General features: G+C 45.0%; 1 protein-coding gene, 4 long non-coding RNA genes and 1 pseudogene across 32 annotated transcripts in view; all 6 read right to left on the reverse strand.

Annotated features, from left to right (window-relative positions):
* Positions 1 to 14,048: 14,048 nt before the first annotated feature.
* LOC147040569 (uncharacterized) lies at positions 14,049 to 21,025 on the reverse strand. The gene is made up of 3 exons (XR_015063010.1): positions 19,415 to 21,025; positions 19,062 to 19,337; positions 14,049 to 18,976 (listed from the first exon to the last, which is right to left on the reverse strand). It is a non-coding gene; the product is annotated as an uncharacterized LOC147040569 (long non-coding RNA).
* A 7,525-nt stretch (positions 21,026 to 28,550) lies between these two features.
* LOC147040570 (uncharacterized) lies at positions 28,551 to 32,790 on the reverse strand. Of its 2 annotated transcripts, none has more exons than XM_085901010.1 (2): positions 32,680 to 32,790; positions 28,551 to 32,455 (listed from the first exon to the last, which is right to left on the reverse strand). In XM_085901010.1, exon 2 carries the CDS (start codon positions 30,236 to 30,238, stop codon positions 28,850 to 28,852), a length of 1,389 nt encoding a protein of 462 aa, XP_085757136.1. In that variant the 5' UTR covers positions 30,239 to 32,455; positions 32,680 to 32,790; the 3' UTR covers positions 28,551 to 28,849. The 2 variants fall into 2 exon arrangements, with proteins under 2 accessions (XP_085757136.1, XP_085757137.1); XM_085901011.1 differs by having other exon boundaries at positions 28,551 to 32,458.
* A 434-nt stretch (positions 32,791 to 33,224) lies between these two features.
* Positions 33,225 to 36,766, reverse strand: LOC147040571 (uncharacterized). Of its 2 annotated transcripts, XR_015063018.1 has the most exons (5): positions 36,698 to 36,766; positions 36,383 to 36,452; positions 35,257 to 35,729; positions 34,527 to 34,927; positions 33,225 to 34,337 (listed from the first exon to the last, which is right to left on the reverse strand). It is a non-coding gene; the product is annotated as an uncharacterized LOC147040571 (long non-coding RNA). The 2 variants fall into 2 exon arrangements; XR_015063017.1 differs by having other exon boundaries at positions 35,257 to 36,452.
* Positions 36,767 to 36,784: 18 nt separating this feature from the next.
* Positions 36,785 to 37,987, reverse strand: LOC147040572 (uncharacterized). The gene is made up of 3 exons (XR_015063019.1): positions 37,742 to 37,987; positions 37,120 to 37,299; positions 36,785 to 37,018 (listed from the first exon to the last, which is right to left on the reverse strand). It is a non-coding gene; the product is annotated as an uncharacterized LOC147040572 (long non-coding RNA).
* Positions 37,988 to 60,418: 22,431 nt separating this feature from the next.
* Positions 60,419 to 61,386, reverse strand: LOC147040573 (uncharacterized; annotated as a pseudogene).
* Positions 61,387 to 65,194: 3,808 nt separating this feature from the next.
* LOC147040574 (uncharacterized) overlaps positions 65,195 to 71,357 on the reverse strand; it is a 17,947-nt gene continuing 11,784 nt past the window's right edge. For 13 of the 26 annotated variants that reach the window (XR_015062916.1, XR_015062920.1, XR_015062906.1 and 10 more), the window contains one exon: positions 65,195 to 71,357. This exon is cut by the window's right edge. This is a non-coding gene — a long non-coding RNA (uncharacterized LOC147040574). The other 13 variants (XR_015062926.1, XR_015062922.1, XR_015062903.1 and 10 more) reach the window with 13 other exon arrangements.

Here is a 71,357-nt window from a genome sequence, read left to right on the forward strand (position 1 = left end):
AATAGCCAATTTCATCGTTTGGTTTATGTTTTACACGCGTTTTAAATTTTATTGCCCAAATCGCTTTTTCTCGCCGAGATAAGCACGTTTTCTGAAATGCCGCTCTCCCGTCACTCTGGTTAAAGTGTTATGAAAAAAAAGGCTGTTGGGGGCTAGGGAGTATCGAGTTGATCATTATACATGAAGAAATAACCAATTTCATCGTTTGGTTCATGTTTTACAGGCATTTTAAATTTGATTGCCGAAATCGCTTTTTCTCGCCGAGATAAGCACGTTTTCTGAAATGCCGCTCTCCCGTCACTCTGGTTAAAGTGTTATGAAAAAAAAGGCTGTTGGGGGCTAGGGAGTATCGAGTTGATCATTATACATGAAGAAATAACCAATTTCATCGTTTGGTTTATGTTTTACACGCATTTTAAATTTTATTGCCGAAATCGCTTTTTCTCGCCGAGATAAGCACGTTTTCTGAAATGCCGCTCTCCCGTCACTCTGGTTAAAGTGTTATGGAAAAAAAAGGCTGTTGGGGGCTAGGGAGTATCGAGTTGATCATTATACATGAAGAAATAACCAATTTCATCGTTTGGTTTATGTTTTACACGCGTTTTAAATTTTATTGCCGAAATCGCTTTTTCTCGCCGAGATAAGCACGTTTTCTGAAATGCCGCTCTCCCGTCACTCTGGTTAAAGTGTTATGAAAAAAAAGGCTGTTGGGGGCTAGGGAGTATTCGAGTTGATCATTATACATGAAGAAATAACCAATTTCATTGTTTGGTTTATGTTTTACACGCGTTTTAAATGTTATTGCCGAAATCGCTTTTTCTCGCCGAGATAAGCACGTTTTCTGAAATGCCGCTCTCCCGTCACTCTGGTTAAAGTGTTACTAAAAAAAAGGCTGTTGGGGGCTAGGGAGTATCGAGTTGATCATTATACATGAAGAAATAACCAATTTCATCGTTTGGTTTATGTTTTACACGCGTTTTAATTTTTATTGCCGAAATCGCTTTTTCTCGCCGAGATAAGCACGTTTTCTGAAATGCCACTCTCCCGTCACTCTGGTTAAAGTGTTATGAAAAAAAAGGCTGTTGGGGGCTAGGGAGTATCGAGTTGATCATTATACATGAAGAAATAACCAATTTCATCGTTTGGTTTATGTTTTACACGCGTTTTAAATTTTATTGCCGAAATCGCTTTTTCTCGCCGAGATAAGCACGTTTTCTGAAATGCCGCTCTCCCGTCACTCTGGTTAAAGTGTTATGAAAAAAAAGGCTGTTGGGGGCTAGGGAGTATCGAGTTGATCATTATACATGAAGAAATAACCAATTTCATCGTTTGGTTTATGTTTTACACGCGTTTTAAATTTTATTGCCGAAATCGCTTTTTCTCGCCGAGATAAGCACGTTTTCTGAAATGCCGCTCTCCCGTCACTCTGGTTAAAGTGTTATGAAAAAAAAGGCTGTTGGGGGCTAGGGAGTATCGAGTTGATCATTATACATGAAGAAATAACCAATTTCATCGTTTGGTTTATGTTTTACACGCGTTTTAAATTTTATTGCCGAAATCGCTTTTTCTCCCCGAGATAAGCACGTTTTCTGAAATGCCGCTCTCCCGTCACTCTGGTTAAAGTGTTATGAAAAAAAAGGCTGTTGGGGGCTAGGGAGTATCGAGTTGATCATTATACATGAAGAAATAACCAATTTCATCGTTTGGTTTATGTTTTACACGCGTTTTAAATTTTATTGCCGAAATCGCTTTTTCTCGCCGAGATAAGCACGTTTTCTGAAATGCCGCTCTCCCGTCACTCTGGTTAAAGTGTTATGAAAAAAAAGGCTGTTGGGGGCTAGGGAGTATCGAGTTGATCATTATACATGAAGAAATAACCAATTTCATCGTTTGGTTTATGTTTTACACGCGTTTTAAATTTTATTGCCGAAATCGCTTTTTCTCGCCGAGATAAGCACGTTTTCTGAAATGCCGCTCTCCCGTCACTCTGGTTAAAGTGTTATGGAAAAAAAGGCTGTTGGGGGCTAGGGAGTATTCGAGTTGATCATTATACATGAAGAAATAACCAATTTCATCGTTTGGTTTATGTTTTACACGCGTTTTAAATTTTATTGCCGAAATCGCTTTTTCTCGCCGAGATAAGCACGTTTTCTGAAATGCCGCTCTCCCGTCACTCTGGTTAAAGTGTTATGAAAAAAAAGGCTGTTGGGGGCTAGGGAGTATCGAGTTGATCATTATACATGAAGAAATAACCAATTTCATCGTTTGGTTTATGTTTTACAGGCGTTTTAAATTTTATTGCCGAAATCGCTTTTTCTCGCCGAGATAAGCACGTTTTCTGAAATGCCGCTCTCCCGTCACTCTGGTTAAAGTGTTATGAAAAAAAAGGCTGTTGGGGGCTAGGGAGTATCGAGTTGATCATTATACATGAAGAAATAACCAATTTCATCGTTTGGTTTATGTTTTACACGCGTTTTAAATTTTATTGCCGAAATCGCTTTTTCTCGCCGAGATAAGCACGTTTTCTGAAATGCCGCTCTCCCGTCACTCTGGTTAAAGTGTTATGAAAAAAAAGGCTGTTGGGGGCTAGGGAGTATCGAGTTGATCATTATACATGAAGAAATAACCAATTTCATCGTTTGGTTTATGTTTTACACGCGTTTTAAATTTTATTGCCGAAATCGCTTTTTCTCGCCGAGATAAGCACGTTTTCTGAAATGCCGCTCTCCCGTCACTCTGGTTAAAGTGTTATGGAAAAAAAAGGCTGTTGGGGGCTAGGGAGTATCGAGTTGATCATTATACATGAAGAAATAATCAATTTCATCGTTTGGTTTATGTTTTACACGCGTTTTAAATTTTATTGCCGAAATCGCTTTTTCTCGCCGAGATAAGCACGTTTTCTGAAATGCCGCTCTCCCGTCACTCTGGTTAAAGTGTTATGAAAAAAAAGGCTGTTGGGGGCTAGGGAGTATCGAGTTGATCATTATACATGAAGAAATAACCAATTTCATCGTTTGGTTTATGTTTTACACGCGTTTTAAATTTTATTGCCGAAATCGCTTTTTCTCGCCGAGATAAGCACGTTTTCTGAAATGCCGCTCTCCCGTCACTCTGGTTAAAGTGTTATGAAAAAAAAGGCTGTTGGGGGCTAGGGAGTATCGAGTTGATCATTATACATGAAGAAAAAACCAATTTCATCGTTTGGTTTATGTTTTACACGCGTTTTAAATTTTATTGCCGAAATCGCTTTTTCTCGCCGAGATAAGCACGTTTTCTGAAATGCCGCTCTCCCGTCACTCTGGTTAAAGTGTTATGAAAAAAAAAAGGCTGTTGGGGGCTAGGGAGTATCGAGTTGATCATTATACATGAAGAAATAACCAATTTCATCGTTTGGTTCATGTTTTACAGGCATTAGAGAGAGAAAGACAATGCAGCTCGCTTTGATGTCTATTGTTATGCAAATGTAGCAGGTGTTTATGCTAATGAGTATAGCATCCTTGTGTGACATCCGGTCAGGTGTCACATCCTGTGTCAGGTGTCACATCCTGTGTCAGGTGTCACATCCGGTCAGGTGTCACATCCTGTGTCAGGTGTCTCATCCTGTGTCAGGTGTCACATCCTGTGTCAGGTGTCTCATCATGTGTCAGGTGTCACATCCTGTGTCAGGTGTCTCATCCTGTGTCAGGTGTTACATCCGGTCAGGTGTCTCATCCTGTGTCAGGTGTTACATGGTGATGCTCGTCCCATCCGGTCAGGTGTTCTATCCTGGTGTCAGACAGAGAGGCGTCATCTCGTGCGTCAGACAGAAAGGCGCCATCTTGGCTGGCCAAGATGGCGTCTTCCTGGTTGTCGCGGGGGGGAGATGACCCTATTGGTTATTGCGGGCGGCGGCATGTCTGGGCGGGCGGCGGCATGTCTGGACATGTATTTTTTACTTTACCAAGCTATTTTAGCTATTTTATCTATCGCCATATTGGTCATGGTTAATATTACGCAGGTGTGCATGCTAAACATGCTAATGTGTTTGATGGCCTGATGGTGCATGTATTGGGGGGTATCACCAGTCAATGTGTAAATTGATGAAAGCGGATGAAGACAAACTGTCTTCATTTTACCAGTTCGCATCACATATGATGTGTAAATGTATTTGGGGTGTCACCATATTGGTTGGTGGTATTATAGCTTTAGCCATATTGGTGGAGGCAATGTCTGTGGCCCCACATGCTAATGTGTGGTATTTTAACACGTTAATGTATTTGGTAGCATTTCATGACTGTATCCGTGTCTCTTATAGTACCTCTATATGCGGTTCTACGTGTTAGTGTGTGGTATTTTAAGCCATATTGTTGGAGGCATGTTGGAGGATGGTTATGTATTTGGTTGCATTTTTTTTCTGCTGTAGCCATACCCTTTTGAAGGCCTGTTGGGGGATGTTAATGTATTTGGTTGTAGTGTTGATGGCTCTGCATACTAATGTGTTTGACGGTATTTTATTTTTTATTTTTTTTAGCCATATTGGTGGAAGTGAGTTGGGGTATGTTTATGTATTTGGTTGTATTTTTTGATTGTATCCATACTTCTTGTAGCAATGTCTGCAAAAGAAAGCATGGTCAATGTGTTTTTTCACATGACTAGGCCATCATAGTCGTCTCCATTTGATGGCTCTAGCCGTCTCCTTAGGGGGGTGATGATCAGACAGGATGGAGCCGTTGGTGGAGGTAAGTTGGGGCATATTGGTGGAGGTAAGTTGGGGCATATTTATGTATTTTGGTTGTATTATTTATTTATTTATTTTTTTTGGGTTGTATCCATGCTTCTTGTAGCAATGTCTGCAAAAGAAAGCATGGTCAATATGTTTTTTTTCACACTACTAGACCACCGTGGCCGTCTCCATTTGATTGTCTCCGTTTCTGCATTGGTGTTGATGGCTCTAGCCGCCTTCTTAGGAGGGTTGGTGATCAGACAGGATGGAGTCGTTGTATGAGTCGCCAATGTGCAAATTGTTGAAGGTGTCTCAAGACAAACCGTCTCCGTCAACCATTAGCTTTAGCAGAGCGTTCTAGTGCAGGTTGTATCTCTGATAGTTATAATTTGTTTAGATGGGTTTATGAAAGTTGTGTAAGTTAATAGCTTTTGACTAAAAAACATGTGATACAGAGAGGTGTGGTTTGAAAAGGGGTGGGACCGGTAGCATCTATATTACGGCTCGCTTGAGGGGTGAGTTCACAGAAAAAATTTAAGCTAAAGCTACGCTGCTAAACCACAAACCTGAAGATCGGATCATGATTGCGGAAACGCCGGTCAGCATCCACCTATGCCACAAAGGCTCAGCTGGACTTGCGGATGCTCCCAAGAGGAAGAAAATGTTTCTCCAACGTGTACAGAGGCCTCCTACAGAGAAGCTTGAGCAAAACTGGCGCTTAACACCGGAGGCCATGTGGGGATTTAGATTTTCTTATGAGGTTGGTGAGGTTTCATTCTACATGAGGGACGAAGCCCCGCCAGGAGCAGCCAACGTCTGCAGATTTGACGATGCAAGCACAGCATGTGGTGATGACAGCTCAAAAGGATCTTTGAACTCAAACGACTGGGCCATCGTAAGTGAGCTGGCACCCAGAGTGATGGAAGATTTTCTTGATGAATATGGAACACAGGGCGAGTTGTACATCACTTGGGTATCAAGGATTACAGCGAGCGGGAAATGTTTTTTACGTCTTAAAGTTTCTCCTCAAACTATTGATGGCCCGGAAGATGGGGAGGTGAATGAAATACTGTATTTCGCCATACAAGTGTTTAGCAGTGAATGTGGGATTTTTCAGACATTATTGAATATACCGCTTTCTGAATGGTATCAAAGAATGGAAGGCTGTGGAGACACTATTTCGGAACTTTTTCTTTCTAGCCGTGCTTGGATCAACATTGTAGGAGTGAAGCGGAGGTTAGTTTTAGACTAAATTAACTTTAAACTGTTCAAAAAAAATCTCCCCATACCACACCCCCACCTCCCCACCCCCCTCCTTCACCTCTTGTCATAGAAAGGCGGGATCGTAGTCATTAGCATACCTGTGTAAATTGTATAAGAGAGGTCATGATCGTATGGCCCGTCCCACATGCCTTCCCAAGCCGTCACAGCTCAACCATCTAAGAGAGACCGAAGATTGAAAGCAGCGATGCCTCAAAGAAGACCAACAAGACGACTTCTGCCAAGTTTTCCTGCCATGGAGAATGGTCCAGGAGAAAAGACTTCCAGAGGTGTGCAGACCGTGCCTGATTGTACAGTTACACTCTGGTCTACTCCTGACAGCTCCGACACAGAGTCGGGTCTGGGGGGCAGCATATCACCAAACTCAGAAGGACCAAGCACCAGCTCATACGTGTCTACAACGAGGCCGCAGCCAGAGAGACCGAGCGTCGACTTTTCAACAGCTGCAACGAGGCCGAGCGTGTCACCTTCAGCTATGGGGCTGCCTCTCATCACGTCTGCAGCTGTATCCACGTCGCTATTGCAGCAAACCGACCTGGAGGCAAAGGTGTACGCACAAGCCAGCCGATTCGACCGTCTCTTCCCAGGACCCGGCGTCATTTTGCCATCATCATCATCAGCCTTCGATGCATTTGGCAGTCCTGCAAGCCCCCCACAACCATCACCACAGAGAGGTGACGGACCACGATATGCAACAGCGGAGGAGGAGTTTTGGTCAGCGTCTCCTTCCGTAGAGCTGATTGACAACGCATGCGTCTCATATCCGATAGCTGGTATGTACATGGCGCCATTAATGGAGGGTGACGTGACACGTGCTCAGTCCAGACCAGGGCATCATGGTAGCCGGTGACTGTGGTTTTGCTGGCTATGAGGATGCCGTTGTGAACCACCCCGTAAGGCCCGATGACCAACACCTCGTCATGGACCCTACAATGGCCGGGGAGCTCACGTCAACAGAGGACATGGATATAGGATGGTACCTTGATATCCTGGAACAACCTACAACGACAGAGGCCTGCAACAACCAACCAAAGGAGTTCGTCCCGCTGGGTGAGGATGCTGACTGGGATGAATTCGCTATGGAAATACCACAATTACCCTGGTTAGTAGTTGAAGATTACATGCGTGTCAAACTTTTGATTGTTCATCTTCTGTACAATACATTGATGGAGCATGCTAAGGAGACGTGTGACGGTTGTATTCTTGATGATCTGAGTCAAATGCATCATACCTGCCTATATGTTGAAGAGAGCTACTTTTATTTTTACAATAATTACGCGAAGGTAATGGCTGAACTATGCAATACGAATTTTCTCCACACATTATCGACCATGCTTTTCTATTTCAATACAGCAGCCCCTCTTAAAACGATCCGCAGTACAGCTACATTCATTTTACAAGAACTGGCCCCAGAGTGCAGTATCTTCACGCGATTAAGGGCTATAAAAAAAGAATATAAAGCTATTGTGGAATTGACCGAATCAGACATTGATCTTCTATTCAGAACTTTTGGAAAACGAGAATGGGTAACATTATCAGGAAAATGATTGTGAAATATTACTACCGTATCCAAAATTGGACGGATATTCTAGAGAAAGTCATCTCACAAAACAATGTCAATGATGTTTCTCTCCAGAAAATGCTTGCATTAATGTCAAAAGTCCGATCGCTGTCAGAATCATTGTTTCAAACACCATGGGACAATTTAGTCATCCACTCTGTCATGTCAAGTTTAGCAGGTTTGTCTGAAAAAATGAACTGTATTCTTAATGTGTGGGCTCAAATTGGTGTAGGGCAATTGATGACTGTTTTGACTTTGTTTACAGATTGTGTTAAATTTCACATACAAAACAATATGCCAATTGATATTACAGGAGAGTTAAAGAGACTTAAAAATCTAATTGAGTCAAAGGTTTCCCCCTCTGTATTATATACTCTGATCAGTGTTTTTACTCAATAGTGTTTTAATAATGTGACCTGATTGCTTTTTACTCCTTAGTAGTGGTTTTTTTTTTTTTGGGGGGGTTGTTGTTTTTTAAATAAAGTGTATTATGTTTCTTTTAAACACTAATGTGATCTGATTGTTGTTGTTTCTTTTAAACACTAATGTGATCTGATTGTTTTACTATTAAAAAAAAAGGAAAAAAAAAGCGTTTCTGTGTGTGTGTGTGTGTGTGTGTTTCATTAATCCCACCACACGCCGATTTGCATCATAACAAACCTAACAATGCCTTGGAAGAGATGTCTCGAGAGAGTCTATTATAATGCTAAGAACCCAGGTAGTTTTGGTGGTCCAGAGCGTTTACATAGAGCAGCGGTTGTTAGCTGTAAAAACATTAATATAAAAAAGGTGAAAGCATTTTTATCACAACAAGACACCTATAGTCTGCATAAACCGGTCAGAATAAACTTTCCTAGAAACCGTGTTTTTATAAGAGCCCCAAAAAGACAATTTCAAGCAGATTTATGCGACATGCAATCGTTTGCCCGGTACAACGACGGCTATAAGTATATTTTAACCGTGATTGACATTTTCACAAAGTATGCATATGCTCGAGTTCTGAAAGCTAAAACAGGAGCGCATGTTACAAAGGCATTTGAATCTATCTTATCAGATAGCGATGCTCCTTTACGGCTCCAAACAGACAAAGGAAAAGAATTCTTCAACAAGCCCTTCCAAAAATTAATGGCCCACCATAATATCCAGCACTTTGCAACGTCTTCAGAGACGAAAGCGCAAACTGTGGAGAGATTCAACAAAACATTAAAAACACGCATGTGGAGATATTTTACAGCTAAAAATACACATAGGTACGTGGACGTGATTGCGAGCCTTCTAACCAGCTATAATAATAGCTATCACAGCAGTATAAAAATGGCCCCAAGTGCCGTCACCGTTGGCAACATAGATACTGTGTTCCGGCATCTGTATGCAAATGCTCCTATCCGTCATGAAAAAAAGCCCCGTTTTGCCCTGGGGGAAATTGTTAGAATTTCCAAATTAAGAGGGGTTTTTGATAAGGCATACCTGCAAAGTTTCAGTGATGAGCTATTCAGAATAACAAAATGTCTCCGCCGTGTTCCACCCGTCTACAAGATAGCTGATTTAGATGATGTGGAAATAGAAGGTACTTTTTATGAAGCAGAATTGCAAAACGTGAAAATTAGTAATAATAAAATTTTCCGCATACAACGAATTTTGAAATCACGCGTCGTGGCAGGTAGACGTGAGATGCTGGTGCAATGGGTCGGTTGGCCGTCCAAATTTAACAGTTGGGTACCAGCGAGCAGTGTCAAAAACATATGATGCAAGATAAAACAGCCATTGTGTGAAACATACAAGATGAATGAAGTTCAGAGAGAATTTTACGTCACGCTGGCTTCGAATGCTAGCATGCATGTTTTCAAAGATAATAGCTTATCCGAATTTAAAATTGAGTTAGCGAGACACATAGAGTTAGAGGGGTCATGGGAAGTCGGTTTATGCGAAATATCCTACGTTAATTCAATCCTCGACATCCCTGAGAAAAAGCGCAGCTTTTACCTCAAACAACCCAAGATGGATACACCCCGCGGAGATGGGTTTCAGAGCGACCTGGAATCACGTCATATGCTGAAAGTACGAGGCGGGATCTTCAAAAGCTACGACTCCTTAGCTTCTGAAATTCAAACCTTATTAAGTAAAGCTAGTAATAAAAAGACCGCTGTGAAATTTGATCATCATAAGCAAAGGTTCGTGTTTACGGGGGAAGAAGGTTTAAGAATAATGTTCAAAAGCCCTCTAGCGTTTGTTTTAGGAACTAACCATGAACATTGGATAGCACTGAAACCGGAAGGTGTCATTGCCCCCCACCCTGCTGACAAGAGAGCTGGACGTTACCACATGTTTGTTTACACTGATTTAATGCACCACCAGACGATCGAAGACGCATTCGCGCCCATGCTTAGAACAATCGCTATCGAGGGTGAATACGGTGATGTTGTTTGCAAGACATTTAATCCTGTTTACTATTTAAAAGTAAGCCGCAGGCATATTGAGACCATTACGATCAGTCTACGGTCAGATCAAAACACTCCGTTAGATTTCGAATACGGCAAAGTAATTCTCATTCTGCATTTTAGATTGAAATAAAAATAAAATAAAAATGATGCCCTTAACTACACACCCCGACTTGAACCGTTTTATAAACTATTACGAGAACCAAGCAGGTGGCTCATTTACAGGCTTTCAAGGTAGCCCGGTCCAATACGGACGAGGCCTAGGTTCTATTTTCTCTAAACTTTTCCGTTTTGTTGCGCCGATGTTCAGAAGTGGATTTAACCTGGCGAAGCCACACCTCCAAAACGCTGCTAAAAACATAGCTTCAGATGTAGCGGGCCGGGTTATACAGAGAATACAACGGAAACCGGAAACAACGCAAGAAGGCTCGGGACTTGTAGTTTTATCACGCAGAGGCCTGCATCCTGGTGGGCGGAGGAAGAGAGCTGTTAAGAATAAAAAGAAAAGGCGCTCTACCAGCCGCAAGTCAGTCGTCAGACGAAAGCGTTCGAAACGGAGTACAGATATATTCTCTTGAAAGAAATGGCCCTCCTCCACTATCGCTCACAAGAATGTGTTCTGAGTGAGTTAGATTTGTTTACAGCGCCATTGACACAATTATCTATCGAGGACAATCAATATGTAGAGATTCAGCCTTTATCCGCTATATTGGACCAAGGTCCAATTGAATTTTTCATCCCTGGAGACGGTTCAAAATATCTGGATTTATCTGATACGCTACTTCACCTACGTTTAAAACTTACACGGAGAGATGGGAGTAATTTACCACCGAATGAACCTGTAAGCTTAATCAACTTCCCGCTAAATACAATTTTCGGTCAAGTCGATATATCTCTCGGAGATCGGCTCATATCACAATCCAGCGCTACACATGGTTATAGGTCTATTATAGAATTGTTACTAAACTTTTCAAAAAGCTCGTTAGAGTCACAATTCACAGCCTGTATGTTTGCAAAAGATACACGCGGGCGTATGGATTCCATCGCTTTCAAAGGGGCGGGAGTGAATGAGGGCTTACTCAAGCGCGCACAGCGGGTAGCCGGGTCACGCGAGTTCCATCTCCTAGGCCCGCTTCATGCCGACATATTTTTTTCTGAGCGCCATCTGTTGAATAACGTGGATCTTCGTGTGAAGCTGACTAGAGCCCCTGATGATTTCTGTATCATGAGCCCTCCTGACAGTGATTCTTGTCTTAAGATACTTGGAGCTTCACTGTTTGTAAAAAAAGTTACAGTGTCCCCAGCAGTGGCTTTGGGTCACGCGTCCGCTTTACTTAAAAACAATGCCCTTTATCCACTTACAAGGGTGAATATTAAATCTTTTTCCATACCTCAAAACTCACGGATTTGCCACCAAGACAATCTCTTCCTAGGACATATACCCAAACAAATTGTAATAGGTTTGGTCAATCACAACAGTTTTACGGGGCGTCGTGATTTGAACCCCTTTAATTTTTTTCATCACGATGTCGAGTATCTGGCTTTGAGCCATGAGGGCCGTCAGATTCCGGCTAAAGCTTTTCAACCCAATTTCGAGGCTGGGATATGTACACGGGAATTCCATAATTTATACACCGCATCTGGACGTTTTTTAAAAGATTTACCTCTATGTATCGATCAACAAGATTTTAATCACGGCTACTCCCTTTTTGTTTTCAATCTAAATCAAGCAGATGACTCAGGAGCGTTATCGACGATTAGCAATGGTGAATTAAGACTTGATATGCGCTTCCGTGTGCCCCTCCCACACACAGCTACTCTTATTGTGTATGCAGCTTATGATTCAATTATAGAAATCAATGCAAAGAGAGAGGTCTTGATGGATTATTACTAACAAGATGAACGGACGCGAATTAGATTTGATCATGACTCGAAAACAAAGATCCCTTTTCGGAGGGGTGTTTGCATCGGATGAGATCGGTGACATCAAAGACACACACCCTAAGCATTATATTGTGAATACCGACCCCCGCCATCTTCCAGGGGAGCATTGGCTCGCCATAACACTGGAAAGCGACGGAACCGCCTCATTCTTTGATCCTTTTGGTTTACCACCGAATAACCCATACTACCCATCTACTATATATGAATTCCTGAAAAAACGCTCGAGTCGTATAACATACCACAACAGACAACTCCAACACGAACTGACGGACACCTGCGGGCAGCATTGCGTGTATTATTTGTGTCAACGCGGATACGGCCTTACCTACCTGGAGGTGTTATCTCATTACACTACTGACCCTTTAAAAAACGATGTTATGGTCCGCAATTTTGTCAAAAAACTACAAAGGCCAGATCGGATGTGTGGAGGACAGATAGCTTGCTCGCTGCATAAATTTAAAAAATGCTATTGTTTGAAACAACGTTAATGTTTTATAAACCTCTTTATTCAATAAACAATGTTAAAGAGATTTACAGAGTCATGTGTTTTTTTTCCGGTAACAGTTCGTAATACAACAAAAAAAAACATTTTCATATCTAATAACTAACCCATTTTACAGTCGACATTGTTTTCTTCCTTTTTCGTTTACTTATAACGCTTACATCTTTCTCGTAAGAAGCAGCCACATTGTCATCCTTAGCATATTTCACACGTTGAAGATCAGCACGAGCCAGGGGGTTGGAGATTGAAGATTCAGGTAGGTTAAGATTAGCTAGTGTATTTAAAAATTCGCTCCAACCAACAGGCTGACCAGGTAGTTTTTTTCCACTCACAACTAGATGTTTTAACAGATCACTCATATGGGAGCCTTTGACCGTTTTTCCTTTAAAAATAAATTCATTTAGCGGTGTCCATTTCATGTCAGCGGCCGACAATCTTTTCAGCACATAGCTGGCGTTGCGACGATAACGGGGTCCGATGGCATCCAGAATATCTCCCCAATCTCCATCGGTTGTCTTCTCAAAAGTCTTTCTTTCAACCGTCTCCCTCTCATCGCTTTGAATCGTGATAGGTATTCGTTCGATGTCCTTTTGTTTCACCACACCCATGTAACGTTGTAGCAGAGTTTGATACATTTTGATTTTCTCATATTGATTTAAATTTTTATTTTCCAAAACCTGTTTCATTTCACGATCGAGATCATTTTCAAGCGTATCACGTATGGTTGGTGCAGGTCGGCTTAGCTTCTCTAGCTGATAGGGTGAGATCATGTACATTTTTTGGGCTGTTTTCAAACTCATTTCTCATTTGTTTATGAAAGCGCCAGCGAGGCTCCCCAGAACAGGTGCAAAAGCGGCCAGCAGTGGTAGTATAAAACCGCCCTTCTGAACCAACACAGCTCTTTTCTTCTTCAACGTATTTTTCTTATCAGCCAGAAAGCGGATGTTTTTCTTTTGTTTTTGAAGTTTTTGATAATGTTTTGATTTTAGAGGGATATGCCCTTTCAAAAGATTCAAAGCAATCTCACACAATGCTTTCACTAGACTAGCAGGACCTCTAAGGAGTAAATGCTTACGTTTGGCAGGTTTGGATGTAAACAAAGAGCGGAGTAGCGATGCGTTTGTTTTTAATAGTTTTGTCATGGTTTTATTGTTTAGGGATATAAACAGTAGGCCACTGGTTATGTAGTACACCTGTCCGCAGTCTATATTGTTCTGGACAAGATGGTGTCAAATCTATCAGTAAATAGCCATGCAGGTCCTTTGTAGCATCCTCAAAACACTCTAGGAAAAACTTCCGATTGCTAGGGCAAATCTGATTTGCCAGAACATTCACTTGTAATTTATCGCGCGGGTTTTTGAACAAAATCAAATAATTACTGTTTAAACTGATTGTGCGGCTGAATTTCCCCTGGTGGAATACATTCTGCGTCAGCATTATAACGCTTAAATTTTTATGATGTCGATATTGAGTGAATATTCGAACCACTTCTGGATTATCTGAAGCCTGGAAGACGATGTCATCCAAAATCAGCAGATGATGTTGCTGCGGCGGGAACAGCTTCTCGTCATCAAAAGATTCAGGCAGTCCTTTGATAAATGTAATTTCTTTATTCAACCTTTTGAGCTCATCGTACATCGGTTGATATGATGTGTAGACCCACACAATATTATCAGGTTTTTTTCTCAAAACATGTTCAGGATTTTCCAATACATTTTTTACAAAAAAGGTTTTGCCACAACCAGAAGGCCCTGCTACTAAAGATGAAAAAGGAAGTTCTAATCTAGGGTCAAAATCAACCTGATTAAAAGCCATTTACACACACACACACACACACACACACACACACACACACACACACACACACACACACGTATGGATAGAGAGTTGTCAATAACCAAAGGGTTCAGTGGTGCCTCGCTCGAGTAACCTCCTTTTATCATAGACCACACGAAGCCGTTTGGAGAATGACGTGTTTCTGAGATGAAACCCTCTCTTATCACGAACAATGCTGTGTTGGGGGGCGTATAGCACATCTGAGTGGGCACCTGCTGTGTCAATGTAACCCTGAACCAAACCGAGCATGCTATCGAGATTGATGTTTTGACCGCTCTCGTGAGTCTGCGTGATCCCCTTAACCTTCATTACAACGCGACCTGTCTCCCTCGTTCGGTAAGCGTACGTTTTTGGCCCTGCAGAGACAAATTCTTGAATGGTGTCATTCGAGAGCTCATCTGTCAAATCACCCAGATAATCCCCTAGAGGAAGAACACTCTCACCCGGTTTCACAGTGTACACGATGCTGTCGGTGTCTGTGTAAAGCACTCTCCTCTGTAAAACCTCCAAATAGCTATACATTTTCAAACGTGCATAGGCTGTCGTGAAACACGCTGCAGCCACATTTGATGTTTTTGACGCAGGTATCTCTGTGTTTGTGTGGAGACAATACTGTACAATCAAAAGCTTTTCACTAATGAAGTGGAAAAACCTCACGTCGTACAGGCCTGAAAACAGAAGTTCAAAAAACTCCTCAGATTTTGTCACAATTTTGGTGTTTGCCATGTTCTCACGCTGCGCGAGCTTACCCCACAAGTTGTTTAGACAGAGTTTTGACACTTGTCTTTTTCCTGGGTTTACAGCAATTTTAGAAGGGTCGAGCTGGATACCCTGGTGAGTTGCGTAATTTTCGATGTATTTTTGTCTATCAGCTTGGTTGACCACGTGAGCCGGATAACCTGAAGACTCTTGTTTACCTTTAAGAAATGTGCGCATATAACCCTGAAAAATTGTGTCGCTTGTTCTTGTGTAGTGCCATACTTCTGTAATACTTGCAACCGTGTAGCCAAGGTCAAGTGCCTTAACAAATTCAGGGGTTGTCCAAACACCTGTTAACGATCTTTGATCATCATCATGTCTACATGCTGTTTGTTGATTATTGAGCTCAGCGCATGTACGACACAGTGTGAAGACAAGTTTACCTTTAGCTGTTTTGAAGGGTAAGATCGGCAAATACAAACCACGTGGTGGGTTGACTGTGGCGCTGATGAAGCCGAAATACGATCTGGGGTCTTTAAAACCATCATGGATAATCGTCGGATGCCCGATGGGGTAGATGCCTGTGCTATTTATGTAAGGGTATAATGACGTTACATCAACATACAACACACGCTCGTCAGGTTCTGCTGTGTATCTTAAAACAAACGCGTTTGTTCGACCTCCAAAGAGGGCTTGCCTCGGCTTGAGAGGTGTGGGGAATTTGGCCTTTTTCAGGAATTCCTTCACCTGTATGTTCACCTTTTTCATCTGCAACCACTCGTGCTCCCACATGATTACAAGGTGCACATCCTGTTTAAGCTGTAGTTCCTGAATTTTCCTTTGGGTGCTATCAAACCTCTCCTGAAAGGGGCGTTTTGTTGTCGGGCATATTTTGGTAAGATCGTAGCATTCTGAACAGCCATGGTGATAACAACCAAAATACTCAAACACTACTTTTACACCGTCAATTTCGGTATAACCATCCACAGTGTACTTATCTATCATGACCTCACCACCGTTCAACGCATGTCTGATGTGAATATTCTGGCTATGCATGATCCATAGCAGGTATTGTATAGCATCATGTGAGAAGGCTTTATACTGACGCATATAGTTGTCTGAAGGTGTGATGGCTAGTGTTTGGGGGGTGAGGAAGTTAGCGCGAAAAACATTCATGCACGCCGACGCAATTGTCACAGCTTTGAATGGATCTGTTCCTGTGGCTTCAAAAAACTCACCCCTGAATTTCTCACTCCCCAACATTAACAGGTCAACATCATTCTTACAATAGGCTATCGCCTGCTCAGCAAAATCGAACACACCATTAGCTTCATTGTCGTACCATTCATCAAACTTAGCTCGTTGAGAGGGTGACATCCGATCGACACCGTAGTGTGCACGGTCAGGGTAACACCCTACATAGTTTAGATGTTCTAAAGAGCTGAATTTGTGCGGAAAATACCCCTTTGATTTATCTTCAAACCCGAGGGCCTTAGGCATCGCACTTAAGGGCATGGTCAGAAATGAGAGAGAGTCTATATATCGGGATTTCATGTCTAAATCGACAAATGACAAAACTTTACTCCCTTGCATCAGAATGTCAAGTTTGATACCGAGTTCGAGCATTCTCTTTATCAAGATGTATGAATCAAAACCTCTCGCATTATGCGCGACAAATGTCGTTTGTTTAAACCGGGGGTTTCGAAAAAAACTAAGAAAATCATCAACGCATTCGTCACCAAACCAATGTTTCTCCAATCTATTTGATTTACAGCAGATGAGAAAAGGTTTGTGGAAACCATCTGTATCTACATAGGTTTCAAAATCGTAGTAGACTACATCTTTGCAAGGTGGCTGAGGCTTGATGGGCTGAATGTAACACACATGAGGGTTTAACAGAGCACCGTTTTGACTCAAAACCTCGTCACAGACAGTACACCTGTTAACAGGGCAGCGATGTTTAGCACCTGTGCCATCAGCTTTCACATAATATTGCAGACCACATTGGATGCATTTTTTGTATGAGCTGCAGTTGCTCACACGATTCGCCACCCGGGCCTCTTTATGTTTGACAAAGCATTCCTCATTACGACAAGTTTTGTTACAATCAGGGCAGATGATTCGCTTAAACCGCTTTTGTTTACAAAACGGGTCGAGACAAACATCACAATGCCCTGCACAACGGTGTTGATGCCAATTCTCGTGCCCCTTATAGCAATGTCTGCAAAAGTAAGCGTGACCAACAAACGCCTCTATAGCTTTCACACCATAGAAATGACCCTCGAGTAGTAAGACAAATAAAGTGTCTTCATCTGATGCGGGGTAATGCGTGTCAAAAAAAGTCATCGGACGACAATCCTCTTTTCGATACATTACAATTATTTTCCGTTTGAGGATTTTTTCAAATTTGTGGACATCCCCTAGACTCACAGGTGTCTGGCAATTCAACCCTACACTCTCGTGTAAAAGTCGTGCATGCCTTGTGGCCTGTTTTGCTGTTAGTGTGTTATTTAGCAGATAGGTTAGTGACAAAGCAAAACATAGCTTGTTGTCTTTGTTACGGGGTATGTGTAAATGCCGTTTTTTCAACCTAAAAATTTCTCTGTTGGTACTGTTTACCAGCCTGCGCCGCATTCCACCACCTTGTAACGGTGTGACTATTTGCACAACAAGCTCTAAGCTGTCGTCGGCAAGAAGCTCTGTGTTTGATTGAGCTAGACGTTCGAGCATGTCTGTTACATTATCTCTGATAGAGTTTATGTCACTCTTTTGCCTGTAGATATGCGCTCTCTCATTACCACCCACTAACTCAACCTGAATCACATCACCTTGTTGTGCCAGCCTATCCACCTCACGCATGACATCATCGATCTTATCCTCAATCTGGAGGTATAAGGTTGCAAAATCATTGATGTTTGTTTGTGATGGTATATTTAGCTGGTTCCTTACCTCCACATTATTGAAATGCGGTCTGCTAACTACAACAGAACCACCTTGTTGGGAATTGACACTATTCGCAAACATATCTGTGTGTGTGTTTTCATCATTAGCATCATTAGCATCAATCTGATGCTCGTTTATTACAGAACAGTTGCTAGGTTGGTGAGGCCTGTGTTGAAATGTTGATGTGTCGGCATCAATAACATCTATTTGATGATCAATTATTACAGAACAGTTGCTAGGTTGGTGAGGCATGTGTTGAAATGTTGGTGTGTCGACTTCGATAGCAGATGGAAGAGGGTCAACAGGATTAACGGGCAACTGGTCAACCATAGGCTGTGTATTTAGATTTCTGATCATAGTTAGCAGGTGTATAGGAATATCAGGACTGATACGGCCGTTGTTATCATTAGCATGGTTGTTTAATTCCTCTATAATTTCTACCAATTGTGGCGGGATCTGTGTAGGACTCTGTCTACCTTCGTTCAAACTTTGATTGTTCAAATCATCTACGGCAGTTTGTAAATGTGTAAGCAAATCGGGGGTTAGGGGGCTCTCACCCCCCGACACAGCAGCATTCATATTGTTGAGAACCAAGAGCAGATCTGACACATGACCGTCAGACGCATCAGCCGATAGCAAATCAATATCATTGTTAACGCTAAGCAAATCTAACTCAGATGCGTTACTTCTTTGGTTTGTACCCGTTTCAGAACATGGTTGCAAATCTATTTCATTCATGCTTGTTAGGAAATCTGACTCTGTTGACGACAGGTTACAACGCTCCATTATATTTCTTTAAAAAAACACAACAGAAATAGTACAAACAGTGATCTAAGTTGATTCAGCCAATTTCGTCAGGATTCGTATAACCCTAAAAGACTCTTGGAGTCGACTTTTGTAAATGCAGTTACCACCACACTCTCGTCTTCTTTTGTTATGGTGATGACCCTCGCGTGCCGACTCTCGCGCGCTGTTGGTCTGACGGCTCGCGTTGTAGATGGCGGCCCAGCGGCTCCTCCTCCTCCTCCTCCTTTCCTTTTGAACCCCACGACTCGTGAAACGGCGTTTGGCTGGAGGGTAGATATTTAAAATCAGTAAAACAGCTATAATAGCAAAAAATAGTTAGTCGAATGATAACATATAAAAAAAGTATACCTTTAACTTTGTTTGTCGGTTCGTGAGGGTGGTTCACACCTTCTTATGCACTTAAAGCATCCGCCAATTCTGTGTCAGTCAACGCTTCCGGCTCCACCTTCTGCCGCACTGCACAAGGCCCAATGCTAGCACGTGACTCTGGTGCGCTTGACTCCTGCGGCTCAGGTATTTTGAAACACCGTTGAGAGATGTCCGCTAATGCCTGCGCTGTTTTTGAATCAGCTTCTGTCGGCAGCCCGTTTTTTCTGATATCCTCTTCAGCGGCGGCTATGAGGTCTGGTACATACATAAAATAAATCTTAAACCAGTAGCATTTATATTAACAACCCTAGATGAATACCACATTCACTCACCGTAGTCTGATTGTGTAAGAAAAACCCCGCTAAGATCATCGTTGAATGGGGCTGTAGGTGAATGAAAAAAAGTATTATAAAGTAGAAAAAATAAGAGTAATATATTCATGTAAATAAACTCATAAATCATTTACTTACGAGGATCATGAACATCAGCATAAACGATGATATTTATGACACAATACATAAACATTACACCATGTTTTTACAAATAACCTTAGTGCCTGATAATAAGCTTAATGTATTAATATATTGATAAAAAACTAGCAACACTCACCTTTAACCATCTCGGTACAGTATTCAGCACTCTCCGACTCAGCTGCTCAGAGCTTCTACGCCGGTCTGCTCTCTCAAATGATTGATGGTTGTCTGCCCCAAACTAACTTCAAACTTGGCGGGCGGAAAAGAGCACACCCCCCGGGGTCATGTGATGTGAAAACACTCTGCTAAAGCTAATGATTGGTGGAGGGGCTTGTCTTCATCAGCCCTTCAAACTTAGCTGGGGGGAAATGTCACACCTCCGAGGTTATGTGATGCAAAAACACTCTGGTAAAACGGAGACGGCTCGTCTTCATCCACCTTCATCCATTTACACATCATATGTGATGCGAACTGGTAAAATGAAGACAGTTTGTCTTCATCCGCTTTCATCAATTTACACATTGACTGGTGATACCCCCCAATACATGCACCATCAGGCCATCAAACACATTAGCATGTTTAGCATGCACACCTGCGTAATATTAACCATGACCAATATGGCGATAGATAAAATAGCTAAAATAGCTTGGTAAAGTAAAAAATACATGTCCAGACATGCCGCCGCCCGCCCAGACATGCCGCCGCCCGCAATAACCAATAGGGTCACCTCCCCCCGCGACAACCAGGAAGACGCCATCTTGGCCAGCCAAGATGGCGCCTTTCTGTCTGACGCACGAGATGACGCCTCTCTGTCTGACACCAGGATAGAACACCTGACCGGATGGGACGAGCATCACCATGTAACACCTGACACAGGATGAGACACCTGACCGGATGTAACACCTGACACAGGATGAGACACCTGACACAGGATGTGACACCTGACACAGGATGAGACACCTGACACAGGATGTGACACCTGACACAGGATGAGACACCTGACACACGATGTGACACCTGACCGGATGTGACACCTGACACTGGATGTGACACCTGACACAGGATGTGACACCTGACCGGATGTCACACAAGGATGCTATACTCATTAGCATAAACACCTGCTACATTTGCATAACAATAGACATCAAAGCGAGCTGCATTGTCTTTCTCTCTGGCATTTTAAATTTGATTGCCGAAATCGCTTTTTCTCGCCGAGATAAGCACGTTTTCTGAAATGCCGCTCTCCCGTCACTCTGGTTAAAGTGTTATGAAAAAAAAGGCTGTTGGGGGCTAGGGAGTATCGAGTTGATCATTATACATGAAGAAATAACCAATTTCATCGTTTGGTTTATGTTTTACACGCATTTTAAATTTTATTGCCGAAATCGCTTTTTCTCGCCGAGATAAGCACGTTTTCTGAAATGCCGCTCTCCCGTCACTCTGGTTAAAGTGTTATGGAAAAAAAAGGCTGTTGGGGGCTAGGGAGTATCGAGTTGATCATTATACATGAAGAAATAACCAATTTCATCGTTTGGTTTATGTTTTACACGCGTTTTAAATTTTATTGCCGAAATCGCTTTTTCTCGCCGAGATAAGCACGTTTTCTGAAATGCCGCTCTCCCGTCACTCTGGTTAAAGTGTTATGAAAAAAAAGGCTGTTGGGGGCTAGGGAGTATCGAGTTGATCATTATACATGAAGAAATAACCAATTTCATCGTTTGGTTTATGTTTTACACGCGTTTTAAATTTTATTGCCGAAATCGCTTTTTCTCGCCGAGATAAGCACGTTTTCTGAAATGCCGCTCTCCCGTCACTCTGGTTAAAGTGTTATGAAAAAAAAGGCTGTTGGGGGCTAGGGAGTATCGAGTTGATCATTATACATGAAGAAATAACCAATTTCATCGTTTGGTGTATGTTTTACAAGCGTTTTAAATTTTATTGCCGAAATCGCTTTTTCTCGCCGAGATAAGCACGTTTTCTGAAATGCCGCTCTCCCGTCACTCTGGTGTTATGAAAAAAAAGGCTGTTGGGGGCTAGGGAGTATCGAGTTGATCATTATACATGAAGAAATAACCAATTTCATCGTTTGGTTTGTTTTACACGCGTTTTAAATTTTATTGCCGAAATCGCTTTTTCTCGCCGAGATAAGCACGTTTTCTGAAATGCCGCTCTCCCGTCACTCTGGTTAAAGTGTTATGAAAAAAAAGGCTGTTGGGGGCTAGGGAGTATCGAGTTGATCATTATACATGAAGAAATAACCAATTTCATCGTTTGGTTTATGTTTTACACGCGTTTTAAATTTTATTGCCGAAATCGCTTTTTCTCGCCGAGATAAGCACGTTTTCTGAAATGCCGCTCTCCCGTCACTCTGGTGTTATGAAAAAAAAGGCTGTTGGGGGCTAGGGAGTATCGAGTTGATCATTATACATGAAGAAATAACCAATTTCAACGTTTGGTTTATGTTTTACACGCGTTTTAAATTTTATTGCCGAAATCACTTTTTCTCGCCAAGATAAGCACGTTTTCTGAAATGCCGCTCTCCCGTCACTCTGGTGTTATGAAAAAAAAGGCTGTTGGGGGCTAGGGAGTATCGAGTTGATCATTATACATGAAGAAATAACCAATTTCATCGTTTGGTTTATGTTTTACACGCGTTTTAAATGTTATTGCCGAAATCGCTTTTTCTCGCCGAGATAAGCACGTTTTCTGAAATGCCGCTCTTCCGTCACTCTGGTTAAAGTGTTATGAAAAAAAAGGCTGTTGGGGGCTAGGGAGTATGAGTTGATCATTATACATGAAGAAATAACCAATTTCCTCGTTTGGTTTGTTTTACACGCGTTTTAAATTTTATTGCCGAAATCGCTTTTTCTCGCCGAGATAAGCACGTTTTCTGAAATGCCGCTCTCCCGTCACTCTGGTTAAAGTGTTATGAAAAAAAAAGGCTGTTGGGGGCTAGGGAGTATCGAGTTGATCATTATACATGAAGAAATAACCAATTTCATCGTTTGGTTTATGTTTTACACGCGTTTTAAATTTTATTGCCGAAATCGCTTTTTCTCGCCGTGATAAGCACGTTTTCTGAAATGCCGCTCTCCCGTCACTCTGGTTAAAGTGTAATGAAAAAAAAGGCTGTTGGGGCCTAGGGAGTATCGAGTTGATCATTATACATGAAGAAATAACCAATTTCATCGTTTGGTTTATGTTTTACACGCGTTTTAAATTTTATTGCCGAAATCGCTTTTTCTCGCCGAGATAAGCACGTTTTCTGAAATGCCGCTCTCCCGTCACTCTGGTTAAAGTGTTATGAAAAAAAAGGCTGTTGGGGGCTAGGGAGTATCGAGTTGATCATTATACATGAAGAAATAACCAATTTCATCGTTTGGTTTATGTTTTACACGCGTTTTAAATTTTATTGCCGAAATCGCTTTTTCTCGCCGAGATAAGCACGTTTTCTGAAATGCCGCTCTCCCTTCACTCTGGTTAAAGTGTAATGAAAAAAAAGGCTGTTGGGGGCTAGGGAGTATCGAGTTGATCATTATACATGAAGAAATAACCAATTTCATCGTTTGGTTTATGTTTTACACGCGTTTTAAATTTTATTGCCGAAATTGCTTTTTCTCGCCGAGATAAGCACGTTTTCTGAAATGCCGCTCTCCCGTCACTCTGGTTAAAGTGTTATGAAAAAAAAGGCTGTTGGGGGCTAGGGAGTATCGAGTTGATCATTATACATGAAGAAATAACCAATTTCATCGTTTGGTTAATGTTTTACACGCGTTTTAAATTTTATTGCCGAAATCGCTTTTTCTCGCCGAGATAAGCACGTTTTCTGAAATGCCGCTCTCCCGTCACTCTGGTTAAAGTGTTATGAAAAAAAGGCTGTTGGGGGCTAGGGAGTATCGAGTTGATCATTATACATAAAGAAATAACCAATTTCATCGTTTGGTTTATGTTTTACTTGCGTTTTAAATTTTATTGCCGAAATCGCTTTTTCTCGCCGAGATAAGCACGTTTTCTGAAATGCCGCTCTCCCGTCACTCTGGTTAAAGTGTTATGAAAAAAAGGCTGTTGGAGGCAAGGGAGTATCGAGTTGCTCATTATACATGAAGAAATAACCAATTTCATCGTTTGGTTTATGTTTTACAGGCGTTTTAAATTTTATTGCCGAAATCGCTTTTTCTCGCCGAGATAAGCACGTTTTCTGAAATGCCGCTCTCCCGTCACTCTGGTTAAAGTGTTATGAAAAAAAAGGCTGTTGGGGGCTAGGGAGTATAGAGTTGATCATTATACATGAAGAAATGACCACCTTCGACGTTTGGTTTATGTTTTACACGCGTTTTAGTTTTTATTGCCGAAATTGCCTTTTCTCGCGGAGTTAAGCACGTTTTCTGAAATGTCGCTCTCCCGTCACTCTGGTTAATTTGGTATAATAAAAAGAGCTGTTGGTGGCTCGGGAGTATCAAGTTGATCATTATACATGAAGAAATAACCACCTTTAACGTTTTTTTAACGTTTTACACGCGTTTTAATTTTTATTGCCGAAATCACATTTTCTCGCCGAGTTAAGCAAGTTTTTCTGAAATGTCGCTCTCCCGTCACTCTGGTTAATTTGGCATAATAAAAAGTGCTGTTGAAGGCTCGAGAGTACCAAGTTGATCATTCTACATGAAGAAATGACCACCTGAAACTTTGGTTTATGTTTTACACGCGTTTTATTTTTTATTGCCGAAATGATTGTCTTTTTTTTTTGGTATGGCGCCGCTGTGAGTGGCAGCCTCCCAGCAGTGTTCTCTCTTTTCCACTTTATTTCCTACTTTTCTCCTTTTTATTTCTTCCTATTTGTCCATCGGCCGCACCTCGGCATGTGCAGATCGTTTTGGATATTTTTTCCCCCCGGCTGTGCACAGCGGTCGCGACCGGCATGACTCTCCGACGGCCATCCTGCTCATCAGGCCGGTTCTGACTGGGTCCCTCGCCTTGGCCTCGCAGCCGCGACCCCTGTGGGAGGTCCGCTCCCTCGTGCTCGTCGGAACCAACGACCTTAGCCGTGCCAGCCCCATGCTGACCATCTGCACGTGCCTCGACTGGGTGCCCAGGACGCTGCTCACGTTTGCCTGTTTTGTGATGTTTTACCGATTCACGACCACGGTCCATTGGGCGCCGTTGAACTTGACTGCCCTTAGACCTGTAAGTGGACCCCGTGGAGGCTATTTTGTGAGTTTTGGGGTGTTCTTTGGTATTGAGGGGGGGCTGGTCGGCTGCTGTTACGTTCTTCCTTTGTCTTGTTGCTTTGTTTTGATGGCTTTTAACTTTCACACTTACTGGCTTTCTTTGTGGCGCCGTTGTGTGGCAGTCTTATAGGAGCCTATTGAGTTGCGCTCATGTTATCTGAGTGTCTTTTATATACCCGCTCTGTGGTATGAATACTGCAGGGGCCTGAATTTCCCCACCCCCTGGGATCTATACATTTTCAATCAATCATCTGACTTGGCCCACAATAGCTCCTACAAGATGTCTTGGCGCTGGGCGGACGCCAGAGTTCTGCAGAGCCGTGGGCACTTAGAAAATATTCGCCAAGTTGGCGTTGACCTCCAGGGGGAGAGGCTGATTTTGCGTCATTTGAGGCTGGCTGCAGAACCGGCGCGGGTCGGACGCACAAGACCGGCAGAGCCATGGGCACTTAGAAAATTTTTGCCAAGTTGGTGGGGACTTCCAGGCGAAGACCGTCATTTTTCGTCATTCGAGGCCGACTGCGGAACCGGCGCTGGGCGGACGCCAAAGCTCGGCAGGGCCGTAGGCACTTAGAAAATATTCGCCAAGTTGGCGTTGACCTCCAGGGGGAGAGGCTGATTTTGCGTCATTTGAGGCCGGCTGCAGAACCGGCGCGGGTCGGACGCACAAGCCCGGCAGAGCCGTGGGCACTTAGAAAATTTTCACCAAGTTGGCTGTGAGCTCCAGGCGGAGACTGTTATTTTTCGTCATTCGAGGCTAGCTGCAGAACCGGCGCGGGTCGGACGCACAAGCCCGGCAGGGCCGTAGGCACTTAGAAAATATTCGCCGAGTTGGCGTTGACCTCCAGGGGGAGAGGCTGATTTTGCGTCGAGGCCGGCTGCAGAACCGGCGTGGGTTGGACGCACAAGCCCGGCAGAGCCGTGGGCACTTAGAAAATTTTCGCCAAGTTGGCTGTCAGCTCCAGGCGGAGACAGTTATTTTTCGTCATCCGGGTTCGACCCGGGAACCGGCGTTGGACGGACGCCGTAGCCACGCAGAGCCGGTGGCACTTAGAAAATATTCGCCAAGTTGGTGGGGACTTCCAGGCAAAGACCGGCATTTTTCGTCATCCGGGTTCGACCCCGGAACCGGCGTTGGACGGACGCCGTAGCCACGCAGAGCAGGTGGCACTTAGAAAATATTCGCCAAGTTGGTGGGGACTTCCAGGCGGAGACCGACATTTTTCGTCATCCGGGTTCGACCCGGGAACCGGCGCTGGTTGGACGCCTTAGCCACTCAGAGCCGGTGGCACTTAAAAAATATTCGCCAAGTTGGTGGGGACTTCCAGGCGAAGACTGACATTTTTAATCATCCGGGTTCGACCCGGGAACCGGCGCTGGTCGGACGCCTTAGCCACTCAGAGCCGGTGGCACTTAGAAAATATTCGCCGACTTGGCTGGGACTTCCAGGCGGAGACCGACATTTTTCGTCATCCGGGTCCGACCCGGGGACCGGCGCTGGTCGGACGCCTTAGCCACTCAGAGCCGGTGGCACTTAGAAAATATTCGGCAAAAGTTTGTCACGAACTCCGGGCGGAGACCGGCATTTTTTGTCATTCGGGGCCGACCCGAGAACCGGCGCTGGTCGGACGCCGTAGCCACGCAGAGCCGGTGGCACTTAGAAAATATTTGTTTGTCATGACCTGCGGGAGGAGACCGGCAATTTTCGTCATTCGAGGCCGACGGGGGAACCAGCGCAGAGCGGACACTTTAGCTCGGAAGAGCTAATTCCGTGTCTCGTGAGCTCCAGGGGGGACAGGCTGGTTTTATTCATCCATAGCCGACATGGGAACCAGCGCGGAGCGGATTGGTGTTGCGCTGTCATTACCCTAAGGGGTCCCCCCCCCGATACTCGTTCTTATGGTGTTTTGGAAAACGGGGGGAAAGTCGATGAGTACACTGACTAGTGGGACCAAATCAATGTACTCTGGCGCACCTGAAGACCAAAAATGGTACTGCAGCTTAGCCCGGGTACCCCACCCCCTGGTACCTAAAATGTATGCTCTCCTGGTACCTAAACGCAGCTGCCCTGGTACCTAAACGCATCACCCCTGGAAATAGAGAGGCCGATTTTCGGCAATATCAAGCCGACTTAGGCTTCCAGGACCTCGGCTAAGCATTTTTACCGGGCCATGGATGAATTTTTGGACTTCCAGCTGGAAGTGTAGAGGCCGAATTTCGGCAATATCAAGCCGACTTAGGCTTCCAGAACCTCGGCCAAGCATTTTTACCGGGACATGGATGAATCTTTGGACTTCCAGCTGGAAGTATAGAGGCCGAATTTCGGCAATATCAAGCCGACTTAGGCTTCCAGAACCTCGGCTAAGCATTTTTACCGGGCCATGGATGATTTATTGGATTTCCAGCTGGAAGTAGAGAGGCCGAATTGCGACTAAGTGACGCCGAACCGGGCTTCCAGAACCTCGGCTAAGCATTTTTACCGGACCATGGATCATTTATTGGACTTCCAGCTGGAGCTGAGGAGCGGCTTTCTGGGCAAGATCACGCCGAGCCGGGCTTCCAGAACCTCGGCCAAGCACTTTTACCGGGCCATGGATGATTTATTGGACTTCCAGCTGGAGCTGAGGAGCAGCTCTTTGGGCAATATCACGCCGAACCGGGCTTCCAGAACCTCGGCTAAGCACTTTTACCGGGCCCCGGTTCTTTTTTCGGACTTCCAGCTGGAGCTGAGGAGCGGCTTTTTGGGCAAGATCACGCCGAACCGGGCTTCCAGAACCTCGGCTAAGCACTTTTACCGGGCCCTGGTTCTTTTTTTGGACTTCCAGCTGGAGCTGAGGAGCGGCTTTTTGGACAAGATCACGCCGAAACAGGCTTCCAGAACCCCGGCCAAGCACTTTTACCGGGCCCTGGTCCACCCCTGCCAGCGCATTTCAAACCTTGGCATTAATTTCGACCTAAAAGACAAAGTCTGATTTTTTTCTACCACTGCCTTTTTGCACCCAGAAAACCGGCACCGGCACCATAAGTTCACCGGGTGCCGAGTGCGTCGGCGCAGATTCTGCGACGGAGTAACGCTTCCCTTTAGCGGACAATCGGCGGTAGGTGAAATGCGCACTCTGACGCCTCTTTTCTTTTCCTTCCAGTGAAACTTTGTCAACATTCTGCGAGCCGCTGGCTTCCAGAACCTTGGCCAAGCAGGTGGAGGATTTTTTCCACTTCCAGCTGGAGGTGAGGAGGGACTTTTTGGGCAAGATCACGCCGACTTAGGCTTCCACAACGAGTGCCAAGCAAGGATGGATGGATGGATGGAAGGAAGAAAGAGCCACCTCCGTGGTTGGAAGTGTGGAAGTGCCAGCATGCTCCGTGGCTGGAAGTGTGGAAGTGCCAGCATGCTCCGTGGCTGGAAGTGTGGAAGTGCCAGCATGCTCCGTGGCTGGAAGTGTGCAAGTGCCATCCACTTCCGTGGCTGGAAGTGTGGAAGTGCCAGCATGCTCCGTGGCTGGAAGTGTGGAAGTCAGAGCCACCTCCGTGGCTGGAGGTGTGTAAGTCAGAGCCACCTCCGTGGCTGGAAGTGTGGAAGTGCCAGCATGCTCCGTTGCTGGAAGTGTGCAAGTGCCAGCATGCTCTGTGGCTGGAAGTGTCGAAGTGCCAGCATGCTCCGTGGCTGGAAGTGTCGAAGTGCCAGCATGCTCCGTTGCTGGAAGTGTGCAAGTGCCAGCATGCTCTGTGGCTGGAAGTGTCGAAGTGCCAGCATGCTCCGTGGCTGGAAGTGTCGAAGTGCCAGCATGCTCCGTGGCTGGAAGTGTCGAAGTGCCAGCATGCTCCGTGGCTGGAAGTGTGCAAGTGCCAGCAAGGTGTAGGTATGGAGGTATCAGCCAGCCACCTCCGTGGCTCGAAACTCGGCCTGTGTTCAAGGAGCCGGCCCTCACGCTCCTTCCTTGGATGGAGAAAGTTCGCAGTTGACACTTGGTCATTTTTCGGCCCGTGTTTAAGGAGGCGGCCGTTACGCTCCTTCCTTGGATGGACAAAGTTCGCAGTTGACACTTGGTCATTTTTCGGCCTGTGTTTAAGGAGGCGGCCGTCCTCCACTTGGTCTGTGTTTAGGGCGAAACTTGGTCTGTTTAAGGAGCCGGCCCTCACGCTCCTTACTTGGATGGACAAAGTTCGCAGTTGACACTTGGTCATTTTTCGGCCTGTGTTTAAGGGGGCGGCCGTCCTCCACTTGGTCTGTGTTTAGGGCGAAACTTGGTCTGTGTTTAAGGAGCCGGCCCTCATGCTCCTTCCTTGGATGGACAAAGTTCGCAGTTGACACTCTGTCATTTTTCGGCCCATGTTTAAGGAGGCGGCCGTCACGCTCCTTCCCTGGATGGATAACATTCGCAGTTGACACTCGGTCATTTTTCGGCCCGTGTTTAAGGAGTCGGCCGTTACGCTCCTTCCTTGGATGGACAACATTCGCAGTTGACACTTGGTCATTTTTCGGCCTGTGTTTAAGGAGGCGGCCGTCCTCCACTTGGTCTGTGTTTAGGCCGAAACTTGGTGTGTGTTTAAGGAGCCGGCCCTCACGCTCCTTCCTTGGATTGACAAAGTTCGCAGTTGACACTCGGTCATTTTTCGGCCCGTGTTTAAGGAAGCAGCCGTTACGCTCCTTCCTTGGATGGACAAAGTTCGCTGTTGACACTTGGTCATTTTTCGGCCTGTGTTTAAGGAGGCGGCCGTCCTCCACTTGCTTGTATGCACCACATTCGCAAACTATACTTTCTTCGCAGAGGTCTTTGCGCACCGGGAACGCACGCTCGCGCGGCGGCCGCGGCGCCTGAGTGTGACCCGCAATGGGTAGGAACCATCCACCCGACGTCGGCAAGCCGAGGCCGATGGGGGCCCTACCAAGATGGGTCATGAGTGCCAGTCGGTCAGTTGGGTGAGGGGGTACTCGGAGGCTCGCCGGGAGCAGACGGGCGACCGGGGATGGGGGGCGTACGCAGGCGGGCGGCAGGAGAAGACGGCCCGGCCCGTCCGGGGCGAAACTCGGCCTGTGTTCAAGGAGCCGGCCCTCACGCTCCTTCCTTGGATGGAGAAAGTTCGCAGTTGACACTTGGTCATTTTTCGGCCCGTGTTTAAGGAGGCGGCCGTTACGCTCCTTCCTTGGATGGACAAAGTTCGCAGTTTTCACCGCCGTAGAGGAGACCAGCCCCATCTCCTCCATACTCGTTCTGGTGGTGTTTTGGAAAACGGGGGGAAAGTCGATGAGTACACTGACTAGTGGGACCATTTCATTGTACTCTGGCGCACCTGAAGACCAAAAGGTACTGCACCTTAGCCCGGGTACCCCATCCCCTGGTACCTCGAGTAGAACTTGGAAAAATTTCGCCAAATTGCCGGTGAGCTCCAGGGAGAGAGGCTGATTTTGCTCTATTTGAGGCCGACCGCCGAACCGGCGTTGGGCGGACGCCATAGCCACGCAGAGCCGGTGGCACTTAGAAAATATTCGCCGAGTTGGCGGGGACCTCCAGGCGGAGACTGTTATTTTTTGTCATTCGAGGCCGGCTGCAGAACCGGCGCTGGGCGGACGCCAGAGCTTTGCAGGGCCGGTGGCACTTAGAAAATATTCGCCAAGTTGGCTGGGAGCTCCGGGCGGAGACCGACATTTTTTGTCATCCGGGTTCGACCCGGGAACCGGCGTTGGGCGGACGCCATAGCCACGCAGAGCCGGTGGCACTTAGAAAATATTCGCCGAGTTGGCTGGGAGCTCCGGGCAGAGACGGACAGTTTTCGTCATCCGGGTTCGACCCGGGAACCGGCGTTGGGCGGACGCCATAGCCACGCAGAGCCGGTGGCACTTAGAAAATATTCGCCAAAAGTTTGTCATGACTTCCAGACGGAGACCGGCAGTTTTCGTCATTCGCGGCCGACAGGGGAACCAGCGCAGAGCGGACACATTTGCTCGGAAGAGCCGGTGGCACTTAGAAAATATTATGTGTCTCGTGAGCTTCAGGGGCAGACCGACGTGTTTCGTCATGCGTGGCCGACAGGGGAACCAGCGCGGAGCGGACTTTTGTGAGGGGTCCGCCCCCATACTCGTACCGATTGGGTTTTGGAAAACAGGGGTAAAGTTAATGAATACACTAACTAGGGGGACCAACACATTGTACTCTGGCGCACCTAAAGACCAAAGTTGGTACTACCACCCCTGTGACTGGTGGCACTTAGAAAATATTCGCCGAGTTGGCGGGGACCTCCAGGCGGAGACCGTTATTTTTCGTCATTCGAGGCCGGCTGCAGAACCGGCGCTGGTCGGACGCCGAAGCTCGGCAGGGCCGGTGGCACTTAGAGACCTATTCTGAATTACACCTAACACAACTTTAGATCTATTGAATGAATAAATGAATGAAGTCGTTAAATAATGATTTTGGTTAAATACTAGGTATATACAGAAATCCTACAGCACAAAATGGGCAGAGTTTACTTATGTGAAAAGGAGTGGGAAGAGGATTTATTGAATTTATTTAATCTATTTTAATTCCCAGGAAAATTTGGATTTGCTCTAAATCCTGATTTAACCAAAAGATGGTGCCAAATTTTCACATACGTCTTAATAGAACGTATTAAACACTTAGTTAAATTGATAGAAGTTGTTAATAAGAGCGAGTGGAGTAACATGAGACCTTGTTTGAAAAGGAGTGGGAAGAAGACCTATTTAATTTATTTAATGGGAAAAAGTAAGACTTATTTAGTTTATTTAATCTATTTTTATTCCCAGGCAAAATTGGATGTGCTGCAATTCAAAATTTCACCACATGATGGTGCCAAATCTTGACTATAGATCTGATAGGACGTACTAAACGCTTAGTTAAATTGATAGAAGTTGGTCATATGAGCGAGTGGAGTAACGAGATCTATTCTGAATAAGACATAGCGCACACAACTTTGGATCTTTTGAATGAGACCTGAGGACGTATTAAACGCTTAGTTAAATTGATAGAAGTTGATAAGAGCGAGTAGAGTAACACGAGATATGTTCTGAATTACACAGAGGTACACACAACTTTGGATCTTTTGAATGGATGAATATTTGATAATGATAATTTAAATTATGACGTATAAATACTAGGTATAAACAGAAAATCTACTACACAAAATAGGCAGAGTTTACTTGTTTGAAAAGGAGTGGGAAAAATACTTATTTAATTTATTTTGACATGAGACTTGTTGTGAATTACACAACACAACTTTGGATCTTTCGAATAAATAAATGAATGAGTAAAGTCATTTAAATTTTGATTTTGTATAAATACTAGGTATAGACGCAAAAACTACTACACAAAATGGGCAGGCTTTACTTGTTTGAAAAGGAATGGGAAGACGACCTACTTAATCTATTTAATGGGAACAAGTAAGACTTATTTAATTTATTTCGTCTATTTTTGTTCTCAGGCAAATTTGTATATGCTATCATTCCATATTAATGAGAAGGACACTAGGAGTTAATTGCAAGTTGCAATACTGTTGGTGGATCAAACACGGCTGTCTGCAGCCAGTGGAAGTTTTAATAGGAGGTGTTTAACATAAATAGAGGAAGAAAGGGGTACTCACTTGAGAAGTCTTCGCCAACGTCCAACCATTGTGGCTCCTGGTGAATGATGCGAGCCTCCAACTGATTTGTATTTTTATTCTTCTTACAGTGGAAAACAGCCAACAAACACCGTGGAATGTAAAGGAATAAAATAGAAGATTAGCATTTAGCCTCAACCAACATTCACAGATACAACTTACGTTTCAGCTAGGGTTAGCTACACAGCTACACATTGCTATTGCTATGTGAACGCTAGCCACATCGACAACTTTAGTCAAACTACACAAAAGTAAATCTCTTTAAACACAATGAGTCGTATTTACCGTGTACGCTCTAGACGTTCCAGTTATAAGCAGAAAATAAAGATCTTTCGGGCATTAGTGGCAGGCAGCAGACGCCGAATTCGACGTCCCCCACCCCCCACGCCGAATTTCTCCTGGACTGCTCCTGATGCAAGACGATTGGACCCAGATTGTTACAGATTGTTAGTGCCGCAAAAAATTTTGTTTGCGCTCAGTGAATAATTCAATTTGCCATTTATTTAATATTAATTTATTTTCGGGAGATGTCAAATCCTTGCTCCATAGATCGTTGATTAACCATTTGTTTCTGCCATTGCAATTTTTCATTATTAAAATCATGCATCTTCGTTAACCCCCTGTCATGTATTTTATTCTAACAATTTTTCACTTGACATCCTGATAACTCCTCAATTCTTACACATGTATCATCCAACTAATTACCATGCAAAGTGACCTGGCCGGTAAGACATATCGGCAGGCCGGTAAGACATATCGCAACAGGGTGGCAAAAAACAAAGACGTACAACTTTTTCAAGCGAAGATTTAATAACAGTGAGTGACAGAAAGTGTTTTTTTCTGGGAAGTGACGATCAACCATCAACCAATGTAAGTAAAATGTGTAAAGAAAAACCGAGTTCATACAATATAGAATTAACAACACCGCAGGTAGTCTGAATAGCTAATTAGCTAACATTATTTTATTAGACGCGTGTAATTTGCACAGACCAAGAAAACTAAATTTCTAAAGAAAGCATGCTCGATACATTTTGATGTCAAAATAAATTTCCCTTTATATCATTTTTCCATCCATGCATAGCAATTATAATTAACGCGCATGTGTAATTTTAATTATTCAAGCAATGAATCCTGATTATATTTATTTGTCCTTCAACTAGATGCCAAAACAACCAGCAGTAGACAATGATTTAATTGTTACAGTTCTCTGCTCATCAAAAGAGGCCATATTTGAAAATGCCAACATAGCCACTCCAAGCGCTACTGTGTGGACAGATCTGAGTGACCATTTGGAAAAGAAGATGTCTGCAAAGGCTCTGTACACCTTTGTAAAAACAAACCGACACAATATCTGGTCAGCTCTGGGATTCAGTCATGATGAACCTGATCCTGAAACTAGCAGTGAAGCAAGCTCGGAATCAGGTCCTGAACTGCCATTTCAGCTTCATATTCCTTTTGACAAGTGGATGGAATTTATTCCGAAAAAGGCTGAATACAAAGATAAGAACCGTCGAACCCAAAAAAGAAACTATACCATTTTGAAGCCTGGCACCTGGACCCACATCATAAATGAACACATCTGGAAAACAGTCAAAATTCCTTGCACATTTGTTTTTAAAAGAGCCAAGGTCTATCCATCGGTCTCAAATAATTATATTGAAATCAGAGAATACTGCAAGGAGTGTCATGGCCTTCTCAACATTAATTGTGGCGGAGAGCCAGAAATTAACAGCCCAATAATATTGAACTGTTTCATTAAGAACCGTGATGACTCCTTTTACACTGGTAGCTCAAAGCGGTTTCTATCTGGACAGTTGCGTGAGCAGGTAGCCAAGGAACTTTGTGAGGGCAGGATGGAACCACATGTATGGCGAGCATCACAGGCAAATAAACTGATGGACCTCGGAGACTCTGAGCCAAGCCACCTGCCAAATTTGGCCACCCTGCGCAAGGCAAAGCAAGAGAAAAATGATTTGGCATTAGGTGACAAAAATCCAATTTTCTCATTGCAGATGTTGAAATACAGTTCACCTCACAGTGACAGCATCAAAGACATTGGACTTGACAAGTTTTTCTGTCACTATTGGAGTGAAACACAAATGCATGTGTACAAGAGCTTAAAAAAATCTCACCCAATATTATGTGTTGATGCAACTGGCTCAATAGTTAAAAAACTGATGAGACCGAATGGCACGTCTGGCCATATCTTCCTGTATCAGGGTGTTATGACAGGGCATACCAGTTCCAGTGTCCCAGTTGTGCAGATGCTGTCAGAGAAGCATAATGTTAATGCTATCACACAGTGGCTGAAGGAATGGATCCATGCAGGTGCATCTGTTCCTAAAGAAGCAGTGAGTGACTTTTCTCTGGCGATTCTTGGAGCTCTCGTCAAAGCTTTTACCCCTCATCCTGACCTGAAGCGCTACATCAATGAGTGCTTTAACATTTCACGTGGGAATCAACCTGGACATCTACCCCCATGTTTTGTCAGGGTAGATGTAGCACACTGTATTAAGATGATCTGCCGATGGGACTGCCTGAAAAACAAAATACCTCGTGTTAAGGATTTCTTTGTCAGGTCAATAGCACAGCTTCTTAAGTCACAATGTTTGCAACATGCAAAAGAACTTCTTCGTGCTATCACCATTGTGGCACTGAGTGAGACAGAGGGTAATGACAATTCTGGAGCCCCTATCCCATCAGAAAAGTCCAAGAAATACTTGAGAGCGCAAATTGCAGAAGAATTTGTCCCCATTTCAGATGAGGACGTTGAGGGACAAGAACCAGGTGATGCATTAAATCAGCACATCCAGACTAATGTCCGACAGTGGGTGACAGAAATATGTGAGGAGAGCAGGTCACTTGCCATGGCTGATGGGGATCGGGACAACATCCACTTCCTCCCTGAGATCATTCCCCACATAACAAGACTTGGAAGTTACTTGCCACTCTGGACAGCAATAATGGTCCCTCTCTTTAAAAGCACCAGCATCACTGCAAGTTCCGCGGCTGTTGAAGCAGAGTTCAAAAACATAAAAAAAGGCCTTTATTCAAGCATGAAAGCCTACCCATTCGTGTGGACCGGTTTGTTGCTCGTCATCTTTCCTTCATTGAGGGAAACATGCGGATTTGCTGTGCAAAACAAAAAAGTGAAAAAGATGCGTGTGATGCCACGACTGTCAAAGAGCCTGACAATGTCTGCACTACTTCTCAAACTGAAGTAGTAAACAAAAGGGAAAAACAATCTCATCCTGGAGGGGAGCCAGATGCATCTACTCACAGTCTTCCAATGGAAGACAATGCAGTTGAAAACTGGAGAGGTTTAGCGGTCCCACCTAAAGGAATATAAGAGTTTGATCTTAAAGTAGTTCATTAGACATCCTGTGTATGAGAGTATGAAACTGTAAAGTGCTGAGTGTGTGACGGTGGAGACAAAACAAGATATGTGGGCAAGGATGTGCACGAATGAAATGTTCCAGAACAAACAATAACGCAGGAGCAGCAAGGAGTACAAGATGACCCAGGGGCAGCTGGTGGATAACAACTGGTGACCCTGTATGGAAAACTACAACCAGGAGGAGCGAGCAAGTGATTCTGCAGAAGAAGAAAGACCAATAAGAGCAAGCTAAAGTTAAATGCAGTATACACATACCCAATAGAATAATGACAGAATGCCTTTGTTGATGTGCCATTTGCATATTGTGTAGTATAATTAACGGCTGGGCAACTCGGAAGTAGAGTACGTCTGCTGGTGGAAACAGAGGCGTACAGAGGTGTATTGAGAGGGACCCGAGACCCAGGTGATGTATTAGATTTGTGTGTTAGGAATAAATCCATTCGTGTGTGTGAAAATGCCGGCTTCCTGATACCTTTCTATTGCAGAACGAGCGCGCATATTGTTGGATGAGTGGCAGTTGGGTAAAGTCACAAATTGGAGTCAGATTAGTAACTTGAGTTTATGTTAAATAAGAAATATATTCCAACACACCGAAAAAAAGAAAGACAACTTCATATCTCTCTCCTTGTCCTGAATGGCTGCATATTGATACACAAGTGGGCTGGAAAAAAGTCAAGGTACCATTGTTGAAAAACAGGAACCATCAACAGCCTGTTAAACTTCGCACATCAAAAGTGTCTGTGCTCAATACTTGTGCATTTGATGCTGTCTGTCAATGCTTATGCTGTTCTTTCTGTGAAAGTTCTTCATTTGAAAAGACTGTTCTGGACTATGAACGTGGGAACCAATTCCTCCACCTGATGAAAACCATCACAACACAGGGTGTGAACCCACAGGTATACTCACTGAGGGCAGAACTGCTGGGAGAAATATTCAAACCTGTCCTCCTGACCTCTGGTGCTCTCCAAATTGATGCACAATGCCATGTCTCCACTGTAATTGAGAGCGCAATGAGGAATATCCCAAGTGTTTATTTGATAAGACAATGCTCCTCACAGTACTGCAATTTAGGCCAACAAGTAATAAGGCAAGTTTCACTTGTTTGTGTAAACATTGCTGTCCTGCAGACCTGCTGCATGGCTCATCTTCAGACTGCTGCTGAAAAGGAACTCAGCCTTTCGGACTCTCTCTGCCTCAGGCCAATTGAAAATCCTTCCCAGTGTCCGTCTTCATTCAAAACACAGGACAACAGTACAGGCAAGGATGTGTGTTCAGGTGATGTTACTCACAGCTACAAACTGGGAGAGTCTGTGTGGTTTGACATTGACCTTGGTAGCAGTTGCAAGGAAGTTACCTTACTTGAATTTCCCTCCAGTCTGGAGCTAAAAGAAAAGACTTTTACTTTGAGAGCAGTCATTGGCTTTGAACCAGGACCGACCCAGGATTCTCTTGGGCATTATGTGGCATACTGCAGGAGGACTGCATATGCCTGGGAGATCTATAATGACCTGGGTAGTGGAGTGAAAGCAGCATCAGTAAATACTAAGATCTTCCCACATGCTGTGTTCTACACAGTGCAGTGATGCATTGTTTGATTTGTTGAAAAAAAAAAAAGTGTTGATAAGGTTCCCTTTGAAAAATAAAGTTATTTTTTCACGTTTTCAAGTTTCTTTTTCTCGCTGTCATCAACTTCACATACATGTATTAATTGTTGCATTAATTAATGTTTTGGAACAGACATAGACTCACCAGGTAATTTAGGTTGCGGTGAACCTTTTTCACGTCAGATGTAATTGAAATAAATTATCATATAGGCTTATTGATAACAAGGAAATGAATCAATGAGCACGATAACACTAAAAGCACTAAAAGCAATAAAAGCCATTTCCCGCAGTGAAAGTTTTCTGTAAGCTAAAAAGAAAAAGAAAAAAAGGCTGAGAACATATTTACCTTGTATTCGTCTTGCATCAGGAGCATTCAAAGAGATTGACATTCGCGGCGACATACGGTGACGTCATCGCTATAAATTAAATGTGTAATAACTAAAAAAAACAAGCAGCACAAACGAAAAATTTTGCTGCACAAACCAGCACAAACAAAGCACAAACGAACGGTACCATTTTGGGTCCATTTGGAGAAAAAGGGGGGGGGGGCTGGGTGACGTCATCGCAATAAAAATAAATGTCTAATATCTACGAAACCGGAGCAGCACAAACGAAACTTTTTGCTGCACAAACCAGCACAAACGAAGCACAAACGAACGGTACCATTTTGGGTCCATTTGGAGAAAAAGGGGGGGGGGGGCTGGGTGACGTCATCGCAATAAAAATAAATGTCTAATATCTACGAAACCGGAGCAGCACAAACGAAACTTTTTGCTGCACAAACCAGCACAAACGAAGCACAAACGAACGGTACCATTTTGGGTCCATTTGGAGAAAAAGGGGGGGGGCTGGGTGACGTCATCGCGATTAAAATAAATGTCTAATATCTACGAAACCAGAGCAGCACAAACAAAAAATTTTGCTGCACAAACCAGCACAAACGAAGAACAAACGAACGATACCATTTTGGGTCTTCTTCTTCTTCTTCTTCGTTGGGGTTTAAGGGCAGCTTGCATCCTATTAGTTGCATTGCCGCCCCTACTTTTTTTTTTTAATTTATTTATTTTTTCACATCACAACACTAAATTCTCCTCACCAGACCAGTGCTTTTTAAAAACTCAAAAAAACAGCGCTTTCCCCTCCCACTTGACCCTACTTCCAGAATGGTTTTCACCGATATTCCCTCAAGCCCTTCTGTCCGCAACTTCTCCACCAACTCAACCCTTTGCCCATAATATTTCCTACAGGAAAGCAGCGCATGTTGCACCGTCTCCTCCTCCTGACACTCAGAGCACAGCCCATCCCGGTGTTTCCCCAGAAGGTGGAGAGTGCTGTTAAGAAAAGTATGTCCTATCCTCAGTCTGGCAATAATGACTTCATCCTTCCTTTTCCACCCTCCTCTCCCACACTCATGAACTGACTCAGCCACTCTACTACCCACTGAGAACAGGTGCCTCCCTTTGCTCTCCTGCTCCCACCGCTGTTGCCACTGCAGCATCACTTCCCTCCACACAATACTTTTACCCTCAGACTTAGACAGCGCTATGTTGGTCTCCACACGCTCTTTTTTCACTGCCTCTTTTGCCAGTTTGTCAGCCCTCTCATTCGCCAGGATACCCACATGTGCTGGAACCCACATCAGTGCTACCTTAACCCCCCTCGCTGCGACATCCCTAACAGCCAAAAGAATTTCCTGAATAAGGTCCTGTCGGCTCAGAGAACTGCCCCTCCCAATACTTTTAACTGCAGACACAGAGTCACTACACACCAGGAAATTACAATTTACAAGTTGCTCCGCCCATTGCACTGCCATCAGGATAGCAGCCAATTCCACAGTGAACACACTTAGATTGTCCGATGTTCTCTTACATGACTGTACATTTAATTTATTTATGTAAAATGCTGCCCCTGTAGCCCCAGTTTCCTGGTCCTTTGAACCATCCGCAAAGGCTAGTATATGGTCAGTGTAGTTCTCCGCCACCCGGCATTGAAACTCACGCACCAGATTTGCCTCTTTGTCCCTTAACTTGACTTCAAGCAGCTTTAGATCAACCTCTGGGGCCCTCAGCTGCCACAGAGGAGTCACTGGCCACAATACCACTGGGCAGAAATTCATGCCGTAAACAGCCACCTCTTGCGCCACTGTCTCCCCAGTCCACCCAAAGCTTTCCCCTCTCCCTGCCCCTCTCTCCCAGCTCGCCTGAAATGCCGACTTAACTGGATGGTCATCCCCTTGGCACCTCAGGCTAACCCAGTAATTAGCCTGGAGCTGCTTCCTTCTAAAACTGAGTGGCATTTCTCCTACCTCCACTTGCAATGAGCACACTGGAGAAGACCTCACAGCCCCTGTGCACACCCTCAATGCTGCCGCTTGAACTACATCCAGCCTAGCTAACTGGGACTTTGACGCTGACCCATAAACCACGCTCCCATACTCTATTCTGGATCTTATCAAGGATACATATATCTGCCTTAAAGATGACTTACTTGCTCCCCACTCTGTTCCAGCCAGACATCTCATTACATTTAAAACTTTCTTAGATTTATCAATCACGTATGTAATGTGGTCCCTCCACGTGATCCTTACATCAAAAAATACTCCCAGAAACTTAAAACACTTTACCTTCTCCAGGCTCTTTCCATACAGCTGCACCTGCATACTCTCCTCAACCTTCCTTCTAGTAAAAAACATACATTTAGTCTTATCTACAGAGAATCTAAAACCCCATTTCCTTCCCCAATTCTCTACCTGCGTTACAGCTTCCTGCACTTTCTTCACAATATGTTTCATATTTTTTCCCCTCTTCCACAAACCCACATCGTCTGCAAACAATGACTTGCCTACTCCTGGGTGCAGGTCTGTAAAAACATCATTAATCATTACATTGAACAATAATGGGTTTATCACACTTCCCTGCGGGATCCCATTTTTAACAAAGCACCTCCTGGAGATTTCTAGGCCTATCTTAACCTGAATACTTCTGTTACTTAAAAACTCTATTACCCAATTAAACATACTTCCACCCACCCCCAGTAAGTGCAACTTTATCAAAAGACCGTCCACCCACAGCATATCATACGCTTTCTCTACATCTAAAAACACTGCCGCAACCGTCTCTTTCCTTACCTGAGCTGTCCTGATTTCATGCTCCAAGCATACCAGTGAATCAGTGGTATTTCTCCCTTTTCTAAATCCACTCTGACAGCTGGCCATCAGTCCTCTTTCCTCCATAAAATGCATCAGTCTCTCATTCACCAGTCTCTCCATTAATTTACCCATATGCGATGTTAAGGCTATAGGCCTATAATTTGCCGGATTGCTTGCATCTTTCCCTGGCTCTCTAATGGGTATAGTAACCGCTTCTTTCCACCCTGATGGGATCTTCCCCTCCTCCCAGACTTTATTATACAAGTTCAACAACTTCCGCAATCCCACATCCCTTAAATGCCTAAACATGATATAACAAACACCATCTTTACCGGGAGCCGAGTTCTTACATTTAGCCAGTGCCCTCCTCAATTCCCCTACTGTGAATGGGACATTATACTTATCTTCCAATAAACCTTTCTTGTGAAAAGCCCCTGCATACACACCTTTAGTTTCCTCTCTGCCCCTACTCTCTTCCTCTGCCAGGTTATTGGGACTATGTACTTTGCTCAGAGTGTTCACCATCATTTCTGCCTTTTCCACATTTGTTATAGCTATCTGGCCCCCATCCAAGAGGATTGGGTAACCCCACTCCCTCCTATTACCTCCCATTTTTCTAATCATCCCCCACACTTCACCTATTGTGGTTGTGCTCCCAATAGAACTACAGTACCCCCTCCAATACGCCCTTTTCGTTTCTCTGATAGTCCTCCTGACCATTGCCTGCATCCTCTTATACTCAATCAGATGTTGGCAATTATGAGTCCTCTTCAGTACTCTTAAAGATCTATTTCTGTTCTTAACTACCTCTCCACACTTATCATTCCACCATGGAACTGCTTTCCTCTTATTCCTGCCTGTACTTTTGGGTATTGTAGTCTCTGCCGCCAGAAGAAGAAACGGCCGCACCTCTAATTCATATTCCTCCACATCACTAGTTTCTCGCCCTGCACTGAGAAATGCATCACTCACTACCCCAAAAGTTTCCCAGTCGGCCTTACTGAACACCCACCTTCCACTCCTATCCTCTACATTCAACGCCACACTAACGTCCATTTTACAAAGAATTGGATAGTGATCACTCCCTATGGTCCCTCTTTCATATACCTCCCATTCACACCTCGGCGCCAGTCTACCAGACACTAAAGTAAGATCTAATACGGATTCCTTTCCAGTTCTTACATCTATCCTAGTCTTTCTACCATCGTTAACACACACTAAGTTTGTACCATTCAACATATCTTCGATTACCTGCCCATTATTATCTGTTTTTTCCCCTCCCCATAATGTATTATGAGCGTTAAAATCCCCGCACCATATAACACTATCGCCATCCTGTCCCTCTACCTTCTCCAACTCATTCAACTTCAGCTGCTTACTTGGATTATAATAGTTTATTATCCCTACCTTCCTCCTGCCCGCCCAAACTTCCACCACCACATACTCCTGCTCTGCCCCTCGACCCACTACCCTATATGGCACTCCCTTCCTTACAAATGTTGCACACACCCCTCCATTACCGTGGTCTCTATCCCTCCTGAAGACAACATAGTCACTCAATACGAAATCCAGGTTAGGTCTTAACCATGTCTCCTGTACACATGTAATATCAGGCTTCACACTCCTGCTGTCAATAAATTTCTTAAAATCTTGGCCATTCGCTACCAAACTCCTAGCATTCCATTGCAAGAGTAACATAATCAGTAGATTATCCTACACTACCTGCTTCCTGGTTTGGCTGCCCATTCAGCCCCTCCCTTATCTCCTCCCACTTTAGTCCTACCAAGCCTAGATGTTGAATAGCAGCCTTTGTGATGATTTGAATCCTCTCAGTCTTGGACTTAACCTCAGCCGTAGCATTAATTACCCCTGCAATGAATATAACCAGCTCCTTCTTCTCTCCCTGTGCCCTGGACTCCTTTTCCCTGCTTGTTTCCTGCCTCTGGCTCCCAGCATTCCCTGAGCCGACCTCCACTCCGACCTTCCCTCCACCATTCCTCTCCGTTCCCCCCACCCGTCTGGCTGCCTCAGCATAGGATACTTTGTCCTTCACCTTTACATTCTGAATCTCCGCCTCCCTTCTCATCACTTCACATCCCCAGTACGCTGCGCTGTGCTTCCCACCACAATTGCAGCATTTTGGACTCACTTCCTCACCACACTCCCCATACTCGTGGTCTCCCCCACACTTAGCACATCTATTGACCCCTCTACAGAACTTTGCCACATGTCCAAACTTCTGACACTTAAAACACCTCATTGGCTTCTGCACATACTCTCTCACTCTGTACCTCATGAATCCGAGAGACACCTCCTCAGGTATCTCCTTCGAACTGAATAGCACTAGCATAGACTCAGTGACACTCTTCTCAACCCCCCTAGTCAACCGCTGCGCACCCTGCACCACATCACACTTCATCTTGAGGCTCCTCACAAGCTCCTTCACATCCATAGACACTGGAATCCCATATATCACACCTTTACTTCCTTCTCCTCCCACCCTCGCCACCTTTTCCACCACACTCTTCCCAACTACTTGCAGCCTTTGAGCTTTTGCAACCTGCTCCTCAGAGGTACACACAAGCAACAGATTGCCGTCATTCAACACTTTCGCAAACTCCACCTCTCCAACCTGTTTTCCAATTACTTTGGTCAATTTAACTGGATCCATACCCTTCACTCCACCCTCTCCTTCAAACCTCACTACAACCCTCCATTTCTCCTCTTTCCTCTGCCTTTCTGCAACTTCCCTGAAACGCTTCACTCCCCTACTCCCCACCATTTCCCAACTCCCACTCCCCTCCTCTTCCTTATCCCCCTCATCCATACCCCAACTACTATCTTCCTGTGACCCAGCCATGGCCAGAGAAGAGAATAAAAGCAGGCGTAATGTGTTATGGCGCAATTTTTTTTTTTTTTACCCCCTCAGCCCAGCGCCGCCATAACTGGCTCGCTACCTTCGAAATATTTAAAGCCTAGGTTCTTTTTGAAGAATTTCCATACAAGTTTTGTGCAGTTCCAAGCAAACGCTCCTCGAATACGTGTCAGTGCGAGTGCTCTTCCGCCTTCCTCTCCAAATCGAATGGGCAGTTTGCTGGGAAGTTCATCCCATTTTGGGTCCATTTGGAGAAAAAGGGGGGGGGGGGGGGGGTTGGGTGACGTCATCGCGATAAAAATAAATGTCTAATATCTACGAAACCAGAGCAGCACAAACGAAAATTTTTGCTGCACAAACCAGCACAAACGAAGCACAAACGAACGATACCATTTTGGGTCCATTTGGCGAAAAAGGGGGGGCTGGGTGATGTTAGAGATGTTCTAACTCTAACTTATTTTGCAAGAACCACACGAGAGACAATATGCCTTTTGAACACTTGCAAGTGGAGAATTTGTTCGTTACTGTAGATACAGCAATGTCCGAACAAAGTCTGCCGTTGAAGTCATGCAAGAGAGTATTTATTGAAAGAAGAAGGGTGGGGGTGAGAGTCAGCCAAGGTGGGGGTGACATTCGACATGTGTGGTGGTCACCTTGGCAAATGATTAACCACTTGGGAGGGTCCCAGTTTATCGCTCCACGAGGCCGTGGACATAAATCCTAGTGGAGCAAAACAAGGACGCCTCCACACCATGTGGAAAGCTTCAACAACTGAATGGTTAAACTTTTCAGAGTCACGGGAAGGTAAAAGGTTCAAACAAAGTTCATCATTCTAGTCTACATCCCAACATAATCATACGATCAAGATAGTTTATAAACCCTAACATATCCCTCCTGTTTATCATATGATTATGCCCACCCCAATCAATAAAACATAAGTAAGAAAATATAATGAAGAAAAAGAACAATAAAATAAAAACACAGAAACAGCACATCATTGTACCCATCACTTGCGAAGCATTTTCGATGGTCAAATCATTAAGTTTCTGTAAAACATGCTCGGCTAAACATCATCTACGCAATCTACATAGATCAATTTTAGTGTGTGAGTGAAAAACCTGCGGCAAGATGTTATAATGCAGGAAAGGTCTCACACGGTCCCTCTGCCTTAGGCGACCATAATGTTATCAATAACAACAGTCAAGACAAAAACTGCTTGTGTTTGTTCAGCCGTCATAGTCATCACATTTGACATGTCTGATATGTTGTATTTGCACTTGTGCTATGGTAGAAGACAAAAGTCTTGATACAGCAGACTTCAAACACAAGTTGTAAATAAGCAGATCAACACAAGCACAAAAAGCACAAGAGCCACAAATTTCAACAGCAGTTGCCACCAGTTGCCAGAGAATAGTCACAAAAAGAAATCCCATTGGTGTGGGACTTTGTCTTTTGACATGGCCTGCTGTAAGTTCTTCAGTGAATTCATGGCATCGTTGATGTGCGTGTCATTTTCTCCTGGTATGTATGTGCAACAGGAGGTCCCAATAATGTGGCACACACCACCTTGCGCTGCAGTCATCAAGTCCAGAACCATCCTGTTTTGTAAGACCATTTGCCTAATAGCCTGAATCTCTCAGTTTTGACCATCATTGACCTGCAGCGAGAGATTCACAAACGATTGGAAACGATAGTTCAGTGTCTCGATGTAGAGTGCTTGTTTTCCAACTCCGATCCAAGGAAAAAGCGCATGAACAACTTTGTCTCCGACGGACCATATTTTATGATCATTTGGGACGTTCGCACCCCAGACAGGGTCATGAGGGTCAAAGGTTGCAACAGCCCTGCGTCGACGTCCAGAAGAGTTGTGTGCTGTCGTCAGCTGATGATGTTGGATCCTGTAAGTGTGGTCTGTCACCCACACTGGAGCACACACTCCTGTCCAGTTGGCGGGCAGCATCGGATAAACCTTGTGACCACAAAGCCACCAGCCATTCTGTATGAAGTAGGTCCCGTTAGATGGCGCAGCCATATCGGTGGGAGATCCCTCACCACTTGAAATGGCTCTCTTATCCTGACACTCAGCGGTGATGTCCAAAGCTCCCATCCAGTTTCCTCCTGGAGAGCAGTCGTCGTTGATGCATTTGTGGGTCTCGTTTCCTTGGATGTAACATGTGTAGTTCACTCCAGCTGGTCTCTCTGTGTAGGCCTCTTGCGGCAATGTTTGTCCTTTAACAGTCACATTGAGATTTGTCCCGAAAAGCTGATCACAGGTACCGTCTGCAAGTCCAGGGCGGAAAGGGTCGGCATCACTGACTGTGACAGCACGGTGTTGATATCCAATTCCTCCTACGGATGCCATACATTTTGCTTCAGTGACATTCATTGCTCTCGCCTCCAAGTGAACTTGCGTGGAGGAAGGAGGGAGTTTGGAACACACATAGCATCCCTCCTGTGTGTGAGCTCTCATACTGAACTTCACATATCGGTACCAAGCGTTGGTTTCGTATGGGTTTCTGGGGTCCCATGACCAGTCCTCGAAATTCTCATCATGTGACCATCTTTTTCCACGAATGACACTGTCCATTGGTCCATTCAGATGAGCCCACAAACCATAGCACACTCCAACCACAGCGCAGCATAGAATCCACCTGGCATATGGAATTCCGTTGCTACTAGGATGGCAGAGACACCGGGACATCTCCTCGCCTAGCGGAGTGGGGATCGCTGAATTCTTCACCAACGTTGAGACGTTCCACCCTAAACGATGAAACTCCTTTGAAGTCGGCCTTCCCCACCACTCCGAATGAGGGGTCCAGCACTCTCTGCAACTTGCAGTGGCTGAGGTGAATCCAGCTGGGCCGTTCAGCAATCTTTACTGCAGTGGGGGTAGTCAGCAAGACTTGGAATGGTCCCTCCCACCGCGGGCTGGCCCAGTTCTTTCTTTTGATGACCTTGATGTAGACACAGTCTCCTGGCTTAATGAGGTTGTCAACCTGTGGGGAAAGAAGACCAGGTGGCAGTAAATTTGCATTTAACACATCTTTCATTTTGAGCGTTCTGATCATGTAATCTGCCAAGGTCTGTTCTTCATCTGCTTTTTGCAAATCTGCAGGGAACACAGGTAGTCTATACGGTCTCCCATGTATAATTTCAAAAGGCCTTAGCCCTTCTGAATTGGGGGTGATTCTCATATAGAGTTTCACCAAGTCTAGGCACTCTGGCCAGGCTCTGCCTGTTGATTCCATGCATTTTTTCAACCTGCTTTTGATAGTAGCGTTTGCTCGTTCAACCAGGCCTGCACTGGATGGGTGCCAAGCACAGTGGTTTTTTAACGTTATCCCAAGGTGTACAGCCATGTTTTGTACAACTTGGTTCACAAAGTGTGGACCATTGTCACTGTAAATGATCTGTGGGATGCCATGAACCGGTATGACGGTTTTGCAAATGGCTTTTGCCACTGTTAAGGCATCTGCTCGTTTAGATGGAACTATTTCAACCCATTTGGAAAATGTATCAATCATCACTAGGCACTAGGTGTGAGTTCAATAAAATCCATGTGCATGATTTGGAATGGGTAAGACGGTTTTGGAAAGGAGCCTCTCTTAGGTCTCATGTTTCCTTGTGGATTATGTTTCACACAAACAGGACATGCTTTACAAAAAAAATTTAAGTAAGCATCTAAACCAAAGGTAGTGAATTGTTGATGTATGATGGACCTCATCCCTCCTGTCGACACATGGCAAGGCCCATGTGTTGCAATTGCAGCTGCCTTAAAAAGTGATTTTGGTAAAACAGGTTTGTCATTGATGCGGTGGATATTATCTGTATCCACAACTGCACCTTTTGTCGTCCACATTCGTTTTTCCACCATTGGAGCATTGCCCTGCATGTCTGTCAGTATAGTTTTATCTATGAGTTGCGTGTCCTCTGAATCTATTAAAAAAATTTCATGGCCATGTTTCCCTGCTGCTGCTTCTTTAGCGATTTTGTCTGCAAATCTGTTTCCATTTGAGACTTCATCTGTGCCTGTGGTGTGAGCAGCACATTTACACACAGCAAGTTTAGCAGGTAAACGGATGGCCTGCAACAAGTCTTTCAACAAGGAGGCATGGGTAACCGGCTTACCGGTTGATGTTGTCATCCCCCTGCGCTCCCATTGTTTTGCAAAATAGAACAGAGTAGAAAACGCATCCTGACTGTCTGTGTATACAGTGACTTCCTTATCTCTTGCTAATTGACAAGCTCTTGTCAGTGCAATCAGCTCAGCAGCCTGCGCTGACCGATTGTATGGAAGCTTCTCTGCTTCAATAATCTGGTTTGGCAACTTCACAATTGCATAACCACTTTGATTGTTCCCTTTAGGATCCTTTGAACATGATCCATCCACAAACCACTTTTCCCCTTTATCAAGTGGAGTGTCACTTAAATCTTGTCTGGGTAGCTGTAGATGTTCTGTAGCATCTAAACAATTATGTGGGGTTCCATCTCCTGGCAACGGGATCAATGTTGCTGGATTTAGGACTGTGCACCTTTTTATCATAATATGCGGTTGTGACAGAAGTGTAGCAGTGTAGGATAGGTGTCTGGCGGGTGACAAAAAGTTCATTTTGCTTTGCAGTAGCAACACATCTACAGCATGTGGAACCAGCAAGTCCATTTTGTGGAAAAGGACCACATCTGCGGATAGTGTCACTGCAAGCGCTGCTGCGCATACTGCTTGGACACAGTCTGGTAACGATTGAGCCACTGGATCAAATTTTTTTGAATAAAATGCAATTGATCTTAGTTTACTGCCATGACTCTGCAGCAACACTGAGGTCATAAAACCATTCCTGCAGTCTACCGTTTGCACAAACGTTTTATTGTAGTCTGGTAAGATAAGGGTTGTAGTTTCCATCAAAGCCTGTTTCAGTACTACAAAAGCATCTTCCGCTACTGGTGTCCATATTATTTATTCTGTCATTGCCATGGGGACTCCATGCACAATATTCAGCAGTGGTTGCGTCTTTTCTGCATAATGTGGGATCCATGCTCTGCAGTAATTGCAGAGCCCCAAAAATGACATCAGTTGTTTTTTTGTCTCAGGTTTTGGTGCATCTGCAAGGATTTGTTTTCTGGTTTTTTGTATCTGTCTTCCAGCAGCTGACAACATGTGACCTAAATAGTTCACTTCCTGTTTGACCCATTGTAGTTTATTTTTGCTTACTTTATTCCTTGCTTTACAGAGATAGTGTAACAAAGCTAAGGAGTCTTCCTTGCAAGCAGCTTCAGTTTCGGAGGCTATCAAGAGATCATCTACATAAACTAGAAGTTGGCTTTTGTTTGAAATTTGAAAATCAGCCAAACATGCCATGATAGCTTGAGTGAAAATAGTTGGACTATCAGCAAATCCCTGCGGCAATCTGGTGTACGTATAACTTTGTCCTTTAAAGGTAAACGCAAACCAAAACTGTGAGTCTGGGTGGATTGGCACTGAGAAAAATGCATTGCTAAGATCAATCACTGTGAAAAACTTCTGGTTTGGTTTCAAAGTGTTCAGAAGTGTGTGCGGGTCAGGCACATTAGGTGCTCTTGTTTGTATTGCCTCATTTACTGCTTGTAAATCTTGTATCATTCGCCAATCAATCTTGTTGGCCTTTCGGACTAGAAAAATAGGAGTGTTGCAAGGAGAATCTGAGCACTTCCTAATAATCCCTCCTGACAAAAGATCATTTATAACAGGGGCAATCCCATTCATTGCCTCCTGTTTTAAAGGATATTGCTTAACTCTTGGACGCCACTCTGATCTTGGTTTGATCTGTACTGGGGGAATGGACTTTAAAAGTCCTACATCAGATGGGCCCTTTGTCCATAGCTCTTCAGGAAGCTCAGCCAATTCCCTCTCCTCCATCTCAGTCAAACAAACATCAACTAGTCAGGGAAGCGCATAAGAGCATGCCCTTCCATGAGCCACTTCACACACTGTTTGCTTCCACATGTCACAATTGGTACTGTAGCTCCACCCATCACCTTTGTCCTCATAATCAGTGATAGATTCGGCAAGTTTAATTCGGCAACCCACATCTGCCCATGTTATACTGTGAGGTTTAAACAATGAAATGTGGGGTACAGCCGACAACTTGTATTTGTCTTTCTGAGGAGCGGGCAGGAGCACAGCAGCAGCTGCAAATGACCTGCGATCAGTGTACAGAGCAGTGATTGTTAAGGTTACTTCTGTGTCACTGAGAAAACTTTCAATATATTCATCTTGTGGATCAGGGAGAATATTCATGCTGACATGTAATTGATTACAAGTCATTTCTGATTCAGGTCGTGACAATTGCTTTCGGGCTTCACTCAGTAAACTGTTTGGTAGCTTGGGATTCTGTTCAACAGAGATGTCATACGAACAGCAAATTTGTTCACCTGCTTGTGCAGCGTATAAATCAACATCTCTCACTCTACATGCTCGCATGCCACCCTTTACTGGAATTATTGCAATTCCCAATCTAGTCATCAGATCTCGACCCAGCAGGTTTATGGGGCATTTTGGGGATAGGACAATCGAGACTGAAGCCATGTTTCCAGTTTCATCATCCCTTACTTCAACTGGGTTGGAGATACTCTCCTTGTGTACCTGCCCATCAGCAGATTTCACCCAAATAGTATTTTGGGAGGCCTTTAGATTAGGGACTTTAGTTTTTATTACGGTTTTACAAGCCCCGGTATCACACAAAAACACTACATCACTTCCTCCAACGTTTAAGGTAACGTGGTTTTTCTTTTAATGTACTCAAAATGTCCCATGCTCTACTATTTCTTCCTCTGTAGGATCACAAGAGGTCAAAGGGGAGGAATCTAGTCATGCTGAGAATTTGGCTTTACCTCTGCCCCTTCCTCCACCCTTTGATTGGTCTTGTTTTGCATAACGACACTCTCTTGCAAAGTGTCCTCGTTTCCCACAGTTCCAACAGTTTTCAGAATCTGATGGGGGTTTTGAATTGTATGGTGGCCTACGACCCTGTTGACCTCTTCCTCTGCCCCGTTGGGAGCCTCGGAAGAAGACTGTTTTATCTTCATCTAGGTCCTCATCATCATCGTCGAGATGAAATACATCAGAACTTTTGCCTTTTTTGATCACTTTTTCAGCATGTCTGGCCCACTGCATGGTTGTTGTAACGCTAGCAGTGTCCACTTCCACCATGTGTTTCCTCACCCAATTGCCAATTTCAGGACGGAAACCAGTGAGGAGTGCATTTTTAAACTGTTGCTGATAAGCACTCTCAGCTGCATCATTAAATGGGATGCCACTATGCACCCTAAATTCTTTTTCAAATCTCAAGCGAAAATCATCAGTATCTTCCCCAGGCTTCTGTTTTATTCCTGCTAAATGACCATAATTCGCTCGTCTTTGAAATATATTTCGCACTCTCTGCACAAGATCATTCCATTGTGCTATATACTCCCCTCTCAACTGATTTCCCTCAACAGGATAGGGGAAAGGTCCTTGGTTATTTCTACCTGTATAATTTCCTCTAACCTTGGCCCAGTCTTTTCCCAAAGAAGACATTGCAGCTTCTCCTGCCTCATGCCCATTCAGTCTATAGGAATGTATGCTTCCAGCCATGTCTTCTGCCCATTTATCTGGGTCTTCTGCAACAGGGGTAACCCCTTCAACTGCTTTTCTTGCCTCTTCCAAAGTCCATGGCCGAAAAACATATGTATGTAGAGGGTAGCCTTCCCCTACAATAGGGTTTGGCACCTGTATCATTGGGCACACATCAACATTGTCCAAAGTTTGAGAAAATCTAGCAGCATTGGTCATAGTTCTTGTTTGCACAGGACTTCTAATTACGTGACCCTGACCTTTTTTGCTATTGTATGGGGGAGGGTGCAGGTCTGTTAAACTTGGATACAAGTTTTGCACAGGAGCGGAAAGCTCTTCTTGCTCCTCTGCTTGAGCTGCGGCTTGAGCTGCGGCTGAGACAGCGCGCCTGGGCACTGTAGCCTCATTGTCTTCCGGCCTGACAAACATACTTGCGGCCTCATCACTTTTCACCTTTATATTTTTTGTCTTTTGAATTTGTTCTCTTCTCTCTTGTGAAGCTTTCAACCACACTCTAGCACATTGCAATTCTCCCTCTTTTCTTTCCTTTCTCAGTCCTTTTGTCTTCCTAGCCACACTCTCCTCCAAAGCATCAACCAATATTTTCCACACTTCAACTTTCAACTTCCCTTCTACTCCATACTTTTTCTTCCACTTTGGCATGTATTGCATACAATTAAGAAATCTACTCGCCATGTACTTCTCATCTCCTTCAAGAGCTAGAGATTTACCGTTTTTATTTCCCATCTTAACTTTTTTTTTTTTTTTTTTTTTTTTAGATTTTTCCAATTTTTTTTTTTATTTTCCAATTTTCGTTTTTCTTTTTTGAGGATCCTCAATGCAGGATTAAATTGACAGTTCAACAACAATTGCCTCTTAGTCAAATTATCCTACCAGTCACACACTCAACCACACAATTTAGCGCTTTTTAACTTTTAGGCCTATCCCGGATGGGTATAAAAACCCTTCCAAACAGCTGGGAAAAAACGGACAAAAAAGAATCTACGCCCTTCTCCAATTAAGAAAAACAAGCTCTGTCTTTCTTAACCCGTTCCCTCCACTGGGTCTTGGACCCAAGCTGTTCTATGGCTAGGAAAAACGTACAAAGAAAAATCTACACCCTTCTTTGAATCACAAAAAAGAAGCTCTGTGTTCCTTAGCACGTTCCTTCCACTGGGACTCCAACCCAAGCCAGATCCTGTAGCTTGGAAGAACAGACAAAGAAGAATCTACGCACCTCTTCAATGAATGAAAAGGAAGCTCTGTTTTCCCTAGTCTGTTCCTTCCACTGGGACTTAAACCCAAGCCAGATCAGCTTGGAAGAACAGACAAAGAAGAATCTACGCACCTCTTCAATGAATGAAAAGGAAGCTCTGTTTTCCCTAGTCTGTTCCTTCCACTGGGACTTAAACCCAAGCCAGATCAGCTTGGAAGAACAGACAAAGAAGAATCTACGCACCTCTTCAATGAATGAAAAGGAAGCTCTGTTTTCCTTAGTCTGTTCCTTCCACTGGGACTTAAACCCAAGCTATATACCGTGCACTTCACACAATTTTAGGGCTTTAACTTACTTGTCCCCTGGTTTGTTGCACTGCCGGATCCCGTCAATCCGCCGCTGTCAGACGAAGGCAGACCTAAGATGCTGGCCCAGCGAAGAATTCACTCCCCAGGACTTTCTTAACCAGGTCCACCTAATAGACGCTGGCCCGTCGACGGAAAGCAGCACGTCGTCCTCAGTCGGTCAGCAACGGGTATGTTTGGGATCCGGGTCACGGCACCAAAATGTTAGAGATGTTCTAACTCTAACTTATTTTGCAAGAACCACACGAGAGACAATATGCCTTTTGAACACTTGCAAGTGGAGAATTTGTTCGTTACTGTAGATACAGCAATGTCCGAACAAAGTCTGCCGTTGAAGTCATGCAAGAGAGTATTTATTGAGAGAAGAAGGGTGGGGGTGAGAGTCAGCCAAGGTGGGGGTGACATTTGACATGTGTGGTGGTCACCTCAGCAAATGATTAACCACTTGGGAGGGTCCCAGTTTATCGCTCCACGAGGCCGTGGACATAAATCACACCATCTGGAAAGCTTCAACAACTGAATGGTTAAACTTTTCAGAGTCACGGGAAGGTAAAAGGTTCAAACAAAGTTCATCATTCTAGTCTACATCCCAACATAATCATACGATCAAGATAGTTTATAAACCCTAACAGGTGACGTCATCGCGATATAAATAAATGTCTAATATCTACAAAACCAGAGCTGCTTGCAACTGGACCGTCTAGAGCGTACACGGTAAATACAACTCATTGTTTTTAAAAAGAAGTACTTTTGTAGCCCTGAAAAGCGAGCGAGTGAGTGCGCCAGTGTGTGTGTGTGTGGGGGGGGGGGGGGGGACGTCGAATTCGGCGTGGGGGGGACGTCGAATTTGGCGTCTGCTGCCAGCCACAAATGCCCGAATTTTGACAATTTTTCCTGGTCAACGGCTTTAAATGATTGCGTTGTTTAAAAAAGAACTTTATTTAACTCTAATTTACCCTTTTAGATAATATTACATCGCAGTCACGTGCCGCGGAAAATACGTCACTAGGCGGAACTTCTGCCAAGATTCAAATCCGTGGGCGCGGCTTTCAACAGGGAGTAGGAAAGAGCGAGACTGCAATGGGCAAGCGACACAGAGCGGTTATTAACACGACGATTAATGAGAGAAATGTTTCTATTTTCTGCTTGCAACTGGACCGTCTAGAGCGTACACGGTAAATACAACTCATTGTTTTGAAAAAGAAGTACTTTTGTAGCCCTGAAAAGCGAGCGAGTGAGTGCCCCAGTGTGTGTGGGGGGGGTGACGTCGAATTCGGCGTCTGGTGCCTGCTACTAATGCCCGAATTTCGACGATTTTTCCCGGACAACCGCTGTAAATGATTGCGTTGATTAAAAAAGAACTTAATTTAACTCTAATTTACCCTTTTAGATAATATTACGTCGCAGTCATGTGCCGCGGATATGACGTCATGAGGCGGAACTCCCGCCAAGATTCAAATCCGTGGATACAAACACGACGATTATCATACAACAGAAATATCTTTATTTTCTGCTTATAACTGGAACGTCTAGAGCGTACACGGTAAATACGACTCATTGTGTTTAAAGAGATTTACTTTTGTGTAGTTTGACTAAAGTTGTCGATGTAGCTAGCGTTCACATAGCAATAGCAATGTGTAGCTGTGTAGCTAACCCTAGCTGAAACGTAGTTGTATCTGTGAATGTTGGTTGAGGCTAAATGCTAATCTTCTATTTTATTCCTTTACATTCCACGGTGTTTGTTGGCTGTGTTTTCCAGTGTAAGAAAAATAAAAATACAAATCAGTTGGAGGCTCGCATCATTCACCAGGAGCCACAATGGTTGGACGTTGGCGAAGACTTCTCAAGTGAGTACCCCTTTCTTCCTCTATTTATGTTAAACACCTCCTAATAAAACTTCCACTGGCTGCAGACAGCCGTGTTTGATCCACCAACAGTATTGCAACTTGCAATTAACATCTAGTGTCCTTCTCATTAATATGGAATGGGAGCAAATCCAAATTTGCCTGAGAACAAAAATAGATGAAATAAATTAAATAAGTCCTACTTGTTCCCATTAAATAAATTAAGTAGGTCGTCTTCCATTCCTTTTCAAACAAGTAAAGCCTGCCCATTTTGTGTAGTAGTTTTTGCGTCTATACCTAGTATTTATACAAAATAAAAATTTAAATGACTTTACTCATTTATTTATTTATTCAAAAGATCCAAAGTTGTGTTGTGTAATTCACAACAAGTCTCATGTCAAAATAAATTAAGTATTTTTCCCACTCCTTTTCAAACAAGTAAACTCTGCCTATTTTGTGTAGTAGATTTTCTGTTTATACCTAGTATTTATACGTCATAATTTGAATTATCATTATCAAATATTCATCCATTCAAAAGATCCAAAGTTGTGTGTACCTATTACAGAACATATCTCGTGTTACTCTACTCGCTCTTATCAACTTCTATCAATTTAACTAAGCGTTTAATACGTCCTCAGGTCTCATTCAAAAGATCCAAAGTTGTGTGCGCTATGTGTAATTCAGAATAGATCTCGTTACTCCACTCGCTCATATGACCAACTTCTATCAATTTAACTAAGCGTTTAGTACGTCCTATCAGATCTATAGTCAAGATTTGGCACCATCATGTGGTGAAATTTTGAATTGCAGCACATCCAATTTTGCCTGGGAATAAAAATAGATTAAATAAGCTAAATAAGTCTTACTTTTTCCCATTAAATAAATTAAATAGGTCTTCTTCCCACTCCTTTTCAAACAAGGTCTCATGTTACTCCACTCGCTCTTATTAACAACTTCTATCAATTTAACTAAGTGTTTAATACGTTCTATTAAGACGTATGTGAAAATTTGGCACCATCCTTTGGTTAAATCAGGATTTAGAGCAAATCCAAATTTTCCTGGGAATTAAAATAGATTAAATAAATTCAATAAATCCTCTTCCCACTCCTTTTCACATAAGTAAACTCTGCCCATTTTGTGCTGTAGGATTTCTGTATATACCTAGTATTTAACCAAAATCATTATTTAAACGACTTCATTCATTTATTCATTCAATAGATCTAAAGTTGTGTCAGGTGTAATTCAGAATAGGTCTCTAAGTGCCACCGGCCCTGCCGAGCTTCGGCGTCCGACCAGCGCTGGTTCTGCAGCCGGCCTCGAATGACGAAAAATAACGGTCTCCGCCTGGAGGTCAACGCCAACTTGGCGAATATTTTCTAAGTGCCACCGGCCCTGCCGAGCTTCGGCGTCCGACCAGCACCGGTTCCGCAGCCAGCCTCGAATGACGAAAAATAACGGTCTCCGCCTGGAGATCAACGCCAACTTGGCAAATATTTTCTAAGTGCCACCGGCCCTGCAAAGCTCTGGCGTTCGCCCAGCGCCGGTTCTGCAGCCGGCCTCGAATGACGAAAAATAACGGTCTCCGCCTGGAGGTCCCCGCAAACTCGGCGAATATTTTCTAAGTGCCACCAGTCACAGGGGTGCAGTACCAACTTTGGTCTTTAGGTGCGCCAGAGTACAATGTGTTGGTCCCCCTAGTTAGTGTACTCATTAACTTTACCCCTGTTTTCCAAAACACAATCGGCAAGTGTATGGGGGCGGACCCCTCACAGCCATGCCAGCGCAACAAAAGTCCCCTCCACGCTGGTTCCCCTGTCGGCCACGCATGACGAAACACGTCGGTCTGCCTCTGGAGCTCACGAGACACATAATATTTTCTAAGTGCCACCGGCCCGTCCGAGCTTCGGCGTCCGACCAGCGCCGGTTCCGCAGCCGGCCTCGAATGACGAAAAATAACGGTCTCCGCCTGGAGTTCAACGCCAACTTGCCGGATATTTTCTAAGTGCCACCGGCCCTGCAAAGCTCTGGCGTCCCCCCAGCGCCGGTTCTGCAGCCGGCCTCGAATGACGAAAAATAACGGTCTCCGCCTGGAAGTCCCCGCCAACTCGGAGAATGATTTCTAAGTGCCACCGGCTCTGCGTGGCCATGGCGTCCGCCCAACGCCGGTTCCCGGGTCGAACCCGGATGACGAAAACTGTCGGTCTCCGCCCGGAGCTCCCAGCCAACTCGGCGAATATTTTCTAAGTGCCACCGGCTCTGCGTGGCTATGGCGTCCGCCCAACGCCGGTTCACGGGTCGAACCCGGATGACGAAAACTGTCGGTCTCCGCCCGGAGCTCCCAGCCAACTCGGCGAATATTTTCTAAGTGCCACCGGCCCGTCCGAACTTCGGCGTCCGACCAGCGCCGGTTCCACAGCCGGCCTCGAATGACGAAAAATAACGGTCTCCACCTGGAGATCAACGCCAACTTGGCGAAGATTTTCTAAGTGCCACCGGCCCTGCAAAGCTCTGGCGTCCGCCCAGCGCCGGTTCTGCAGCCGGCCTCAAATGACGAAAAATAACGGTCTCCGCCTGGAGGTCCCCGCCAACTTGGCGAATATTTTCAAAGTGCCACCGGCTCTGCTTGGCTATGGCGTCCGCCCAACGCCGGTTCCCGGGTCGAACGTGGATGACGAAAAATGTCGGTCTCCGCCCGGAGCTCCCAGCCAACTCGGCGAATATTTTCTAAGTGCCACCCTGCCGAGCTTCGGCGTCCGACCAGTGCCGGTTCTGCAGCCGGCCTCGAATGACGAAAAATAACGGTCTCCGCCTGGAGGTCAACGCCAACTTGGCAAATATTTTCTAAGTGCCACCGGCCCGTCCGAGCTTTGGCGTCCGCCCAACGCCGGTTCCGCAGCCGGCCTCGAATGACGAAAAATAACGGTCTCCGCCTGGAAGTCAACGCCAACTCTGCGAATATTTTCTAAGTGCCACCGGCCCGTCCGAGCTTTGGCGTCCGCCCAGCGCCGGTTCCCCAGATGGCCTCGAATGCCAAAAATTAACGGTCTCTGTGGCTGTAGCTATGGAAGTGTCGAGGTACCAGCCACCCAAAGTGCCGAGGCCTGCCGCTCGACCACGCCGGCGCAGAGTTCCAGCCGCTCGGACGCGCTCAGATCATCTCCCGCCGCGCAGCCACCGGTAAAAGATCCACCCAAAGTGCCGAGGCCAGCCGCTCGACCACGCCGGCGCAGAGTTCCAGCCGCTCGGATGCGCTCAGATCATCTCCCGCCGCGCAGCCACCGGTAAAAGATCCACCCAAAGTGCCGAGGCCAGCCGCTCGACCACGCCGGCGCAGAGTTCCAGCCGCTCGGATGCGCTCTGTCACTCTCCCGCCGCGCAGCCACCGGTAAAAGATCCACCCAAAATGCCGAGGCCAGCCGCTCGACCACACCGGCGCAGAGTTCCAGCCGCTCGGATGCGCTCTGTCACTCTCCCGCCGCGCAGCCACCGGTAACGGGGAAATGTCGCCGCCTTGTGGACACGCCGTTGTAAATGAATGGGCTTTCGCACTTAGTGCAATTTTCGCCAGCGCCCTGGCTGCAAGTATGAAAGTACCGGCCAGCCACCTCCGTGGCTGGAGCTATGGAGCTATGGAAGTATGGATGATCCAGCACCCTCCGTGGCTGGAGCTATGGAAGTGTTGAGGTACCAGCCAGCCAGCTCCGTGGCTGGAGCTATGGAGCTATGGAAGTATGGAGCTATGGAGCCACCAGCCAGCACCCTCCGTGGCTGGAGCTCTGGAGCTATGGAAGTATGGAGCTATGGAGCCACCAGCCAGCACCCTCCGTGGCTGGAGCTATGGAAGTATGGAGCTATGGAGCCACCAGCCAGCACCCTCCGTGGCTGGAGCTATGAAGCTATGGAAGTATGGAGCTATGGAGCCACCAGCCAGCACCCTCCGTGGCTGGAGCTATGGAAGTGTGGAGCTATCAGCCAGCCACCTCCGTGGCTGGAGCTATGGAGCTATGGAAGTATGGATGATCCAGCACCCTCCGTGGCTGGAGCTATGGAAGTGTGGAGCTCCAGCACCCTCCGTGGCTGGAGCTATGGAAGTGTGGAGCTGTCAGCCAGCCACCTCCGTGGCTGGAGCTCTGGAGCTATGGAAGTATGGAGCTATGGAGCCACCAGCCAGCCCCCTCCGTGGCTGGAGCTCTGTAGCTATGGAAGTATGGAAGATCCAGCACCCTCCGTGGCTGGAGCTATGGAAGTGTCGAGGTACCAGCCACCCAAAGTGCCGAGGCCTGCCGCTCGACCACGCCGGCGCAGAGTTCCAGCCGCTCGGATGCGCTCTGTCACTCTCCCGCCGCGCAGCCACCGGTAAAAGATCCACCCAAAGTGCCGAGGCCTGCCGCTCGACCACGCCGGCGCAGAGTTCCAGCCGCTCGGATAAGCTCTGTCACTCTCCCGCCGCGCAGCCACCGGTAACGGGGAAATGTCGCCGCCTGGCGGACACGCCGTTGTAAATGAATGGGCTTTCGCACTTAGTGCAATTTTTGCCAACTCCGTGGCTGCAAGTATGGAGGAACCGGCCAGCCACCTCCGTGGCTGGAGCTATGGAAGTATGGAGCTCCAGCACCCTCCGTGGCTGGAGCTATGGAAGTGTTGAGGTACCAGCCAGCCAGCTCCGTGGCTGGAACTCTGGAGCTATGGAAGTATGGAAGATCCAGCACCCTCCGTGGCTGGAGCTATGGAAGTGTTGAGGTACCAGCCAGCCAGCTCCGTGGCTGGAGCTCTGGAGCTATGGAAGTATAGAAGATCCAGCCACCTCCGTGGCTGAAGCTATGGAAGTATGGAGCTATGGAGGCATATATATATATATATATATATATATATATATATATATATATATATATATATATATATACAGTATATATATGTGGCTATGGCTCAGGCAGTAGAGTGGGTTGTCGAGTAACCGGAGAGTTGGGGATATATATATATATATATATATATATATATATATGTATATATATATATATACAGTAATTAATATATAATTAATTAAAGTAATTAATATATATATATGTATTTATATATATGTATATATATATGTATATATGTATATATATATATATATACAGTAATTAATATATATATATATATATATATATATATATATATATATATATATATATATATATATATATATATATATATATATATATACTTTTTTTTCTGAACATCCCGGTTCTCGAACAATTTGGTATTCGAACTGTGGTGAATTGTCTTCGTGGCTCCACTGGTCTTCACAAAGAAGGAAATGATTTGGGGACACACGGCTGGTTGGAAAAAGTTTTTATTCAGCCGATGTCAGAAGATGTTTTCTCACGCCCGACAGACGATGTTCAAAAGTCCCCCGTCTGCCAGGCAACGCCTCTCTTATACCTGGCAAGACTCATGATCTCATCGCTCTCAATCATAGCGACGCTTTGAGACCCCATACATGTGTTGGCTGTCTGCCCTTACAAGGCCGTCGAATTGGTTGTTTTCCTGGTCCTGAACAACTGGCCTTCCTATATTCTGTCGTGCCCATACATTACTGAAACTAAACCACCCTGTCCACACAAATAGGCCTGTGCTTGACCTGAGGCATGACCCCGGCCCTGTGAGGGCAACATACAGAGAGATATGCAGGCAAAAAATACACTACATAACCTCCCTTTCGGGACCTTCCAAGCGTCCCGAAAAACGGTCTGACAAGATAACATCGGCGATCACCCAAAAACCTTTCCCCTTCCAAATTAATGCTCAAGTCTACAATTTGGCCTATATATGGTTAGCCTAAATCACGCAAACTTCGGCCAGCTTCGTCAGGACTGGGTCATGGCGCTAACTGTAGCATGCCTGTGTCAGTGCAGCCTGACAGTAGGTGCTGTAGGCTGGCGTTAGGTGCTCTGCACAGGGGACAGCTCCCTTCCTTGCCAAATCACTGGCGGAGGTTTCTGTGGCTAAGTTGCCCTGAGCACAAAGCTGAGTCTGGCTTGCGCCTTCTTCCAGAGCTCAGCCCAGCTGAAAGGTTTCCTGATGGTACCTTCCCAAGTGGTCCATCTCCCTTGGCGACCCTGTACACGGCCTTGATGGTGGACAGCTCCTGCTTTGATCTTGACACCTCTTCCACAACCATGACTCTTCATTCCCTCTTTGTCGCCTTGGACCAGAGCTGTGGAGGCTCTCCCCAGCCAAGCCCCGCTCTCCCTTCTTTCACGTTGCCAATTGTTTCCTGATGTTGATAGCGCCACAAGTGGATTTCTCACAGTAGGATCCAAGGATTCTCTTAGCTCAAGAACGAACCTGGCCGTTTCCTGCTCATAGCCCGAGGTATGGACTGGATTGGCAGTTGCAGCGTGGTTGCCCCGAACAAGCCTGTGTCAGAGAAACCTTTCGGTAGACCTAGCCATTTCTGAATGTAGATGTTTGCTTCGTCTGTCCAGGCCGTTCGCTGTTGATATTACTCATCTTCAGTGGCCACATGGCCCTTTGGTACAATGTGAAGTTGTAGCACCACAATTTTTGCTTTCCGGGTAGTTGGCTCTTGTGGATGATCGCCAGGCCTTCTGCGAGTTGTTTCTTCTTTGTTACATGATAAACAAGGCGCTGTAGGACAGCACTAACCTGGTTGCTGGTGGGGAAACCACCTATGTATTCTCAGATTCCAAAGTTTTAATATAATTGTTAAGAAAATTCCATACAGTAGCCCAGCAATCAGGTATTGTGGCCGAGCGGTCTAAGGTGCTGGATCTAAAGCTCCAGTCTCTACTGAGGTGTGGGTTTTAAATCCCACCACAGCCACTTCTGCATCAATTCAGGTCTGGTCTCCTTGCCCAACTCCTGTCAGTGCACCTGTAAAGTATCAAGACCCTTCAAAGGTCTTTGCGAAATATAAATCTTTGCCTTTATTCTAACCTGGAGTACCCATTTAATGTGTAACTACACTGTGTATTTGGGCTGAGAATGATGAAAGAAGGGACATATGCCTCATAAAGTGTATGCATTGAGGATGGGTCGACTTCCATGCAGCACAACCAACATGTGGAAAATACAGGTGCGACATTTCTTCTCAATAGAATGACTTGAAAGAGGGTCAAATACTGTCCAAAGGACACAAGTTACGAATAGTAGAGGATGGTTTTGATCCATCGACCTCTGGGTTATGGGCCAGGCACGCTCCCGCTGCGCCACTCTGCTGCTCGCTGCTGGTAATTCAAGATGTCCTGTAATCGGCAAACAATCATTCGGTTCCAACTTGCAACTGGATTTTGATTGTCACTCATATTGTTTGGCCTCTGCTGTGTACAGGCTTCATTACATTATGAAAAAAGCTCAGTCGGGCAGCACTAACCTGGATGCTGGAGGAGAAACCAGCTTTTCCGCCTTCATGTTTTAATAGAATTGTCAACAAAATTCAATGTCATAATGACAGGTGGTAGGTAGTGTGGCTGAGCAGTCTAAGGTTCTAGATTAAGGCTCCAGTCTCTCCTGAGGTGTGTTCAAATCCCACCACTGCCACTTCTGCATCACTTCTGGCCCAACTCTTTTTGGTGCAGCCATTGAGTACATATGATGACCCTGGAAAGTTCTTTGCGATTTATCAATCTTTGCCTTTCATGTTCATCGGGACAACTCTTTTAATAGGTACCTACATTGTGTATTTGGATAGAGACTGCTGAAAGGATACACATATATGCCTCGTGAACAAACAAGTCAGCAGAAAGGTTTGCCGATTCATTAGTGCCCAGAAGAGCAGCACTCTGTTCCGTACTGTAACCGTCTGTGAGAATGGGTAGACAGGGAAGCCTGTAAGCGAGTCCGTCACTCATATATTCCATGGCTTCTTGGCCCTAAGGCTAAGATCAATTGTAGCATCTGTTCTTAGCTAGCTCGTAAGGCAATCACCTCGACTGATTTGCAAGTTCTCAGCCATGGCAGTGAACTTGACTCAGTTAGTGGAGGAAGTAGTGACAGAGCATTGTGTTACAAATAACCTTATACTTTTGTTACAGAATCTACTATGGTAAATTACTTTAATTGACTTTGCATTATTTTGTAGTTGTTTGGTATTCTTTGTGTTTCTTTCCTTTAATCTAAATCTCTTTAAGTGGTGCTTCCGCTATGGTAGCTCCCCATGCTGCCATGCGGAGGAACCATAGTGTACGCTTTACTTTTAAGGAAATGAATAGTGAGCCGCTGGTAATGTCAAGGTTAAACTTTTCCAGAAAGCTAATCCAACAAACCCTGAAATTTTACGCAGATGATTTGAACTGCATTATAACGTTGCCTTTTAGCAAAGGCTTTGATGTGAGCTTTTGCTCTGCGGCAAACCTCCGTGAGTTTTGGAATGGGTATAAAAATGTTAAATCCCTGTTCTCTTTGTTTAATGTAGAAAAGCTGACCGACAATGCTGCGAAAACGGTTATTGTCAGAATGTTTAATGAGACAGTGAATGAAGAGGACATTTGTTATTTTCTGGGAAGATATAGCACGGTTAAAGGCCAGGCTATGACGGTGAGCAGTGATGGGTCCTGTAACATCGATGCGTCGGCGCATGTGTCGAGCTCATAGAGCGAAGCCCTGTGTCGGTCCGCGTATCGCTTTAAACAAGTCACGTGACCGAACGAGCAGCAGTATAGTCTGTCAAGGAAGCGTGCCAAAGCTCTGTTAAAGGAAGCGCATTGTCAACGGGATGGATCTGCTAAAAAAATATCTGATCTTTTGCGGTTCATCCTTGAAGATATCAAGAATTCTGGAGCAGCCCCAAGCCAGATACTGGGACAATAAAAAGACATTGCACTCCAGCCTCATCTGTGCCGTGTGAGTGGGTGTTTTCAAAGGCGGGAAATTGTGTCCAAAAAGCGCAACAGGCTCAATTTCAAAACATTTGAAAAACTTATTGTTTTAAATAAAAATGTGTAAAAAACAAATCCCAGTGCACTAGCATCCTCTTTCACAACACGTTCACTTAGATTTTCATGTTATGATACATGTTCACATTATTGATTGAATGTAACTAAAAAATAAAATATATTTTCAATTTAAATGAATATGTGAAAGAATACAATATAAAATATAATTACTTAAATTAACTAGAATTGGCAATTTCTGGAGAAATTGCGTGTGAAGGCGAAGGCACTTCACACTATTGTGGGACTCGAAATGATGATTAAATGACATACAAATGGTAAATTGATGATTAAATAAAATAAAAATGGCACGGCATTGATGATGATGATGAAAATAATTATTAAAATGTGTTAAAATTGAATGAATGAAAAATTAAAGAATAAAAAAATTATCGCCAACCGGGATCGAACTCCCTCGCGGAAGTGGCTCGTGTTCCATACACCATTGTATTCTTACTGAGCTAAACAGCGACTTGGTGTTGCTGCGGTGAAATGATGGTATTAAACAAGAAATACAAATGGTGAATGCCGTTAAAACGGTAAAATGATGTTTTTAACTTAAAATTAAATGAATAACTAAATGAACTAGAATTGGCAATTTCTGGAGAAATTGCGTGTGAAGGCGAAGGCACTTCACACTATTGTGGGACTCGAAATGATGATTAAATGACATAAAAATGGTAAATTGATAATGCTGATTAAATAAAAATGGTAATTTAATGATGATGATGAAAATAATTATTAAAATGTGTTAAAATTGAATGAATGAAAAATTAATGAATAAAAAAATTAGAGCCAACCGGGATTCGAACTCGCTCGCGGAAGTGGCTCGTGGTCAGAGGACCATTGTATTCTTACTGAGCTAAACAGCGACTTAATGTTCCTGCGGTGGAATGATGCTATTAAACAAGAAATAAAAATGGTGAATTCCGTTAAAACGGTAAAATGATGTTTTTAACTTAAAATTAAATGAATAACTAAATGAATTAATGATGATGATGAAAAAATATTTGCGTGTGAAGGCGAAGGCACTTCACACTATTGTGGGACTCGAAATGATGATTAAATGAAATAAAAATGGTAAATTAATGATGATTAAATAAAATAAAAATAATAAATTAATGATGAAAATAATTATTAAAATGTGTTAAAATTGAATGAATGAAAAATTAATGAATAAAAAAATTATCGCCAACCGGGATTGAACTCCCTCGCGGAAGTGGCTCGTGTTCCAAACGCCATTGTATTCTTACTGAGCTAAACAGCGGCTTAGTGTTGCTGTGGTGGAATGATGATATTAAACAAGAAATCGGTAAAAACGGTAAAATGATGTTTTTAACTTAAAATTAAATGAATAACTAAATGAATGATGAAAATAATTATTAAAATGTGTTAAAATTGAATGAATGAAAAATTAATGAATAAAAAAATTATGGCCAAGCGGGACTCGAACTCGCTCGCGGACGTGGCTCGTGTTCAATGGACCATTGTCTTCTTACTGAGCTAAACAGCGACTTAGTGTTGCTGCGGTGGAATGATGATATTAAACAAGAAATAAAAACGGTAAAATGTTTTTAACTTAAAATTAAATGAATAACTAAATGAATGAACGGAAAATAAATAAATAAAAAATAAAAGAGTTAAATAAACGAGTTAAGGAAAGAAATCGTGAAAAAAGTTGTCAGATGTCAAAATTTGAACTCACTCCTGAACGTCGCTCGTGTCTAATGCGCCATTAAGAATGAATGGGGGATTTTAAGGCACAAATTTGCTAATTATGCAAAAACGGTAAATGTTATGAACAAATAAAATACTAGCAGTCATGCCGTGAATTTTTGGAACGTGTGAAAGTTGGAATGGAGTGAATCGGTTAAAGCATGTGGGAGTAGTTAGGTGTCAAAAAAGTGGGAGGAATAAAGTAGGATAATAACTAGAATTGGCAATTTCTGGAGAAATTGCGTGTGAAGGCGAAGGCACTTCACACTATTGTGGGACTCGAAATGATGATTAAATGAAATAAAAATGGTAAATTAATAATATGATTAAATAAAATACAAATGGTAAATTAATGATGATGATGAAAATAATTATTAAAATGTGTTAAAATTGAATGAATGAAAAATTAATGAATAAAAAAATTATGGCCAAGCGGGATTCGAACGCCCTCGTGGAAGTAGCTCGTGTTCAGAGAGCCATTGTCTTCTTACTGAGCTAAACACCGATTTAGTGCTATTCTGGTGGAATGATTCTATTAAACGAGAAATAAAAATGGTACATGCCGTTAAAACGGTAAAATGATGTTTTTAACTTAAAATTAAATGAATAACTAAATGAATGATGAAAATAATTATTAAAATGTGTTAAAATTGAATGAATGAAAAATTAATGAATAAAAAAATTATCACCAACCGGGATCGAACTCGCTCACGGACGTGGCTCGTGTTCAAAGGACCATTGTCTTCTTACTGAGCTAAACGGTGGCTTAGTGTCACAACAACACAACACGTTCACTTAGATTTTCATGTTATGATACATGTTCACATTATTGATTGAATGTAACTAAAAAATAAAATATATTTTCAATTTAAATGAATATGTGAAAGAATACAATATAAAATATAATTACTTAAATTAACTAGAATTGGCAATTTCTGGAGAAATTGCGTGTGAAGGCGAAGGCACTTCACACTATTGTGGGACTCGAAATGATGATTAAATGACATACAAATGGTAAATTGATGATTAAATAAAATAAAAATGGCACGGCATTGATGATGATGATGAAAATAATTATTAAAATGTGTTAAAATTGAATGAATGAAAAATTAAAGAATAAAAAAATTATCGCCAACCGGGATCGAACTCCCTCGCGGAAGTGGCTCGTGTTCCATACACCATTGTATTCTTACTGAGCTAAACAGCGACTTGGTGTTGCTGCGGTGAAATGATGGTATTAAACAAGAAATACAAATGGTGAATGCCGTTAAAACGGTAAAATGATGTTTTTAACTTAAAATTAAATGAATAACTAAATGAACTAGAATTGGCAATTTCTGGAGAAATTGCGTGTGAAGGCGAAGGCACTTCACACTATTGTGGGACTCATTGTGTCAAAAAAGTGGGAGGAATAAAGTAGGATAATAATAAGAAGAAAAATAAAGTAGAATAACAATAGTGTGAAGGCCTTCGCCTGAATTGCCCTGATCCGAGCACCTTTGTTCACCTCCTTTTTCTTAGAGTCGCCATCTCGTGGTGATGGCAGCAACAATAATAAACCATAAAAAATGACACAAACGCCCCTCCAAGCAGAGAGATCTGGTGTGGAGCTGGAATCAGAGGCAGAGATGGTGTGGAGCTGGTGTGGAGCTGGAGTTGGAGGCGGAACGGAAGTCAGAGGCGGAGCTGAAGTCAGAGGCAGATCTGGTGTGGAGCCGGGACCGGAGGCAGAGTTTGGTGTGGAGCTGGAGTTGAAGTCAGTGGCAGAGCTGGTGAGGAGCTGGAGTCAGAGGCGGAGCTGATGTCGGAGTCAGAGGTAGAGCTGAAGTCAGGAGCAGAGCTGGAGGTGGTGCTGAAGTCAGAGGTGGAGCTGAAGTCAGGAGCAGAGCTGGAGGTGGTGCTGAAGTCAGAGGTGGAGCTGAAGTCAGAAGCAGAGCTGGTGGTGGAGTCAGAGACTGCTCCATTAAACCATATAGTGTACATTCTCCCTGCAACATTAGTGAAGTCTTCATGGTATAGTGGATAGTGCTCTGGACTCTCACCCCAGCGACCCGAGTTCAAATCCCGGTGGGACCAAAAAAAATATGTCATCATGGAAAAGGCGTTGGAGGCGAAGGTGGTGTGGAGCTGGAGTTGGGGGCGGAACGGAAGTCAGAGGCGGAGCTGGAGGCGGAGCTGAAGTCAGAGGCAGAGCTGAAGTCAGAGAGAGATCTGGTGTGGAGCTGGAATCAGAGGCAGACATGGTGTGGAGCAGGAGTTGGAGTCAGATGCAGAGCTGGTGTGGAGCTGGAGTCAGAGGCGGAGCTGAAGTCAGGGTCGGAGGTGGAGCAGAAGTCAGAGACTGGTGTGGAGCTGGAGGCGGAACCGAAGTCAGAGGCAGAGTTGAAGGCGGTGCTGAAGTCAGAGGTGGAGCAGGTGTGGAGCTGAAATCAGAGGCGAAGCAAAAGTCAGAGGCAGAGATGGTGTGGAGCTGGAGCCGGCGCTGAAGTCAGAGGTGGAGCTGAAGTCAGAGGCAGAGCTGGTGTGGAGCTGGTATCGGAGGTGGAGCTGATGTGGACCTGAAGTCAGAGGCGGAGCTGAAGTGAGGCTGGAGTTGGAGGTGGAGCTGAAGTCAGAGGCAGCGCTGGTGAGCAGCTGGAGTCAGAGGCGGAGCTGGTGTCGGAGTCAGAGGCAGAGCTGAAGTCAGAGGCAGATCTGATGTGGAGCTGGAATCAAAGGCAGAGATGGTGTGGAGCAGGAGTTAGAGGAGAAGCTGTAGTCAGGGACAAAGCTGAAGCTGGATGCAGAGCTGGTGTGGAGCTGGAGTCAGAGGCAGAGCTGAAGTCAGGGTCGGAGGTGGAGCAGAAGTCAGAGACTGGTGTGGAGGTGGAGGCGGAACCGAAGTCAGAGGCAGGGTTGAAGGGCGGTGCTGTAGTCAGAGGTGGAGCAGGTGTGAAGCTGAAATCAGAGGCGAAGCAGAAGTCAGAGGCAGAGATGGTGTGGAGCTGGAGCTGGAGCTGAAGTCAGAGGCAGAGCTGAAGTTGAAGTCAGATGCAAAGCTGGTGTGGAGCTAGAGTTGCAGGCAGAGCTGGTGTGGAGCTGGAGTCAGAGGTGGAGCTGAAGTCAGAGACTGGTGTGGAGCTGGAGGCGGAGCTGAAGGCAAAGGCAGAGCAGGTGTGGAACTGGAGGCAGAGTTGAAGGCGGAAGTGGGGCCGAAGTCAGAGGCAGAGCTGGAGGCGGAGCTGAAGTTGGAGTCAGATGCAAAGCTGGTGTGGAGCTGGAGTTGCAGGCAGAGCTGGTGTGGAGCTGGAGTCAGAGGTGGAACTGGTGTGGAGCTGGAGTCGGAGGAGGAGCTGTAGTCAGAGGTGGAGCTGAAGTTAAAGTCAGATGCAAAACTGGTGTGGAGCTGGAGGCGGAAGTGGGGCTGAAGTCAGAGGCAGAGATGGTGTAGAGCTGGAGTCAGAGGCAGCGCTGAAGTCAGAGGTGGAGCTGGTGTGGAGCTGAAGTTGGAGTCAGATGCAAAGCTGGTGTGGGGCTGGAGTTGGAGGCAGAGCTGGTGTGGAGCTGGAGTCAGAGGTGGAGCTAAAGTCAGGGTTGGAGGTGGAGCTGAAGTCAGAGACTGGTGTGGAGCTGGAGGCGGAGCTGAAGGCAGAGCAGGTCTTGAGCTGGAGGCAGAGTTGAAGGTGGAAGTGGGGCTGAAGTAAGGGGCAGAGCTGGAGGCGGAGCTGAAGTCAGAGGCAGACCTGGAGGCGGTGCTGAAGTCAGAGGTGGAGCTGAAGTCAGAGGCAGAGCTGGTGGTGGAGTCAGAGAATTCTCCATTAAACCATATAGTGTACATTCCTTCCCTGCAACACTAGTGAAGTCTTCATGGTATAGTGGATAGTGCTCTGGCCTCTCACCCCAGCGGCCCGAGTTCAAATCCCGGTGGGACCAAAAAAAATATGTCACCATGGAAAAGGCGTTGGAGACGGAGCTGGTGTGGAGCTGGAGTTGGAGGCGGAACGGAAGTCAGAGGCAGAGCTGAAGTCAGAGGCAGATCTGGTGTGGAGCCGGGACCGGAGGCAGAGTTTGGTGTGGAGCTGGAGTTGAAGTCAGTGGCAGAGCTGGTGAGGAGCTGGAGTCAGAGGCGGAGCTGATGTCGGAGTCAGAGGTAGAGCTGAAGTCAGGAGCAGAGCTGGAGGTGGTGCTGAAGTCAGAGGTGGAGCTGAAGTCAGGAGCAGAGCTGAAGGTGGTGCTGAAGTCAGAGGTGGAGCTGAAGTCAGAAGCAGAGCTGGTGGTGGAGTCAGAGACTGCTCCATTAAACCATATAGTGTACATTCTCCCTGCAACATTAGTGAAGTCTTCATGGTATAGTGGATAGTGCTCTGGACTCTCACCCCAGCGACCCGAGTTCAAATCCCGGTGGGACCAAAAAAAATATGTCATCATGGAAAAGGCGTTGGAGGCGAAGGTGGTGTGGAGCTGGAGTTGGGGGCGGAACGGAAGTCAGAGGCGGAGCTGGAGGCGGAGCTGGAGGCGGAGCTGAAGTCAGAGGCAGAGCTGAAGTCAGAGAGAGATCTGGTGTGGAGCTGGAATCAGAGGCAGACATGGTGTGGAGCAGGAGTTGGAGTCAGATGCAGAGCTGGTGTGGAGCTGGAGTCAGAGGCGGAGCTGAAGTCAGGGTCGGAGGTGGAGCAGAAGTCAGAGACTGGTGTGGAGCTGGAGGCGGAACCGAAGTCAGAAGCAGAGCTGAAGGCGGTGCTGAAGTCAGAGGTGGAGCAGGTGTGGAGCTGAAATCAGAGGCGAAGCAAAAGTCAGAGGCAGAGATGGTGTGGAGCTGGAGCCGGCGCTGAAGTCAGAGGTGGAGCTGAAGTCAGAGGCAGAGCTGGTGTGGAGCTGGTATCGGAGGTGGAGCTGATGTGGACCTGAAGTCAGAGGCGGAGCTGAAGTGAGGCTGGAGTTGGAGGTGGAGCTGAAGTCAGAGGCAGCGCTGGTGAGCAGCTGGAGTCAGAGGCGGAGCTGGTGTCGGAGTCAGAGGCAGAGCTGAAGTCAGAGGCAGATCTGATGTGGAGCTGGAATCAAAGGCAGAGATGGTGTGGAGCAGGAGTTAGAGGAGAAGCTGTAGTCAGGGACAAAGCTGAAGCTGGATGCAGAGCTGGTGTGGAGCTGGAGTCAGAGGCAGAGCTGAAGTCAGGGTCGGAGGTGGAGCAGAAGTCAGAGACTGGTGTGGAGGTGGAGGCGGAACCGAAGTCAGAGGCAGGGTTGAAGGGCGGTGCTGTAGTCAGAGGTGGAGCAGGTGTGAAGCTGAAATCAGAGGCGAAGCAGAAGTCAGAGGCAGAGATGGTGTGGAGCTGGAGCTGGAGCTGAAGTCAGAGGCAGAGCTGAAGTTGAAGTCAGATGCAAAGCTGGTGTGGAGCTAGAGTTGCAGGCAGAGCTGGTGTGGAGCTGGAGTCAGAGGTGGAGCTGAAGTCAGAGACTGGTGTGGAGCTGGAGGCGGAGCTGAAGGCAAAGGCAGAGCAGGTGTGGAACTGGAGGCAGAGTTGAAGGCGGAAGTGGGGCCGAAGTCAGAGGCAGAGCTGGAGGCGGAGCTGAAGTCAGAGGCAGAGCTGAAGTTGGAGTCAGATGCAAAGCTGGTGTGGAGCTGGAGTTGCAGGCAGAGCTGGTGTGGAGCTGGAGTCAGAGGTGGAACTGGTGTGGAGCTGGAGTCGGAGGAGGAGCTGTAGTCAGAGGCGGAGCTGAAGTTAAAGTCAGATGCAAAACTGGTGTGGAGCTGGAGGCGGAAGTGGGGCTGAAGTCAGAGGCAGAGATGGTGTAGAGCTGGAGTCAGAGGCAGCGCTGAAGTCAGAGGTAGAGCTGGTGTGGAGCTGAAGTTGGAGTCAGATGCAAAGCTGGTGTGGGGCTGGAGTTGGAGGCAGAGCTGGTGTGGAGCTGGAGTCAGAGGTGGAGCTAAAGTCAGGGTTGGAGGTGGAGCTGAAGTCAGAGACTGGTGTGGAGCTGGAGGCGGAGCTGAAGGCAGAGCAGGTCTTGAGCTGGAGGCAGAGTTGAAGGTGGAAGTGGGGCTGAAGTAAGGGGCAGAGCTGGAGGCGGAGCTGAAGTCAGAGGCAGACCTGGAGGCGGTGCTGAAGTCAGAGGTGGAGCTGAAGTCAGAGGCAGAGCTGGTGGTGGAGTCAGAGAATTCTCCATTAAACCATATAGTGTACATTCCTTCCCTGCAACACTAGTGAAGTCTTCATGGTATAGTGGATAGTGCTCTGGCCTCTCACCCCAGCGGCCCGAGTTCAAATCCCGGTGGGACCAAAAAAAATATGTCACCATG

Source organism: Syngnathus leptorhynchus, chromosome 20, assembly GCF_054491065.1.
Source record: "Syngnathus leptorhynchus isolate UIUO chromosome 20, UIUO_Slep, whole genome shotgun sequence".
NCBI lineage: Eukaryota > Metazoa > Chordata > Actinopteri > Syngnathiformes > Syngnathidae > Syngnathus > Syngnathus leptorhynchus.

Bases quoted from the DNA above. Each gene is read 5' to 3' on its own strand.
- LOC147040570 (XM_085901010.1), bottom strand. From the start codon at position 30,238: ATGGCGTCCGCCCAACGCCGGTTCGGCGGTCGGCCTCAAATAGAGCAA.